General features: G+C 45.8%; 1 protein-coding gene across 1 annotated transcript; it reads right to left on the reverse strand.

Moving 5' to 3' along the window:
* Window positions 1-37802: 37802 nt before the first annotated feature.
* Window positions 37803-38478, reverse strand: LOC109944572 (ethylene-responsive transcription factor ERF096). The gene has a single exon (XM_020549345.2). It carries the CDS (start codon window positions 38382-38384, stop codon window positions 37986-37988), a length of 399 nt encoding a protein of 132 aa, XP_020404934.1. The 5' UTR covers window positions 38385-38478; the 3' UTR covers window positions 37803-37985.
* Window positions 38479-72089: the final 33611 nt, after the last annotated feature.

Below are 72089 nucleotides of genomic sequence, written 5' to 3' on the forward strand. Positions count from 1 at the left end.
TCGGCGGCCGCAGAAGGCACACGCTACAAGACAATCTGATCCTGCAGGCTCGGGTCTTCACGCTGAAGGGAGCCGTAGCACCCTCGGCATCGACGGCGTCTTCAGCAAAGTCCGACCCAGCCTTGGACGGTGACGCGGTCCAGGGACTCCTCCGGGAATCCGGCCCGAGCAGGCGGCTCGGCCGGTTACCCCCGGGGCCTCGGCCAACCGGCTTCCAAGGGCACCAGCCCGACCCGAGGCCTCGGCTGATCGACTTTGGTGTCGGCTCCGCTGACGGACAACACGACTAGGCTCCGGCCAACCAGGTTCCCATTCTCGAGCCAACTCCGCCTCTGTTCATACTGATATCGCTACCCCTGGCCTCGGTCCATCGAAGGGCGGCCGAGGGGTCTCTTTAACTAAGCTAGAGGAGCCCCAGACAACAAGGCCGAACGGGCCGAGGGATTCCTACGCCTCCGGGATACGGATACCTCACTCGTCACCTTGACACGGGGCGACTCATGCTCCGGAAAGCGGTTCAGATAATCAACAGGCGAGACTTAGTGCTCGAAAATGAGGAAAAAAACACGGCTCCGTGCCGAAATTACATACATGTTCAGGCCCCGACAGCCACAATGAACAAAAAACACTGGCATTCGAAGTGCCATTACGAACGGAACTCTGGTTCCCCCTCCGCAGGTACGAACAACCCCACTCCGAGGGGGAAGGCCTGCGGAGCAACGGAAGGCCGACGAATGGCGCGCCGTCACCTGCCCCAGCAGCGGCGACGACGACGTCTTCTGCTCCGGGGGGTCGAACAGCGGCAGCACTGACCTCAGGTCGGATGCTGCTGCCAGGAGGCCCCCGCCCATGCCGAAACTTGTGAGGCAAGGACGGGCAGAAGGCCAAGAAGTTGGAGGTCAGCCCGTGGCCGGCCCCGGCTATCGCGCCGGCGGAAGAACCTCTTCCAGCTGCCATGGCGGACGCCGGCGCCGCGAGCGGCCCCGAAGCCACTCGCGTCTGAAGACCGGGCACGCTGCAGCTGCCAGCGCCACGGGCAATACCCGCTCCTCCCCCCATCACTGAGTGAAGGAGCAGGCCACCGCCCGCGCAGGGGCCGACCCCAACTCGGCACTCTCCCCTCCCCAGCCTTGGTGATGAAAATCCTTGAGGCTGAGGGAGGGGCAGAGGCCGCAGCCCGGCTCGCTTTCCCCCACCATCAAGCCGGAGGTCGCCATCTCGGGTGACCGCCGGTGGAGGGGTGCGACCGGGCTGCGTGATGAAAATCCTTGAAGCCGAACGATGGCTGAGAGGTACCAACTCCCATGGAGTTGCGTTCCTCCAACGAGGAGGCGGAAAGGCGGCGGATACCCCCATCCGGGGGCTCGGAAGATGGAAAGACACGACGCATAAGGGAGGAAGAAGACATGGTTGCCTTCTGAAAGGAGTCTCCCTCCTTTTAAAGGCAACTCTCCCTACGTGCGCCCCCAGACGCCGCGGGCTAAGTCTTCTCCAACACGCTCCAAGGCCCTCCCCTGCGACTCGGGGGCTGGGTCCCGCATGTCATGCAAACCGGCTCAGGGCAGAAGAAGCCAAACCGCCGCGCGTGGTGTGCACGACCGCCCAGCGGTTACAAGCGACCCCCCCACTTTTGCCCAGACCAACGGGCGGAAGGGGCGGGCAGCCATGCAGGCGGCATGCAACCGCGCCAGGTGGACGCGCTTCTCCGACTTCTGACACGCCAGCTTGGAAGCCCAGGCCCACGCGTCAAGCAACCGGCGCGCCAGTTGCTGCATGCAAGCAACCGCACCGCCACTCGTGCCACCGTCGCGCCTCTTCGGTTGCGGAGCCTATGCCGCGACTCGAGGCGACCCAGCAGCGCCAGCCTGGCGCGTCGGTCAAAGCGACCGAAAGTGGGCCGGCAGTAATGGCGGTGGCAGGCGGGCGGGCGCAGCAGTCACGTCGTCAGCCAGGCTCACGTCTCATCCTGGGACAACAAGAGAGCCTCCTCTCACGGCGTGAAGACGGTGCACCCGTGACCCGTTCCTCGAACGGATCGCGCACGCGCAACGGCCGCCCCGCCAACTACACGCCCCGTCGCATTAACTCCGCGGCGGGACACGCGGCGCCTCTAGCGGGAGAAGCGCGCGACGCTTCGCCTTCGCCGTAATAACCGCGTCAAAAAGAGGTACGCCACGTCGTTCGATTTCGTATCCTTTTCCTTTTTCCTCTTTCTCCATCTCTTGCAACAGGGACCGGGAAAGGGGGATACCCCGAAAAGGATCCTTCTCCGCGAAGGAACCGGGCTCCGAGCCCCCCCTACTGATCAGGGGTTCGAAGGCTGGCCCTCCGAAGGGTTCAACAGTCGCCTCAGATCGCGTGGGCCCGACACCCACTACTGGTCAGGGGTTCGAAGGCCAGCCCCCCGAAGGGTTCCATGGCCGCCTCAGGCTACTCGGGCTCCGCGCCCATTACTGATCAGGGGTTCGAAGGCTGGCCCCCGAAGGGTTCACAGTCGCCTCAGACACCGAGCGAGGGATGACCAGGGGTACGTTCGATACATAACCGAGGCTCGGGCTGCGCTCCCGAGGTACCCTAGGACATTTCTGAGACCAGCGGGAACGATCTTGTAACGGAATCCCATCGGAGGGAGGCATCGAGCCCTCGGACCCCGTCGCCAGGGGACCAGGTCCGGCAAATCACCCGCAGGTACTTTTGGGCGTGCCTCTGGGCCCCTAGCCGACCCCCAACGAACGGGGCACGGACGTCCACTCGGATTACCCGCTTGCAGCTCACCGGAGACACCATGTTCGGTGCCCATCGAGGGTAACATGGCGCACTCCCCCCCTCCTCCTTGCGGAAAGGCGACGCAGGGGCGTATGTAAAAAGTCGAGTCTGTCCCTGATCGTCCTCTCGCCCTGTGCAGAGGCTCGGGGGCTGCTCTCGCAAAAACCGGCTCCGGCCAAACCGTTGACAGCGTCAACATACCAGCCCGAGAGCTTGGGCCCCGACCGTGCACCCGGGCTACGGCCAGTTCGCATGAGGGAACGACCAGACCAGCCGAAGCGTTACGTGAGGTATTAAGACCTCGAAGGAGTGTAACCACTCCTCCGAAGCCTCGGGGGCTACACCCGGTGGGTGCGCTCGCGCGCACCCACCGGAACAAAATGCAACCGAGAAAGGCTGGTCCCCTTGCAAAAAAGTGCGACGAAAGCCTCCAAGCGAGTGCTAACACTCCCTTCGAGGCTCGGGGGCTACTGTCGGGGACCATAATTAGGGGTACCCTCAAGACGCCTAATTCTCAGCTGGTAACCCCCATCAGCATAAAGCTGCAAAGGCCTGATGGGTACGATTAAGTCAGGGATCAGTCCACACGAGTGACTCGATCACGCTTCACCCGAGCCTAGCCTCGGCCAAGGGCAGCCGACCTCGAGAGACTTCCGTCTCGCCCGAGGCCCCCCTTTTTACGGCGGATGCATCACCGGCTCGCCCGAGGCCTTGGCTTCGCTCAGAAGCAACCCTGACTAAATCGCCACATCGACTGACCAAGTTGCAGGAGCATTTAACGCAAAGGTGGCCTGACACCTTTATCCTGACACGCGCCCCCCCGGCAGAGCCGAAGTGACCGCTGTCACTCCACCGCTCCTCTGACCGGTCTGACAGAAGGACAGCGCCGCATGCGCCACTCCAACTGCGGTGCCACTCGACAGAGTGGGTCTGACAGGCAGTCAGGCCTTGCCGAAGGCGCCTCGGCGAACTCCGCTCCGCCCGACCCCAGGGCTCGGACTCGGGCTAAGACCCGGAAGACGGCGAACTCCGCTCCGCCCGACCCCAGGGCTCGGACTCGGGCTAAGACCCGGAAGACGGCGAACTCCGCTCCGCCCGACCCCAGGGCTCGGACTCGGGCTAAGACCCGGAAGACGGCGAACTCCGCTCCGCCCGACCCCAGGGCTCGGACTCGGGCTAAGACCCGGAAGACGGCGAACTCCGCTCCGCCCGACCCCAGGGCTCGGACTCGGGCTAAGACCCGGAAGACGACGAAACTCCGCCTCGCCCGACCCCAGGGCTCGGACTCCGCCCTGGCCTCGGCCGAACGACTTCCGCCTCGCCCGACCCCATGGCTCGGGCTCGGCCTCGGCAACAGAGGGCAGACTCAACCTCGGCTTCGGAGGAGCCCCCACGTCACACTGCCTAGGGCACAGACCCGCCACGTCAACAGGAAGCGTCATCATCATCCTACCCCGAATCGACTCGGGTCACGGAGAACAAGATCGGCGTCCCATCCGGCCAGCTCCGCCGGATGGGCAATGATGGCGCTCCACAAGCTCTGTGACGACGGCGGCCCCAGCTCTCTTACGGAAGCAGGGCGACGTCAGCAGGGACTCGACCGCTCCAACAGCTGTCCCTCCGCCAGGCTCCGTCGCACCTCCGACAGCCACGACATCACGCCAGCAAGGTGCCAAGACCTCTCCGGCTGCCACATTGGCATGTACCTAGGGCGCTAGCTCTCTCTCCGCTAGACACGTAGCACTCTGCTACACCCCCCATTGTACACCTGGATCCTCTCCTTGCGACTATAAAAGGGAGGACCAGGGCCTTCTTAGAGAAGGTTGGCCGCGCGGGACCGAGGACGGGACAGGCGCTCTCTTGGGGCCGCTCGCTTCCCTCACCCGCGTGGACGCTTGTAACACCCCTACTGCAAGCGCACCTGACCTGGGCGCGGGACGAACACGAAGGCCGCGGGACTTCCACTTCTCTCACGCTCGACTCCGGCCACCTCGCCTCTCCCCCCTTCGCGCTCGCCCACGCGCTCGACCCATCTGGGCTGGGGCACGCAGCACACTCACTCGTCGGCTTAGGGACCCCCCTGTCTCGAAACGCCGACAATCCCAGACACAGAGAATAGCACCCCGAGACGGCGGGTTCATAACACAAAACCCAGGGACTCTTTTGAATAAGTGCCGAGGCGAAGGGGTATCTGCTGATCTCAGCCGCACGATCTCACACCTACGACCTAGATTAGACCTACATTTATTAAACCGGTACGCTACGAGGACCACCAGATATTGATCCAACGGTGCAGATCACATCCTTACCCGGAGTCATCCGATCGCTGATCAACGCTCTAGATCGACCCAACGCGAAACATTACGCAGGTTTTATTCTCAGTCGTAGATCACCGGATGGACGCTCCACGGCCGTCTTCCACCTCCCTGCCTCGCCAGAGCACAGCGGCGCGTCCCACACGCGGCGGAGATCCGCCGGTGACTACTGTCCCGCTTCATCCGAGCACCCCGTACCAATTGCCCTAGCGCAAAACAAAGAGGAGGTCTGCGCCAATACAGGGGCCAAGTACTCACCAACGAATAGGGCATGGAGTATCCAGGCGACGACAAGCTGCGGGTTCTGGATGGAGCTCCGCTTCGGCGAGAAATCCGAGCACCATCGGTGATCCCACGCCCGCTTGCTTGTATAGATACGATCCGAGGACGATTGCGGAAACCACTGGACTCAGGTCGAAGCTCAGGTGATAGCGCACGGCGGCAGTGTGAATTGTGGTGGCGAAGCGCTCTCGGTGGTGGAGTAAAACTTCCTGGCGGCGAGCGGTTTAGCAGGGCGAGAGGGGGGAAGAGGTGCGCGCGGTCTAGGAGTCGCCCCGCCCCTTATCAATGCGAGGCCCGGTCAACCAGAAATCCCGCGCATGCCGCGGTTGGTTCAGCCCATCCGATCGCTGCGGGAGCGTTGGGGAAGAAGACCCTGACCGGGGGAGCCGCGACGCAGCGACACACGCGCGAGCCGCGCGAAGGAACCGGAGAGGCTGACGGCGGGCCCCGCCATGTCAACGACAGTAACAGCGCGAAAGTGGAGTGGGCTGCACGGTATAATTTCTTGGTGGGCCGAAATGGGGTGCTGAGGCCCAGTTAGGGGTTTTATTCATTTTCTCTTTTATATTTTTACTTTTCCCTTTTCTTTTCTCTTTTAAATTCGAATTTAAATCCTAAATTTGAATTTATAAATGTGAAGTTCATACTTAAATCCACTGTATAATTTCAAATACCAATAGGAACCTGGTTGGATTATTTTACATTTGTTTGTTCTTATATGTAAGCATTTTCTTCTCTTGTTTCAATTCTAGAATTTTCCTTTAGGATTTAAATTCTAATTTGGGTATTAACATATTTATTTATTTTTTTACATTGTTGTCACAAAATGCACACAACATAAAATCCAGCATGATGCATGATTTAATTGAGTGTCTTTTGTTACTTATTTATTTGTGTAAGTAATGTGTCCACATGAAATGATACACATTGGTAGTGCATATAGAGATAGAGTGATATAATTCCTCTTTTAGATCTTTCTTACAAAGTGGGTATTACAAATCCTACCCCCCTTAAAAATAATCTCGTCCTCGAGATTTAGGAAGATCTAGGGAAAAGATGGGGGAAGTCTATGCGAAGTTCTTCTTCTCTTTCCCAAGTGGCTTCATCTTCTCCGTGGTGGCTCCATTGTACTTTGCACATCTTTATCACCTTATTTCTTGTAACTCGAGTCAAAGTGTCCAAAATCTTGATGGGATACTCCGCATAAGTCAGGTCATCTTGAACACTAAGGTCCTCCATTGGTAGTTGCTCCTCAGGTACCCTGAGGCACTTCTTTAGCTGAGACACATGAAATACATCATGTACATCTGATAGGTGATCGGGTAACTCCAGTTGATATGCAACCTCACCCACTCGCTTTAAGATCAAGAAAGGTCCAATGAAGCGAGGGGACAACTTTCCTTTAACTTTAAATCTCCTCATACCCCGGAGTGGTGACACCTTCAAATAGACATGATCACCCTCCTTAAACTCCAGTAGTCTTCTCCTATTATCAGCATAGCTCTTTTGCCTGGATTGTGCAATTCTCAAATTTTCTCTTATCATTCGAACTTGTTCTTCTGCCTCTTGAATAAGTCCAGGCCCGAAGAATTGCCTTTCTCCAGTCTGATCCCAATACAGTGGAGTCCTGCACTTTCTACCATATAAAGCCTCAAACGGTGACATCTTCAGACTGGCCTGGTAGCTATTATTATAAGAGAACTCCGCATATGGTAAGCTCTTATCCCAACTTCCACCATGTTTAAGAGCACAAGCTCTTAACATATCCTCCAGTACTTGGTTAGTCCTCTCTGTCTGTCTATCAGTCTGAGGATGGTAGGCTGAGCTAAAATTCAACTTTGTATCCAAGCTCTCATGTAACTTCTTCCAAAACCGAGAAGTAAACTGTGAACCTCGATCCGACACGATCTTCTTAGGCACTCCATGTAAACAAACTATCCGAGTCATATACAATTCTGCTATCTTGGCTCCCATGTAATTAGTCCTCACTGATATGAAATGAGCCACTTTGGTCAATCTGTCCACAATCACCCAAATAGAGTCATGGGTTTATTTTAAAAAAAAGTCTCACGAAGACTTTCAATATCAGGAACACATATCCTGTCCTTGAACCACACGGTGCCTTGCTCATCCTCCGTAAATTGTGGACCTCTACCTTCCGTAATCAGATCCTTAATCTTTTGAATTTTAGCATCACCAATCTGTCCTTTTGCGGATTTCTTGCTCCAAGGTAGGTTCCACATCAATAATAACTCCTTCAGTGTGAGCAACTATCCCCAGGTTAAGTCTCCTGAAATCCTCAACAATCTCATCGGGTAGATGGGCAACAACAGCTGAATGAACATGCTCCTTTCAACTCAAGGCATCTGCAACCAAATTCGCCTTGCCCGGGTGATAGTGAATTTCCAAATCGTAATCCTTAATAAGCTCCAACCAACAACGTTGCCTAAGGTTGAGATCCTTCTGAATGAATATATACTTCAAACTCTTATGATCCGTGTATACTTGACACTTGGTTCCCATAATATAATGTCTCCAAATCTTAAGCGCATGCACAACGGCTGCCAGCTTTAAGTCATGAGTGGGGTAGTTCAACTCATGTTTCCTCAACTGACGCGACGCATAGGCAATCACATGTTCTTCCTGCATGAGCACACACCTCAAGCCTTGGCCACATGCATCACAATAAATATCAAATCCCTTCTGTAGATCTGGCATAACCAACACTAGTGGTGACATTAATCTCTTCTTTAATTGATCAAAGCTGTCTTGGCACTTCTCGTCCCACTTAAACTCTCTTCTCTTCTCCAGAAGCGAGGTCATAGGATAGGCTTAGAGATCTTAGAAAATCCTTCAATAAATCTCCAATGATATCCTGCAAGTCCCAAGAAGCTCCGGACCTCAGTAACTATAGTGGGTATGCTCCACAACACTATCTCCTTGACTTTAGCAGGATCCACTAGTATCCCTCCATTAGAAATGATATATCCAAGGAATGTCACCTCGTCAATCCAGAACTCGCATTTACTGTACTTGGCGTAGAGTTGATTATCTCGTAGCTTCTGTACCACCAATCTCAAATGTTCCTCATGATCACTATCACTCTTGGAATAAATAAGAGTATCGTCGATGAAAACCACGACGAATCTGTCCAAATCATGAACACCTTATTCTTCAGATCCATAAAATAGGCTGGTGCATTAGTTAGTCCAAATGACATAACGGTGAACTCATATAAACCATATCGGGTCGATAAAATCGTCTTGGAAATATCCGATGGCCTAATCTTCATTTGATGATAACCCGGTCGGAGGTCAATATTCGAGAATACCCTAGCATCTCTCATCCGATCAAATAAATCCTCAATGCGGGGTAACGGGTACTTGTTCTTCACGATAACGTCATTAAGAGATCTATAATCCACACACATTCTTTGTGATCCATACTTCTTCTGTACAAACAGTACCGGTGCTCCCCAAGGTGGGGAACTTGGACAAATGTACCCAGCCTCTTGTAACTCCGTTAGCTGCTTCTTAAGTTCCTTTAATTCTTCTACGGACATCCTGTATGGCCGTTTGAAAGTAGGGATAGTCCCAGGTAAGGGATCAATGACCAATTCAACATCCATATCTGGTGGCACCCCTAATAACTCCTCTGGAAAGACATCCAGAAAATCTCTAACTGCACGGATGTTGACACCAACAAACTTCTCAGGTATAAAGTATATCGCCCGTTTGGAAGAGGTGGTTACTGCAATTTGGACTTGAAATCTTTCTCTTTTGGAACTGGTGAGTTCTACGGTTCCCTTAGCACAGTGTATATACTGCCTTTGCCTTTCTTAACCATGACATAACAAGGATCACGTCTATAGTGCTCTCTTCTAACACTATAGGGGTAGCCCATCTGGGTTAGAAACACAGGGTACGAAAGAAAGGATTGTAGACAAGGCAGTGGTTACGAAGCATGTTGCTTTGGGGGATTTATTAGCTAAGTGTGTCACCTACTAAAGCTAATTCATTACCTTATGGTGGTACATGCTAAGATGCCCATCTATACTATTCCAATCAATCAAAGAAGCAAATCAGGCATTGATCATCAGCACAATCAACCAACATTTTTAATAGATAAAATAATTTAAATTTTTGTCTTAGGTCTCCTATCTCTTAAAAAGGTCATAAATGTAGGATTCCAAGGTGTGAAATCCATCTTGTCTCGGAGTAGAAAAGGTAAGAATCATCATAGTAGAACAGTAGAAGGTGAGACAGGATCAAGATAAGTATAGAGAGAATCAGAGTAAGGTAAGTGTAGAATGAAACAGAGTAAGATAAGTAGGTAAGGGTTTGTCCATTTCTATCTAGGTTTCGTCCTACAGTTAACATTTCCTCTGATACCACTTCTGTGACACCCGGCTTTAAGGAACAAAGCCAGGTGCATCTCATACATGCGCCAAGAAGACAACATATATAATAACAGAGTGTATAGAGATAAATGTCACAAAACATCAGAGTATTTATTACATAGCGGAAGACTTATTACAAAATAAAAGATAAAAGTAAAACGGACTAAGGATCGTCGGCGCCAATGTCAACTGAGAAACGCCACCTAGATCAGATCATACTCCTCGCCTTGTGGCTCCTCCTGAACCACCTGCTCTTCTCCTGTGGGGGGGTGTGAGATAGCAAGAGTGAGCTCACATATGTTCATCGCTCAACAAGCTGGGGGGAATAATGTGGCATGAACTCACCAAAGGTGGGAGTTCATGAAGTGTAAGGCTGATCAATGAAATAAAGGCTGAAGCTGAGCATTGCTTTTATAAGTTGGTCAAAATTTTATTAGCAGTTACTAAGTGTAAGTAAATACCAAACCATAGTAATAATAAATAAAAAGGTAATAATAAAATAATCCCAAATGCAATGAAATGACAAATTAAGTTTAAGTTCCATAAGTTAATCATGTGAGTGTCCGAGCCGCTCATGACCGTGAGCACGGCTAGTATACCAGTTTTACACTCTGCAGAGGTTGCACATCTTTACCCACAAGTCGTGTTACCCATTTGCCACGGAGTTGATCAGACTCCATACACCTCTACCAAGGAAGCGAGGCAAGGTACCACTACGAGGCCTTTACAAAGTTCCACTAGATTCAGACTACCCGCTACAGTTTATAGGAAGCTCCAGTGCAGGAATCCCTCGCCTGACCGCCATCGCAGCAAAATCAACCCAAGGACCTCCCTACACTGACCACTCCCCTACTGCCCTTGCCCCTTTCGGGTAAGGTAGCCCTCCACTAGCTTTCCTAGTTAATCAGCCAAGGGCGTCCCATTAAACCCTTGTGGTAGCACTGTTTTCCCGGGTGGTTCTCCATGTTCCCATTAACATAATGATCTTAACATGAACATTAAAGAATAAAACAGATAATAATAAATAGTATAACAATGAGTGATGAATATCTCTATACCCAAATCCACATAAAGCAATAGCATGAACTACCCAAAACTTTAGTAGTAAAACCAGTGGTGAGACAAGGTATAAAGATAGTCAAAATCTAGGGTAACCTATTGGGTCCCATCAAAATTATCCTATGCAGATCATTATGAATAATAAGAACATGAATGGGTAATAGAAGTGATCAAGGGCACAACTTGCCTTCCACGAGCTCTTGCTCAGCAGTCTCTACCAGCTGAACCTCAGAATCCACTGTAGCTTGCTCGTCTACTCGCATCAACACAATACATACATAGTATAGCAAAGATTAACATTACACCAAACATATAAATAAAATACACAGTAATAATCTAGACATTAAAATAAGGTCATAGGAACTAGAATTATCAATTTTGGAGTTATATATTTTAAGTTATGAATTTCCAAAGATTTTATGCATTTAATATAGGGTTAAGTGAGAAATAAAATTTAATGTGTATTTCATGTAAAAACAGTGGTACTATTTGATAGAGAATAATATTACAAAATTATAGGAACTGGAATGGGTCAATTTGGAGTTCATATGCATTTTCTATGAATTAAACAAGTTTCTAGATTTATTTTTGTATTAAAAATCGATTTCTAATATTAATTTCCTATTTTCAGCTCTCTCTGGATTGGGCGCCATTTTCTGGGAAACTCAGGGGCGCTGGCGCAAAAGATCCCAGACACAGAGAATAGCACCCCCGGGACGGCGGGTTCATAACACAAAACCCCAGGGACTCTTTTGAATAAGTGCCGAGGCGAAGGGGTATCTGCTGATCTCAGCCGCACGATCTCACACCTACGACCTAGATTAGACCTACATTTATTAAACCGGTACGCTACGAGGACCACCAGATGTTGATCCAACGGTGGAGATCACATCCTTACCCGGAGTCATCCGATCGCTGATCAACGCTCTAGATCGACCCAACGCGAAACATTACGCAGGTTTTAATCTCAGCCGTAGATCACCGGATGGACGCTCCACGGCCGTCTTCCACCTCCCTGCCTCGCCAGAGCACGGCGGCGCGTCCCACACGCGGCGGAGATCCGCCGGTGACTACTATCCCGCTTCATCCGAGCACCCCGTACCAATTGCCCTAGCGCAAAACAAAGAGGAGGTCTACGCCAATACAGGGGCCAAGTACTCACCAACGAATAGGGCATGGAGTATCCAGGCGACGACAAGCTGCGGGTTCTGGATGGAGCTCCGCTTCGGCGAGAAATCCGAGCACCACCGGTGATCCCGCGCCCGCTTGCTTGTATAGATACGATCCGAGGACGATTGCGGAAACCACTGGACTCAGGTCGAAGCTCAGGTGATAGCGCACGGCGGCAGTGTGAATTGTGGTGGCGAAGCGCTCTCGGTGGTGGAGTAAAACTTCCTGGCGGCGAGCGGTTTAGCAGGGCGAGAGGGGGAAAGAGGTGCGCGCGGTCTAGGAGTCGCCCCGCCCCTTATCAATGCGAGGCCCGGTCAACCAGAAATCCCGCGCATGCCGCGGTTGGTTCAGCCCATCCGATCGCTGCGGGAGCGTTGGGGAAGAAGACCCTGACCGGGGGAGCCGCGACGCAGCGACACACGCGCGAGCCGCGCGAAGGAACCGGAGAGGCTGACGGCGGGCCCCGCCATGTCAGCGACAGTAACAGCGCGGAAGTGGAGTGGGCTGCACGGTATAATTTCTTGGTGGGCCGAAATGGGGTGCTGAGGCCCAGTTAGGGGTTTTATTCATTTTCTCTTTTATATTTTTACTTTTCCCTTTTCTTTTCTCTTTTAAATTCGAATTTAAATCCTAAATTTGAATTTATAAATGTGAAGTTCATACTTAAATCCACTGTATAATTTCAAATACCAATAGGAACCTGGTTGGATTATTTTACATTTGTTTGTTCTTATATGTAAGCATTTTCTTCTCTTGTTTCAATTCTAGAATTTTCCTTTAGGATTTAAATTCTAATTTGGGTATTAACATATTTATTTATTTTTTTACATTGTTGTCACAAAATGCACACAACATAAAATCCAGCATGATGCATGATTTAATTGAGTGTATTTTGTTACTTATTTATTTGTGTAAGTAATGTGTCCACATGAAATGATACACATTGGTAGTGCATATAGAGATAGGGTGATATAATTCCTCTTTTAGATCTTTCTTACAAAGTGGGTATTACAGTGGTATTCAAGTTGATCATCGGATCACTTGAAAGGGGTTGAGTGCAACCCTCGTCCATTGGGACACCACAACATAGAAGTAGGCAAGTGTTACTTGGCCGAACCACGGGATAAAAATCGCGTGTCTCTTGTGTTGCTTTCTCTGTGATTATTGTGTTCACAAGAACTCGTCTCAAAGCTACTTAGCTGTACTAACACTTTATATTAAGTTTTGTGGCTAATAGTGTTTGATTTTACAGGATCACCTATTCACCCCCCCCTCTAGGTGCTCTCAGCAACCACCCGACTTTGAAGATAGTGAGTATCCTACATATGTTTATAAGCTCTCAAAGGCGCTTGATGGGCTCAAGCAAGCCCCAAGAGCATGGTATGAATGCCTGCGAGACTTTCTTATCACTAGTGACTTCAAAGTTGGAAAAGCTGACCCTACTCTCTTCACTAAAACAATAGCAAAATACTTGTTTACATGCCAAATTTTGTTGATGATATTATATTTGGGTCTACTAACAAGTCATCTTGTGAATAGTTTAGTAGGATTATGACACGGAAATCCGAGATGTCTATGATGGGGGAGTTGAAGTATTTCCTTGGATTTCAAATCAAGCAACTCCAAGAGGGCACCTTCATCTGCCAAACTAAGTACATTCAAGACATACTCAAGAAGTTTGGAATGAAGAATGCTAAACCCATCAAGACTCCCATGGGAACAAATGGGCATCTCGACCTCGACACGGGAGGTAAATCTATAGATCAAAAGGTATTACCGATTGATGATAGGATCTTTACTCTATTTATGTGCTTCATGACCGGATATTATGCTTTCTGTATGCATGTGTGCAAGGTTCCAGGCAAATCCTAAGGAAGTTCACCTTAGAGCCGTGAAAAGAATCATGAGATATTTAGTTTACACTCCTAAGTTTGGGCTTTGGTACCCCAAGGGATCTACCTTTGATCTAATTGGGTATTCCGAAGCCGATTATGCTGGATGTAAAATTGATAGGAAGAGCACATCAGGGACTTGTCAGTTTCTGGGACGATCCCTGGTGTCTTGGGCTTCAAAGAAACAAAATTCAGTAGCTCTATCCACCGCCGAAGAAGAGTATATTGCTGCAGGTGTGCACAATTACTCTGGATGAGGCAAACACTTAGGGACTATGACTACAAATTGAGCAAAGTCCCTCTCCTATGTGATAATGAGAGTGCAATCCGCATGGCGGATAATCCCGTTGAACACAACCGCATTAAGCACATAGACATCCGGTATCACTTTCTGAGAGATCACCAACAAAAGGTAGATATCGAAATTGCTTATGTTAGCACCCACAACTAATTAGCCGATATCTTTACGAAGCCCCTAGATGAAAAGACTTTTAGCAAGCTTAGGAATGAGCTAACTATCCTAGATTCTCGGAACTTTGATTTTGGCGATTAATGCCAAAGGGGGAGAAGAAACAAGCCCAAAGCAAAAGGACCGCACACCACCACCATTTTCAAAATTGTCAAATAACTTTTCACAAAGGGGAAGAAATTATTTCAATGGCAAAAACCCTCTTGGCAGGTAAGGGGTGAAAGGGAAATGTGCCTTTGGGCAATTTCTATTATGTTTTGGGGATTAAGTGTCCAACACATTTAAATAAGCTCTCATGTGCTAAACAAAGAGAGAAGTGATAATCAAGGCAAAGGTATGGTTATATACTTAGTACATTGGTTTTTGTGTGTACTAATATATTTGTCTAAGTGCTAGAATCAGAGAAAAGAGAAGAAGAAAAGGACTTGGCTGGAGCAGCCAAGACTCAGCTCGGTCTGGCACACCGGACTATCCGGTGGTGCACCGGACAGTGTCCGGTGCGCCAGGCTGGCTTCCGGCGAACTGGCCACTCTCGGGAGTTTTTGGCGGCATACGACTATAATTCACCGGACTGTCCGACTATAATTCACCGGACTGTCCGGTGAGCCAACGGCCGCCAGCGCAACGGTCGGTCGCGCAATCCGCGCGGGATGCGTGGCCCGCGCCAACGGTCGGCTGGGGGCACCGGACTGTTCGGTGTGCACCAGACAGTGTCCGGTGCGCCAACCAGCCCGAAGCTGCAATGGTCGGCTGCGCCAGGAATGGAAGGAAATCACGCACCAGACATGAACAGTGGTTGTCCGGTGGCACACCGGACTGTCCGGTGCGCCACCTGACAGAAGGCAAGATTAGTCTTCCAAGGATGCCTCCAACGGCTCCTAGCTGCCTTGGGGCTATAAAAGGGACCCCTAGGCGCATGGAGGAGTAACCCAAGCATTCTTTGATCATTCCTAAGCACCAAGACTCCATTCTCGCGCATTCGATTCTTTGAGATAGTGACTTGAGCTCCAATTGAGTAGAAAACTCCTTGAGTTGTGTTCTGAGCTCAAGTTGTGGCTTGTGTGCGTGATTGTGCTCTGGTTTTGAGTCTTGTGTGTGTTGCTCTTCCCTCCCTTACTTCTGTGCTTCTTTGTGATCATCAATTGTAAGGGTGAGAGGCTCCAAGTTGTGGAGATTCCTCGCAAACGGGAGAAAGTATAAGAAAGAAGAACACCGTGGTATTCAAGTTGATCATTGGATCACTTGAAAGGGGTTGAGTGCAACCCTCGTCCATTGGGACGCCACAACGTGGAAGTAGTCAAGTGTTATACTTGGCCGAACCACAGGATAACTCGCATGTCTCTTGTGATTGCTTTTCTGTGTGATTATTGTGACTCACAAGAACTTGATCTGTAGCCACTTGGTTTTATCATTCTAACACTTAACCAAGTTTTGTGGCTATTAGTTGTTAAATTTTACAGGATCACCTATTCACCCCCCTCTAGGTGCTCTCAATTGGTATCAGAGTCGTTCTCTTCACGAAAGGGGCTAATCGCCCGAAGAGATGGATCCTAAGGGAAAGGGGATGGTGGTCAACGACAAGGAGAAGGAGTCCTTCCTCAACGAGCCTAGGGACGACAAGCCCACTGACTCTGGCTCGAGTCACAAGAAGAAGGACGGGAAGAAGAAGAGGCGCATCAAGAAGATCGTCTACTACGACAGCGACGAGTCTTCTTCTTCCCCAAGAGACAACGACGACGAGAAAAGGAAACCGGTTAATTCGAATTTTTCATTTGATTATTCTCGTATTCCTTATACTTCCAATGCTCATTTGCTTTCCATTCCTCTTGGTAAACCTCCACACTTTGATGGAGAGGACTACACTTTTTGGAGTCACAAAATGCGTAGTCACTTATTTTCTCTCCATCCTAGTATATGGGAGATAGTAGAAAATGGAATGCAATTTGACAGTACTGATAACCCTGTGTTTATCAATGAGTAAATCCATAAGAATGCACAAGCTACCACTGTTTTGCTAGCATCCTTGTGCAGGGATGAGTACAACAAGGTGAGCGGCTTGGACAACGCCAAGCAAATATGGGACACCCTCAAGATATCGCATGAGGGGAACGACGCCACCATGATCACCAAAATGGAGTTGGTGGAAGGCGAGCTAGGAAGGTTTGCCATGATCAGGGGAGAGGAGCCAACGCAAACGTACAACAGGCTCAAGACCCTAGTCAATAAGATCAGGAGCTATGGAAGCACAAGATGGAAGGACCACGACGTCGTCCGACTTATGCTCAGGTCCTTCACTGTTATTGATCCTCATCTTGTGAACCTCATCCGTGAAAATCCCAGGTACACAAAGATGACTCCTGAGGAGATTCTTGGGAAGTTTGTGAGCGGGCGGATGATGGTGAAGGAAGCACAATACGTTGATGATGCTCTCAATGGCCCTCTGCCCGTCTACGAGCCTCAACCCGTTGCTCTCAAAGCAACAAGCAGCAGGGAGGCGCTACCTAGCAAGGTGGCACAAGTTGAGGCGGCCGGGCTAAACGAGGACGATATGGCCCTAATCATAAAGCACTTCAAGACCGCATTGAAAGGACGCAAGGAGTACCCTAACAAGAACAAAGCAAAGGGAAAGCGCTCCTGCTTCAAGTGCAGTAAGACTGGTCATTTTATAGCAAATTGTCCCGATAACTCTAGTGACCAGGAACAAGGAAAGGGCCGAAAGAAAGAGAAGAAAAAGAGCTATAGGAAGGCAAAGGGTGAGGCACACATCGGAAAGGAATGGGACTCGGACTGCTCATCCTCTGATTCCGACAACGAAGGACTCGTTGCCTCAGCCTTCAACAAGTCCTCTCTCTTCCCCAACGAACGCCACACCTGCCTCATGGCAAAGGAGAAAAAGGTAAGCATTCGTGAAACTCCAAAGTATACTACTTCAAGCGATGATGAATCTAGTGATGATGAAGTAGACTATACTGAATTATTTAAGGGGTTAGATAGATCAAAAGTAGATAAAATTAATGAATCGATTGATGCTTTAAATGAAAAAGATAGACTACTAGAGAGGCAAGAGGACATTTTGTATGAGGAACATGACAAATTTATTAGAGTTCAAAAGTCTCTTGCCTTAGAAATTAAGAGGAATGAATTACTATCTTCTGAGTTATCTACTTGCAATGAATCTATCTCTAGTTTAAAGACTTTGAATGATGATCTAATTGCTAAGCTAGAAGTAGTTAATAAAACTAGTTCTTGTGTAGAGCATGTTGTCATTTGTAATAGGTGTAAGGATTTTGATGTTGATGCATGTGTTGAACACCTTACTTCTATTACAAAATTAAATGGTGAAGTGGCAAGTCTTAATGACCAACTTAAGACTTGCAAAAGTGACTTTGATAAGTTAAAATTTGCTAGGGATGCCTACACGGTTTGTAGACACCCCTCAATTAAGGATGGGCTTGGCTTTCGGAAGGAAGCCAAGAACTTAACAAGCCAAAGGGTTCCCATTCTCAACAAGGAGAAAGGGAAGGCCTTTATGGCTAGTAGCATTCAAAGGAATCATGCATTCATTTATGATAGAAAATTTTCTAGGAATGCTCATTATAATAGGAGTTATGATGCTTATGATTCACATGCTATGATTGCTTCAAGTTCTACTTTTGTGCATGGTAGAAGTAGGCCTAGGAAGGGAAATGTTATTCATCATGTGCCTAGGAAAATGCATAATGAATCTGCTACTGTTTTTCATGCCTGCAACACTGATTTTGTACTTACATGTAAAAATAAGAAAGTGGTTGCTAGGAAGCTGGGGGCCAAATGCAAGGGAGACAAGACTTGCATTTGGGTCCCAAAGGATGTTGTAACTAACCTTGTAGGACCCAACAATAGTTGGGTACCTAAGACCCAAGCCTAATTTGCTTTGCAGGTTTATGCATCCGGGGGCTCAAGCTGGATTATCGACAGCGGATGCACAAACCACATGACGGGGGAGAAGAAGATGTTCACCTCCTACGTCAAGAGCAAAGATGCCCAAGATTCGATCATCTTTGAAGATGGGAACCAAGGCAAGGTTAAAGGTCTAGGAAAGATAGCTATTTCATCCGAGCATTCCATATCTAATGTGTTCTCAGTTGAATCGCTCGGATACAACTTATTGTCTGTTAGTCAACTATGTAATATGGGTTATAATTGTCTGTTTACCAATATAGATGTGTCTGTCTTTAGAAGGAGTGATGGTTCATTAGCGTTTAAGGGTGTACTATATGGCAAACTCTACTTAGTTGATTTTTCGAAAAAGGATGCTGATCTAGATGCATGCTTAATCACTAAGACTAGTATGGGTTGGCTGTGGCATCACCGTCTAGCACATGTTGGGATGAAGAACCTCCACAAACTTCTAAAGGGAGAGCATGTGTTAGGACTAACAAATGTATGTTTCGAAAAAGATAGACCTTGTGCAGCCTGTCAAGCAGGTAAACAGGTGGGAAGTACTCATCACAGCAAGAATGTGATGACCACATCAAGACCTCTAGAGCTACTTCATATGGACCTCTTCGGACCCGTCGCCTACCTTAGCACCGGGGGAAGTAAGTATGATCTTGTTTTTGTTGATGATTTTCCCCGCTTCACTTGGGTATTCTTTCTACAGGACAAAACAGAAACCCAAGGGACACTAAAGCGCTTTCTAAGGAGAGCTCAACATGAATTTGAGCTTAAGGTGAAAAAGATAAGGAGCGACAACGGGTCCGAGTTCAAGAATCTTCAAGTGGAGGAGTACCTTGAGGAGGAAGGAATCAAGCACGAGTTCTCCGCTCCCTACACACCACAGCAAAACGGTGTGGTAGAGAGGAAGAACAGGACGCTCATAGACATGGCAAGGACGATGCTTGGAGAATTCAAGATGCCCAAGCGGTTTTGGTCGGAAGCTGTGAACACAGCTTGCCATGCCATAAACCGGCTCTACCTTCATCGCCTCCTCAAGAAGACCTCGTATGAACTTCTGACTGGTAACAAACCCAACATTTTGTACTTTCGTGTATTTGGGAGTAAATGTTATATTCTAGTGAAGAAAGGTAGAAATTCTAAATTTGCTCCCAAAGCTGTAGAAGGGTTTTTGCTAGGTTATGACTCAAATACAAAGGCGTATAGAGTCTTCAACAAATCATCGGGTTTAGTTGAAGTCTCTAGCGACGTTGTATTTGATGAAACTAATGGCTCTCCAAGAGAGCAAGTTGATCTTGATGATATAGATGAAGACGATGTTCCGACGGCCGCAATACGCACCATGGCGATTGGAGATGTGCGACCACAGGAACAACAAGGGCAAGATCAACCTTCTTCCTCAACAATGGTGCACCCCCAACTCAAGATGATGAACAGGTTCATCAAGAAGAGGCGTGTGATCAAGGGGGAGCACAAGAAGAACAAGTGATAGAGGAAGAAGTACCACTGGCCCCTCCAACTCAAGTCTGAGCGACAATTCAAAGGAATCACCCCGTCGATCAGATTCTGGGTGACATTAGCAAGGGAGTAACTACTCGCTCACGATTAGCTAATTTTTGTGAGCATTACTCGTTTGTCTCTTCTATTGAGCCTTTCAGGGTAGAAGAGGTCTTACAAGATCCGTACTGGGTGTTGGCCATGCAGGAAGAGCTCAACAACTTCAAGCGAAATGAAGTTTGGACCCTGGTGCCACGTCCCAAGCAAAACGTTGTGGGAACCAAGTGGGTGTTCCGCAACAAGCAAGACGAGCATGGGGTGGTGACAAGGAACAAGGCTCAACTTGTAGCAAAAGGTTATGCCCATGTCGCAGGTTTGGATTTTGAGGAGACTTTTGCTCCTGTGGCTAGGCTAGAGTCTATTCGCATTTTGTTAGCCTATGCCGCTCACCACTCTTTCAGGTTGTTCCAAATGGATGTGAAGAGCGCTTTCCTCAACGGGCCAATCAAGGAGGAAGTGTATGTGGAGCAACCCCCTGGCTTTGAGGATAAATGGTACCCCGACTATGTGTGTAAGCTCTCTAAGGCGCTCTATGGACTTAAGCAAGCCCCAAGAGCATGGTATGAATGCCTTAGAGATTTTCTAATTGCTAATGCTTTCAAGGTTGGGAAAGCCGATCCAACTCTTTTCACTAAGACTTGTGATGGTGACCTATTTGTGTGACAAATTTATGTCGATGACATAATATTTGGTTCTACTAACCAAAAGTCTTGTGAGGAGTTTAGCAGGGTGATGACACAAAAATTTGAGATGTCGATGATGGGCGAGTTAAACTACTTCCTTGGGTTCCAAGTGAAGCAACTCAAGGATGGCACCTTCATCTCACAAATGAAGTACACGCAAGACCTTCTCAAGCGGTTTGGGATGAAGGACGCCAAGCTCGCAAAGACGTTGATGGGAACCGACGGACACGTTGACCTCAACAAAGAAGGTAAGTCCATTGATCAAAAGGCATACCGGTCCATGATAGGTTCATTGCTTTATTTATGTGCTAGTAGACCGGATATTATGCTTAGCGTATGCATGTGTGCTAGATTTCAATCCGATCCAAGGGAATATCACCTTGTGGCCGTTAAGTGGATTCTTAGATATTTAGTTGCTACGCCATGCTTCGGGATCTGGTATCCAAAGGGGTCTACCTTTGACTTGAATGGATACTTAGACTCCGATTATGCTGGATGCAAGGTTGATAGGAAGAGTACATCAGGGACGTGCCAATTCCTAGGAAGGTCCCTGGTGTCTTGGAGTTCTAAGAAACAAACCTCTGTTGCCCTATCCACCGCTGAGGCCGAGTATGTTGCCGCAGGACATTGTTGCACGCAACTACTTTGGATGAGGCAAACCCTCCGGGACTTTGGCTACAATCTGAGCAAAGTCCCACTCCTATGTGACAATGAGAGTGCAATCCGCATGGCGGATAATCCTGTTGAACACAGCCACACTAAGCACATAGACATCCGGCATCACTTTTTGAGAGACCACCAGCAAAAGGGAGATATCGAAGTGTTCTATATTAGCACCGAGAACCAGCTAGCCGATATATTTACCAAGCCTTTAGATGAGAAAACCTTTTGCAGGCTGCGTAGTGAGCTAAATGTCTTAGATTCGCGTAACTTGGATTGATTTATAGCACACATGTGTTTCATGCTCTTGATCAAGTTACTTTATGCAATTATGAGATTTGTTGTTGGTACTCAAGTTGGGAAAGGGATCCCCGGACCTCACAAGTCCATGTGTGAATGATGCACATATTTAGGGGGAGAAGTGCTACAACTTGACTCTTTGAGACTAACATTTCTGCTTGAGTTTACTTAGTGTAGTCTCAAAGGTGAATTGAAAGGGAAAGGTGAACTTGGACCATGCAAAGACTTCCACTGCACTCTGGTATTAACTCCAAGTTCATATCTATACTCTTATTGCCTTTTTGCTCTTAATTGACAATTTTAGTGAGGCAATGGGGTTAAAGGGTCAATAATGATTCCGTTTTGGTGCTTAATGCCAAAGGGGGAGAAATTAAGGCCAAAGAAAATGGATCAGCTACCACTTGAGAATTTTGAAAATAGTTGAGTTAGAACTTTTGATTTGTCAAAATACTCTTATTTGTCAAAATTTGGTCTCTTGTGGGGAGAATGTTTGATTATGGGAAAAAGGGGGAGTTTTTGGTTCTTAATCATTTTTACTCTTGGATTATCTCTATTTGTGCCTAAACATGAGTTTGACTTAGAGATAGGAAAATGAATTTGATTTGCAAAAACAAACCAAGTGGTGGCAAAGAATGATCCAAATATGCCAAATTTGAGTCAAAAACAATTTGGTCTTCAATTTGAATCAATGTCGCATGTTTTGCATTGCTTTTGAATGTGTTGGCATAAATCACCAAAAAGGAGGAGATTGAAAGGGAAATGTGCCTTTGGGTAATTTCTATTATGTTTTGGTGATCACACATTTAAATAAGCTCTCATGTGCTAAACAAAGAGAGAAGTGATAATCAAGGCAAATGTATGGTTCTACACTTAGTACATTGTTTTTGTGTGTACTAATATATTTGTCTAAGTGCTAGAATCAGAGAAAAGAGAAGAAGAGAAGGACTTGGCTGGAGCAGCTAGGGCTGGAAAATTAGCTCGAGGCTCGCGAGCCGGCTCGAGCTCGGAGCGGCTCGCGAGCCTCGAACGAGCCAAGCCGAGCCGAGCCCCTTTTTCGAGCTCGTTTTTGCAGCGAGCCGAGCCGAGCCGGCTCGTTCCAGCTCGCGAGCCGGCTCGCGAGCCTTGCAAAAATGATCAATTTATGGAATAATAATGAATATTAGATAATTTTATGGATAATAGCTTATTTTTTAGTCTTTGATGATGAATATATTACAAGTTATAATTTAATTTACTCATTATGTAGAATGATGATTATATATTTCAAATTTATATAATGTTAATTCACCAAATAATGCAACGATAAGTACCAGAATATGGCTCGCGAGTCGAGCCGAGCCGGCTCGCGAGCCAAGGTCGAGCCGAGCCGAGCCGAGCCTCTTTCGCCAGCTCGTGGAATGGACAAGCCGAGCCGAGCCAAGCTCGTTCAGGCACCGAGCCGAGCCAAGACTCAGCTCGGTCTGGCACACCGGACTGTCCGGTGCGCCAGACTGGCTTCCGGCGAACTGGCCGCTCTCGGGAGTTTTTGGCGGCGTACGACTATAATTCACCGGACTATCCGGTGAGCCAACGGCCATCATCACAACGGTCGGTCGCGCAATCCGCGCGCGACGCGTGGCCCGCACCAATGGTCGGCTGGGGGCACCGGACAGTGTCCGGTGCGCCAACCAGCCCGAAGCTACAACGGTCGGCTGCGCCAGGAATGGAAGGAAATCACGCACCGGACATGAACAGTAGTTGTCCGGTGGCACACGGACTGTCTGGTGCGCCACCCGACAGAAGGCAAGATTAGCCTTCCAAGAATGCCTCCAACGGCTCCTAGCTGCCTTGGGGCTATAAAAGGGACCCCTAGGCGCATGGAGGAGTAACCCAAGCATTCTTTGATCATTCCTAAGCACCAAGACTCCATTCTCACGCATTCGATTCTTTGAGATAGTGACTTGAGCTCCAATTGAGTAGAGAACTCCTTGAGTTGTGTTCTGAGCTCAAATTGTGGCTTGTGTGCGTGATTGTGCTCTGGTTTTGAGTCTTGTGTGTGTTGCTCTTTCCTCCCTTACTTTCGTGCTTCTTTGTGATCATCAATTGTAAGGGCGAGAGGCTCCAAGTTGTGGAGATTCCTCGCAAACGGGAGAAAGTATAAGAAAGAAGAACACCATGGTATTCAAGTTGATCATTGGATCACTTGAAAGGGGTTGAGTGTAACCCTCGTCCATTGGGACGCCACAACGTGGAAGTAGGCAAGTGTTATACTTGGCCGAACCACGGGATAACTCGCGTGTCTCTTGTGATTGCTTTTCTGTGTGATTATTGTGACTCACAAGAACTTGATCTATAGCCACTTGGTTTTATCATTCTAACACTTAACCAAGTTTTGTGGCTATTAGTTGTTAAATTTTACAAGATCACCTATTCACCCCCCCTCTAGGTGCTCTCAAGGGGAGAACTTCTTCACGGGGAGCTTCTATTTAGCCAAAGGAAAAGCATTTGAAAAAGGGGGAGAATTTTCAAAATCGTGATAATGCTTTTTGAAATTATGTTCTTATACCATTGGTTAGTTGCAAAAGCATTTGAAAACATGTTTCCAAAAGATTTGCAAAAACAAGCAAAGTGGTGCAAACGTGGTCCAAAATATTAAACTAGAAGAAAGCAATCATATACTTAGAAATAATCTTCAATTGGTTCAATTTAAGCAACTTATGCACATCTGTTAAAATTGCAAACTAGTTTCATTTATACACTTTATATTTGCTTTGGTTTGTGTTGGCATCAATCACCAAAAAGGGGGAGATTGAAAGGGAAATGGGCTTATACATTTCCTATAATAGATTTTGGTGTTTGACGTCCATCACAAACCACAAGGACTAACTGGTTTGCCTAGTTGTCATTTATCACTGGTGCATAAAGTTCAACATAAACCTACAAAGAAAATAAGTTGGGGACTCTATAAAGTTTGGAGCAAAAGACAAGTTGAGGTGCTGCCAGTGGCGCACCGGACACTGTCCGGTGCCCAGGCCGAGCACCCTTCGAACTGGCCAACCTCGGGTTTTTTTTCTGGGACTCGCTCCGCTATAATTCACCGGACATGTCCGGTGAGCCAACGGAGCAACGATCAACTGCACCCAACGGTCGACTGCAATGAATAGTAAAAGTACATAGTGCAGAAGTCAGAAGTTAGAGCTACAAAGTCAGAACACACCAGACTGTCCGGTGCCGCAAGAGGACAAGGGACTCCAACGATTAACCGCTCCAAACCCCAATGGTCTACTGACATGGCAGACACCGAACAGTGAACAATGTCATGTTCGGTGCACCACCGAACTATCCGGTGTGCCATCGACAACAACGACTAGAATAGTGGTTGGGGTTATAAATACCCCCAACCACCACCATTCAAGCCATCCAAGTTTTCTGAACTCCACATTCAATACAAGAGCAAAAGCATTCACTTCAAGACACATCCAAACGATCAAATCCTCTCCAAGCCTCAAAATCAACTCAATTGCTTAGTAACTTGAGAGAGAGTGTTTGTGTTCTTTTTGTTGCTCTTGTTGCTTGGATTGCTTTCTCCTTCTCATTCTAACTCTTCTAAGTGCTTTGTAAAGCTAGCAAGAGACACATAAGTGTGTGGTGATCCTTGCGGGGTCTTAGTGACCCAAGTGATTAAGGAGAAGCACTCAACCGGTTTTTCTGACTGATTGAGAGAGGGAAAGGGTTTGAATAGACCTGGCCTTTGTGGCCTCCTCAATGAGGACTAGGTTCTTTGGAACAGAACCCTCGTAAACAAATTATCGTGTTCATTTGTGATTGATTTCCACTTGATTTGTTTTCCCTTTCCCCTCTCTCTAAAGTTCCCTTGCTCATTTTGATTTGAGTTGGCTCCCAAAGTTATCCGCATTGATTGAGCAACTCCTAGCAAGGGGAACTATCTTCCGCACTCCGAATTATTTGTAACACTAACCCAGGGCATAGTGCGTGTTCAAATCCTATAATTTTTAGGTTTCACCTATTCACCCCCCTCTAGGCAGCTTTCACCTATCTCGGACTGTCCGACCTTAGTACCCGGACCGTCCGACGTACGCAAGACAGGTGATCGTGATCAGGTGTCCGATCGTGCTTGCCCCTGGCGCCTTCGATCTTTATTTTGTCCAGAGCCTTCCGAGTAACCACTCTGTGTGACATATTTGGTGTGTAGGGATCACCAATGACGATATTTCTATCTTTGCTTTTATCGGCCGCACAAGGCCGAACTATGAATTTTTTGCTCGTCGGCTCTAATGTGGTGGCAGGGACAGGTGGCCTGTCAATCCGCACCTCCTTTTGAAACCTCAAGCAGCCTTCATTTATAGCCGATTGTATTTGCCGATGAAAGACATCACAATCATTGGTGTTATGAAGAAAAGAGCCATACCATTTACAATATACACACCCTTTTAATTCCTCAACCGAAGAAATTATATGTGACAATTTAATATTACCATGTTTAAGTAACTCATCAAATATTTTATCACACTTAGTAATATTAAATGTGAACTTAACTTTCTCCTTTTGTGATGAATGCACGGGAGAGCAAGCAGCATATTTGGTCTTAGCAGGCCAAACAAGCTTAGCGACCTGTATTTTTTCTGGCTTTACAGAGGCCGAAAGGCATTCAGCCTCATGCGCGGGTGATGGCATGCTGCGACTATGGTGCGTTGCAGGTGTGGTGCAGCATGAAGATTGTGTCTGATGCGCAGTGTCCTGGTCTACGTATGCACACCCGGGCAGTCCGATCTTGGTGATTGGATGGTCTACAGAGGGATCGGACGGTCTGGTATTGTATCTGGACCATCCTACCGTGCAGGGATTTGCCTGCGAGACTTGTGACAGGCTCGGTGCGACTCCAAACTATCCGGCGTAAGGTGCCGGACGGTCCGTGATCGTGCGCGGACTGTCCGGCCGTGCCTAGAGCCGATCTATCATGTAGTGAGGATGGTGACAATATTTTCCCCGGATATGAGTTCATCGACATACCATAATATGGTTGGGACTGAGAATCCCCATTTGTCGCCGATGTTTTTGACGCAGTTATTTTAGTGCCCAATTTGTGTGACAAAAAATCAGGTGTATGAGTATTTTCTAATATATGTGTCATATTTTCTATATCCCCCATTATAATTTTAATCCAATTATCAAAAGAAATTTTAACAGATTGAATATCAGCTAATGGCGTGGTGTTACTTACAATGGGGAGCTGATGCAACAAGGCTGACAGTGAATCGTACTTTACTTCCCTCTTCTTGACGACCTTCTGGTGGTGATCTACCTTGAAGTGTGAGAGGTACCACTTTTCCGCCACCTTGCTTATATGAGCCTGTTGTCGTTGGAATTCCTCGTCCAGCCTTTTCATGTGGTCTTCTAATTTCTTAACCCCATTGAAAGTCGCCTAGAGGGGGGTGAATAGGCGAAACCTGAAAATTATAACTCTAAACACAAACTAGATCCCTTAATTAGTAATTGGAACAAGATGCACAACTATCGGAGTGAAAAAAACTAAGTCCTTTGCTTGCAAAGATTGTTGCTTTCAAAGAATGCGGAATCGACAAATCAATACAACTAATAAATTTATGGAGAGTGAAGCAAGAGGGATTAGATAAGAAAAGCAATAACACAAGTTCTTTCTTGCAAGGCGTTGCTTCTCTAAATGAGGGATTAACTTGAAGCAACACAAAATAATATTAGTATGGAATAGTGCAAGAGAACTTAGAGAGGAAGAAAACAAACAAATCACAAGCAATAAACACAAGAGACACGGGTGACTTGTTTCACCGAGGTTCGGTTCTCGAGAACCTAATCCCCGTGGAGGAGTCCACTAAGGACGGATCTTTTTCAACCCTTTCCCTCTCTCCACCGATCACCAAGACCGACGAGCTCTTCTTCTTCTTTGTCAACAAGAGACCAAAGTCTCCGCAAGGCCAACCACAAAGATAAGGGGCTCTTGCTAGCTTTACAATGAATTGGAGTAAAAAATCCATGCTCAAATGATCATAAGAGGTAGCACACACTTTCTCTCAATGATTCTCACAAGGCATTATCACTAAACGCACACGAGTAGCTCTTTCTTGCTTGATCTCTCTTTTGTGGCACTTATGAGGCTTTGATGTGTATAGAAGTGTTGTTCTAGTAGATAGGAGTGAATACCCAACTCTTGTGTATGAAATGGATCAATGAATCCTTGTGAATGAGCTGGTTGGGGTGGCTTTTATAGCCCTCAACCACCCATATAGCCGTTGGGGCGCATCTGCCAGAAATTGCACTGGCGGACGGTCCGCGGCTATGGCCCGAACGGTTCGCGACCCTCCAATGGTCAATTCTGACATCTCCAACGGATACGCCTGACAGATCAACGGCTATCTGCCTCGGTCACACCATGCGGATGGTCCACCCTTGGTCCCGGATGATCCGCGCCAGCTCTATAATTCCTTTTGCTCAACTTGTCACCTTTGGGCTGAACCAGGTCTTCACATGCGGACGGTCCGTGAATTATAGCCGGACGGTTCGCACTATATAGCCGGACAGTCCGCGGTTTAGTCGGACTATCCACGATTTTCAGTTCCTGGCCGAAGTCGAAACGCTGTCGCGGACGGTCCGCTAGAAGGGGCCAGACGGTCCGCGCTAGGCAATTTCAGAACTTGAGTTTCTGACTTCTCGTTGATCTTTGAACAATCTTCTCCTTGTTGCTTTGGCTAAACTTGAGAGAGATCCTGTGACTTAGAAAAATATCTCAAGTGGTTTTCCATCGAGTCTAAGTCAAGGATCATGAACACTTTGATTCTTTTACTCATATTTCTTCTTTTGCTCAAACTAGCTCCAAAATAGCGATATGTTGATTTTGAGCTTTTCAACCTTTCTAGAAGTGTTGAATACGTTCCTCGGGGTATTTTGAACTTATCCAAGGAGTAGAACTATTGGTAGTTCATCTATCTCATGTTTTACCCCTATTTGGTTGAATCTGAGCTGATTCTGACTTAGAAACTGAACTGTTGAATCTTATGAACCTGTGAATCAAAGACTAGGCAAACTAATTAGTCCGAATGATTGTGATGGTCATCAAGTACCAAAAAATAAGAAACGGTTTAAGGTCATTTCCCTTTCACTCATCGGTCGACGAATTAGTCAGCCTTGTGTTAGTGTCTAGGACAACGTTGTTGTGATCTTTGGGATTGGCCATTGCGCCCGATCTGATAGGTCTAATTTAATAGATCTGATCTAATGGATCAGATTTGATAGATCCGATTTTTCGTCCCCAGTGGAGTCGCCAAAATGTGTGTTGGCCTTTTTGGTCACCAAACACTATAATGAACCACCTGGCGGTACTTGGCACCTTTAGATGATGTAGGGTTAAATAAAGTGGTTATCCTAAATGTGGGGTAACACCTCTATGATGGTCACCACCTATTTGGGACCATACAACAACGAACCCTAGGATCTTCTCGTGATGAGCAATACCTTGGGTTCGGCAACGCGAGGTGAACAATGGTGGCGGTCTGCGACGGGTCACCCAGGTCGCCTGGCAGTCCTCGCTGCGGGGGCGCGGACGGTCCGCAACCTAGCGGCAGAAGCGGCGCCTTCCCTACGCGCAGTTTGGACGGTCTGATCTCTGGGTGGGACGGTCCACGATGGCACAGGGTCATCTTCATCTCTTCGTATGACCTAGATCTCATCCCCTGGGGGAGATACCTTAGGGTGCTCCTGGTCAGCAGGTCACTCGGGGCGTCTCCAGACAACGTAGAGTCACCTAGAAATTAAGAGATCAATTCGAGGAAGAGATCTTGATTGAAGTAAACGAAGTAGATCTTGCCCCTCAGGAGGGGTAAAGATCAAAGGGTCGTCCTGGGGTCGGCAGGCCACCCTAAGACGGATCTAGACGACGTATAATCGAATAGGGGTGAAGGTGGATATGCGGAAGGCTACAACTAGAACTACGCTACAACTACTCCTAGGGCAGGAAAGGTAAATAAAGTAATTGGTTCGATTGGAATGTGTTTGGGGGTTCTCAATCGGTCGTACCCCTTTATATTTATAGGGGAGGAGGTCTGGATCTATTCCTAGGAGATAGCCAACAACTCCCACGTGATTAGATGGATAACCACGCACGAGATAAGGATAATCACCCGACTAAATCTAATCTCAGGGCACGCGGACTGTCTGGGCCCAAGGGTCAGACCGTCCGCCACTTTTGGTGCTCAACACCGCATACATTCGGACGGTCCATGTTTGGGGCCGGACTGTTCGCGATGGCGTAGGGTTTTCTTCTCCGTGAAGAGCCCTAGAACTCGCCTCTGGGTAGATCCTGTCGAGGAGAACAGTGACATGGGTCGCTCTAGGGTCAGTTGGCCACCCGAGGCATCCCTAATCGGTGTACAGTCGAAGAGAGATGGTTGTAGAATACTAAACTAGATCTAAATTAGGGTAAGATTACTCATATTCCTAAGGAATAGAAAGAACAATGCAAATAAGATAAATTTAATACGGACATTTGATTGATCGATTATGGATAGTTTAATCGGTCGTAACCCTTCATCTATATAAAGAGAGCGAGGAGGCCTGGAGCTGTTACAAGTCGGTTCCCGAGTTAATCCCGTAGGTTTCGCTAACAAATCCCGCTAGAAATCTGGAACCATAACTGATTGAGCGCACACGCGGACCGTCCACGTCGCTGCCGCGGATCGTCGGGATCGTGGACTGTCCGACGTATAGGGCCGGACCATAGTTGCATTATTTTGGTGATCACCACATCCATTATCATTTACTCGAATGTGAACGAAATAAAGAGGGAGGGAGTAATTAATTTGTTGAAGCCGCCGGTTGAAAATAAATCCATCTATAAAAAATAATGGTATTTATATAGATAGCTGAAAACTATATATATATAGATTGTATATTAGGAGCCCTGGGCTTCCAATAACTAAAGGAAGCCCAGGCCAGACAGTGCAATCCGGTCGAGCCGGACCAGGTCCAGACGTCTATAAAAGAAAATCCGTAGTGTTAGGGATCAGTTTTTCACGCCCCATCTCGATTCATTAGCGACGGCGGTTGCCCGATAGTGCGCGCGGCGGTGGACCCCGGCCATTGGCTGCGGTGGCCGCGGCTCCCCGACCTCGACATGCGGTGGCGGCGGTTCCCAGGCCGGCGGTGGCGGCCCCCTATCCAGAGGGCGAGCGGCGGCAGCGCCCTTGTGCGGTGGCGGCGGTTCCCAGGCCGGTGGTGGCGGCCCCCGATCCAGAGGGCGAGCGGCGGCAGCGCCCTTGTGCGGTGGCGGCGGTTCCCAGGCCGGTGGCCGCAACTCCATTACCTCGACGCGCGGTGGCGGAGGTTCCTCGATCCGCAACGGGGCCCTTGTGCGGGCAAGCGGCGGCGGCCCCGAAGCTCCGAGGAGGCGGCACTTCCAAGGCCCGCGAGCAAGCGACGCCCGTCGACGTGCGAGTAGCGACGGCGACGCATGAGGCGCGATGTTCGAGCGAGCGACGTCACGGAAGGCGCGAGATGCGCGCAGCGATGATCACGCGTGACATCCTCCGATCCGGCACAGTTTTCTTTTCGATTATTGTGTTTTATGCCTACCACATGTACTATTTACGCTAAAAACTGTATGATTTTATGCTTGAACATGGAGTTCGTATATCACTTTACTGCATGCACATTGGAAAGGCAATTCCTTAATTTATGTTGTTCGTAATTTGCGCACATGCAATGGAAACTCTCACGATTTTGCCATAATTTTTGGATCTGTATAAAAATAGAAACTGCATGCATGCGGCTGCCATGTTTTTAGGATCTGTCATAAAAATAGGATCCTAATAACAACCTACTAGAGCTATCAACCTCTCATTGACTCGGTATTTACGCTTATAATTGAGGGATTTTATGCTCAAAACTTAAGGTTTTTACGCTTCACCCGGATATGCGTCCACCAGTGAACAACATGCCAGTTTTTTACGCAGTGTAAGGAATTGCATAAATACCTACACCGTGTAGTATAATTTGTTTCAATATACATCATAAACTAGTTCTAATGCGTTTAGCCGCATGACTGTTGGAGGGGTCCTATATTTATGAAGGAAATAAAACATTAAATACGATTTTTTGTTTCTATGCATGCAATTCATTTTCTTTTATTGCATATTCTTTCTATCATAAATTCGTGTGCATGTAGCTGGTAACAGATTTTTACGCAGTATACCCAATTGCATAATTATCTACATAGTGTAGCATATTTAGTATCACTATATATCATAAAATAATAATTACGAGTCTAGCTGTATTGCTATTGCAGCGATCCTAAATTTATGGAGAAAATAAAACATTTAAAATAGAAACCGTCACACATATCTTTCCTAAATTTACGCGCATGCAAGGGAACGTGTTTGACTCATGCATGCATTTTGCCATAATTTTTGGATCTGTATAACCGCATGCATGCGGCTGCCATGTTTTTCGGATTTGCCATAAAAATAGGATCGTAATAACAACCTACTAGAGCTATCAACCTCTCACATTGGCTCGGTATATACGCTTATAATTGAGGGATTTTATGCTCAAAACTTAAGGTTATTACGCTCCAACCTAGAGGTGCGTTCACCGGTGAACAACATGCCAGATTTTTTACGCAGTGTAACGAAATGCATAAATACCTACACCATGTAGTATAATTTGTATCAGTATATATCATAAAGTAGATTTAATGTGTTTAGCTGCATGGCTGTTGGAAGGATCTTATATTTATGAAGGAAATAAAACATTAAATACGATTTTTTGTTTCTATGCGTGTAATTCATTTTCTTTCATTGCACATTATTTTCATCATAAATTCGTGTGCATGCAGCTGGTAACAGATTTTTACGCAGTATATCGAATTGCATAATTATTTACACAGTGTAGCATATTTTGTCTCAGTATATATCATAAAATAGTCCTTACGCGTCTAGCTGCATGGCTGTTGCAGCGATACTAAATTTATGGATGAAATAAAAGATTTAAAAATAGAAACTGCCGCACATATCTTTCCTAAATTTATGCGCATGCATTGGATCGTGTTTGACTCATGCATGCATTCCTTTTTTTGCGCTAACAGACGTGGAGCAGGTGGCGCACCCGATAGTCTGGTTGGGCGCGCTGGTTGAACCAGTTTGCAGGCGTGGTCGGCCTGGACTTCTTTTAACTATTAGAAGTCCAGGGCTCTCGTTATACTGCAATATATATATATAAATGCATTTCTAGATATGTCTCGTTTTAGAGGGCTACTACAGAAGCGGTTGAAAATTGAGCTGCCTCTACCAAAAAAATAACTTGTGTTATAACACATTATTTATTTACTAGTGATCATTAACTACTACTGCTGTCTTCGAAGCGCAGAAGATCGATTTGTGATGACCAAAGATGTAAGGAGTGATGTACGCTTGTTTAAGCAGTGGTGTCGCTGCATGGACGTTGACAGGCAGGAACGCCAGAGGCAGTCGTGCATGCATGCGTGCGTAAGATCACACGTGTATGCCACCGTTCGTCTCCGTCTGTCGTTGTGCGTTTGTCCTAGTACTGAGTAACAACAAACGGATCACCTCGGTTGCGTTAGTTGACTAACAACTTCTATACACGCGCTGGCTAATTAACGAGCTCTTTAGCTAGAGGTAAACTATTGTGGACCGGAGCACTGTACGTACAGCGTGCAGGATCAGTATATATAACACACACACCCTGTCCTCCGTCGAAAATTAAAATTCGTTTTATCTTTTTAATAAATTCATACAATAATTATTAATGCATTTGTTGTGTATATATCCGTGTCTGGATTCATCATAATCTATTTAAATATAGATAAAAATCAAGATCTACAACAACGTCTAATATTTTAGGATGACATAGGGAGTATACACTACCGGAATCCTGCTCTTTGCCGAGTGCCTCACTCGGCGAAGTTCCACTCTCGGTAACGACTGTGTTTACCGAGAACAGGACTCTCGGCACAGGAAGACACTCGGCAAAGAAGTCTTTACCGAGTGCCAAACACTCGGCAAAAGTCGACTCTCGGCAAAGGCCGGTCAGCAGCCGTCTATATCTGACGGTCGTTATCTTTGCCGAGGGCCGGGCTTTGGAACTCGGCAAAGAAGCTACTTTGTCGAGTGCCTCACGCTTGATACTCGTCAAAGAATGCTGCCGACTGTCATTCCTAGACACTCGGCAAAGTGTATTTTTATTTTTTTTCTTTTCCCAACCAAACTTTTTGTGGTATGTTCTTAGATGATGTAGACCTACATGTTCCATTTTTGCACAATTATAAAAGTGTTTTCTATAACTATTAGATTTAGTTCGTTTAATTGAATTTCTTCGAAAAATCCAAATTTGAACTGCGATTCACTCGAAACATAGAAAATCGTGCATACAAAAATGATATTCATGTTATTTAGCACAAGTTACGACCGATTTCAGAACAGACCGGAATCTTTGAGCACCATGCTCACTAAACATGACTGTGAACTTGTCATTCAGTTGTTTAAAAATTGTATAAAACACAAACAAAGTCAGAAAATCATGAAACTTGTCCACATGTCATGATATCATATGTAGAGGCTGTGATAAAAATTTGAGAATGTTTCGAGGAAGTTGTGACACAGTATGTGTAGAAACCTAACCGGTCTACATTGAACTTTATGATTTCATGTGTAGGTCACTTAGGTTACACATAGTGTGTCACAACTTTCTCGAAACATTCTCAAATTTTTTTACAACCTCTACATATGATATCATGACATGTGGACAAGTTTCATGATTTTCTGACTTTGTTTGTGTTTTATACAATATTTAAACAACTGGATGGCAAGTTCACGATCATGTTTAGTGAGCATGGTGCTCGAACATTTCGGTCTGCTCCTGAAATCGACCATAACTTGTGCTAAATAACATGAATATCAATTTTGCATGTACGGTTTTCCATGTTTCGAGTGACTTACAGTTCAAATTTGAATTTTCCAAAGAAATTCAATTAAACGAACTAAATCTAATAGTTATAAAAAATACTTTTATAATTATGCAAAAATGCAACATGTAGGTCTACATAGTGTAGGAACATACCACAAAAAGTTTGGTTGGGAAAAGAAAAAAAAATAAAAATATACTTTGTCGCCGAGTGTCCTAGGAGAACACTCGGCAAAGAATACATTGTGGAGGGCCTACGGAGAGGCGATCGACAAAGCTAAGTTTAAAAAAATAAATTAATCTTTGCCGAGTGTTAGCCGGTGGACACTCGGCAAAGAAGTCTTTGCCGAGTGCCAGATCGCGGTCACTTGGCAAAGTATATTTTAAAATTAAAAAATCTTTGACGAGTGCCAGATCGCGGGCACTCGGCAAAGAACACGTACATAGCAACTACATCGTCCTCTTTCTTTCTCACTATCTCACTCACCTCAAGCTACCGCCGCCGCTCGCCCACGCCTCTCTCACTCACCTCAACCCACCTCTGCCGCCCCATGCCGCCGCACCCACCACCACCGCGCCGCGCTAGCTCGGCCTCCACCGCCGCCCCATGCTGCCGCTCCGTCGGCCGCCGAGTCCCCTACTCCGGCCACTGTCCCGACCACTCCATGTCGCGACCTCATCGTTGTCTTCAACCTCGGATCACAAGGCGAGAAACTCCACACGAGTATCTATATTTATTGTGGATGAATTAATGACTTGTTGTATATGTGGTTGATTTATATGTGGCTTTGTAGTGCATAGATTGAAGTATATGTGGTTTAGGGTTTAGGGTATATGTGGTTGATTGCATGTTTTGGAAACCTCCCTGTGTAGGGGAGGTGCTGCTGATTTTTTTGTTGATAGGCTTGATCATGCATTACATGTTTATATTAAACTATACTCGGTTATATATGTTAGAGGATGGAGGACCGTGAGTGGATGTACACAGGCCGTGTAGGAAGGAACAATGTCACCTCTTAATGGATTAGAAAGACCGATGCTTTCGTGGAACGGGCATTTACCGAAGCTGCTAAAGTAGCTAGTTTAGTCCCATGCCTGTGTAGCAAATGTGCCAACCGGAAAAGAAAATCAAAGAAGGTCATGGTAGAACATATTTGGAAGAATGGATTTACGCCGGACTATACTCGGTGGATATTTCATGGTAAAGCGCATCGTACGAGAGAGATGGTGAGACAACGCGTCGAGGATTATGATGCTAATGCCGCGGTAGCAGATATGTTGAACGACTATCACGAGGCACAGTTCGCCGGAGGATGTACGGAGGACAAGCCAGAGCCGATCGCAAAGGTGTTCTACGACATGTTTGACGCGGCACAGAAGCCCCTTCACGGCCAAACAAATGTTTCTCAACTGGATGCCATTGGGTGTGTGATGGTGTTCAAGTCGCAGTACAACATGAATCGAGATGCATTCGATGGCTTATTGACAGTTATTGGGAGCCTGCTCCTGGAGGATCACGTTCTGCCAAAGTACATGTACGAGGCACAGAAACTCCTTCGTGCACTCAAGATGACGTATGAGCAGATACATGCTTGTCCGAAGGGCTGCGTGCTATTTAGGAAAGAATACACGGAGGCAAAGTACCGTCTGAAGTGTAAATCGTCTAGGTTCATGGAGGTAGAATCTAGTGATGGACAGAAGAGGCAGCTCGACATACCCGTGACAATCCTACGCCACCTTCAGTTCATACTGAGGATCCAACGTCTATACATGACCGAGGAATCCGCGAAACAGATGACATGACACAAAATGGAAAACGATACAATCCTGACAAGATGGTGCCCAGCCCATCGCCGCACCAATCCAGCCGCCCATCTTGATGAGATATTATCTTTGTTAGTGTTGTTAATACTTTGTGAGATAACCCGGTCTGAACTTATTTGATGTTGATAATGCTTTGTGAGATACTTGAGACTTATGTTCTTGAGTGTTGGATACTTATGTTTGTGTTCGAACATGTTGGTAATGCTGCGATAACTAGTTTGATTTATGATCTTTGTGAGATATGTGATGTATGTATATGTGATATATCTTTTGTTTGTTTGGAGGGAATAGGAAAAACAAATTAAAAAGGTGTATACTGGTCACTTTGCTGAGTGTAACACTCGACAAAGAGGTTCTTTGTCGAGTGTCAGGGTCATAGCACTCGGCAAAGAAGGAACATCTGGGCACCGGTAAAGCTTTTTTGCTAAGTGTTGTGGCCCTAACACTCGGAAAAGAAGCAAGCTTTGCCGAGTGCCTCCTATAGCACTCGACAAAGAAACTGACAAAGGGGTCCGCCGGTGGCCTCGTTGCCGACTGATGGGCTGGCGGACATTCGGCAAACAGGAAAACTCTTTGCCGAGTGCCGCCTAATACACTCGGTAAAGGCGCCGTCTCCGTTACCGGTCGACGTGATGTCGACTTTTCTTTACCGAGTACCGAGTGACACTCGGCAAAGTCTTTGTCGAGTGTCCGATAAAAAGTACTCGGTAAAGAAGTCGTTGCCGATGTACTGTTCGTCGATCTCCTTTGTCAAGTGTCACACTCGGTAAAGACTTCGCCGAGTGTTTTCCAGACTTTGCCGAGTGCTTCAGCCAGTCGGCAAAGAGCCCGATTCCGATAGTGTATATAAGTGAACTAATTAATGGGCAAAATATTATTTGGAGAACACAAGATAGGCGCATACCTTTGCGACTTTTGAACGTTAAACGTGCACGATGCCACGCAATAATAATAGAAATAAACATATGCGCTTCACGTGTGATGCAGACCGTCGATATTGGTGATTTATAATAGTAGAAATATTTGTGGAGACCGAATTAATTAATAGCTTCGCTTGCTATTTATATAAGTATATACACTGTGTATCCCAAATACGAGTAAATGAGTAATGATCTACGAATGCTTGCAGAGAGGAGGAGACGTATATGTACGTACGACGCACGGCAGGACTCCGCAAGCACGCAGAGAATTCTAGGAAGCTTCGGCCGCGAGCGCGCAGCCGGCCGGCGTGGTGCAATGTTCTCTCGATCCAGTGTTTGTTCGGGCCACTGCATCTATCCGGAATTCAATCTTGCTTGTGTATGCAAGACATTTATATATACGTAATAGAAGCACCTACAAATGAAATTACGATGCGATATCTATCGATTTTTTCTTTGATCACATTGACGGTAAATGATTATTAATTACGTATACATAGCAAACCACTGATGCAAGTAGTTAGTTATATATCTACTGCTCCGAATTAGACAAGCTAAGGGAGGAGCTGACATTTTTAATATATAAAGTAAGTTAAGTACTCTACTACGTACCACTCCTATGTATAATGTATATAGATATAGAGACGATATGGCCGCTTAATTATATATCCAGGCGCCGTCCGATCCGCTAGTCACTGCGCTGCGCTGCATGCAAACAACGTACTCTACGTAACCCACGCACGCCGCGTACATGCATGGCATTCTGATGCCAAACTGCATGCATTCGCCACCTGTGGCGCTCGCGCTACTTCTTCTTCTGCGCCGCCGCCGCCGACGGCTCCTGGCTCCTGAGCATCTCCTGCAGCACCTCGTCGTCGAGGTACTCAAACTCGATCACGTCCCGGCCGGAGCCCGCCGGTCTGGACGAGGATCCGCCGGCGGAGCCACGGGAGGCGGCGGCGGCGTAGGCGGGCGCGTCCTCCGGGAAGTTGAGCACGGCGTTGGCGCCGCGCATGGAGTTGGCGGAGCGGTCGTACGCCCTGGCGGCCTCCTCGGCGGTGTCGAACGTGCCGAGCCAGATGCGGACGCCGTGCCGGCTCGAGTCGCGGATCTCCGCCGCGTACTTGCCCCAGGGCCGACGCCGCACGCCGCGGTACTTGGTCGGCTCGCCGCCTCCGCCGTCCTTGGACCACTCGCCATCCATAAGCGCGCGGGTGGCGATGATGGCTGTGGATCGGACGTACGTGTGTGGTTGCTGCTGCTGGCTTGTAGTACGCCGGCCTAGCTTGGCTTGTCAACTGGTGATGATCAGTGTAGCAAATACAATGGGCGGCTAGCTGCAGGCTGCGCTGGTGTGCGTTGCAGGCCTTGCAATGGTAGGGTGGTGGCGGGAGACAGGCAGGCAGGTTATGGAATGGAATGGAAGAGGAAGGCGCGCGCGGCGGGGGTTTAAATGGGCCAGCGGAAGGGAAGGTGCATGGGAAAGGGATATTGATGGTGGGCCCTGCACGTGCTTGCATTGGTTCCTTTTTCTGATTCCAAAAAAAATTAAAAGAAAATAGATTGCAAGATTTCTTCCGCTACTCCACCATATATCTATATGGTTTCTGATACATGAGGTTTATGTGGGCCGGTGATCAGCGCGGTGGTGGGAACGAAGAGAATCAAATCACCTGAACTGAACTGAACTATACTCCGGCCCGCAGGCACGTGCTCCAAACATCAATATTCACTACAGTAAAACGATACAAGTCCGACGGCTCCGTTATGTCCGACGGCTGCCTAGGAGACCGTCGGACATAAGCGTATGTCCGACGGCCGCTGGCAGCCGTCGGACATAAGGGAGAATATCCGAGGGCTGGGAGGCGGACCGTCGGACATACGCTTATGTCCGACGGCTGTCAGATAAGCCGTCGGACATAAGCTTATGTCCGACGGTTCCCTAGGTGGCCGTCGGAAGTAAAGGATTTTAACCGACCCTCCGCGCCCGCGTCGGTTTCATTTCAGTCTCCCGCTCGCCGCCTAGCACACGCCGCCGCCGCCGTCGCCGCGTAGCACACGCCGCTGCCGCCATCGCCCAGCCCCGTCCCGACGCCACCATCGCCCAGCCCCGTCCCGGGGACCTCCAGCCCCGTCCCGACGCCCAGCCCGCACCCGACCGGCGACTCCACCGCCGCCCAAGCGACACCACCACGTCGACCGGCAACTCCATCGCCGCCCAAGCGACACCGGAGCTGCCCCGACGCTGCCCGCGGCCGCCGGAGCCTCTGCCCCCGTCCCCGACGCCACCGGCGCCCGCCCCGACCCCGCCGGCGTCCGCTAATCGTCCGGCAAAGTAAGGAATTTTATAATGTTTAGTATAATTTTGTATATGCATATATTGTTTGATAGCAATGTTTAGTTTTGTTATGTCCGACGGCTTAATTTAATTATGCAATTAAATTATCTTGTTTTAATTTATTTATTAGTCGCTATATAATTTAAACTTTTAATTTCTAAGGGTAATTATTAAGCCCTCGGAAATAAGGTTGTTTTATTTGATTTAGTGTCCCGTGAAATGATTTTTTGTAGTGCTATTGTATTAGTTTGGTTAATTAGTGACTATTGTATTAGTGTGGTTAATTAGTAATCATAACTAATTAAGTTAACGAAACCTAGGCGTCACCCGTTTCGGCCCAACACACCTTACAAGCGACGCATTTGAGGTATGTTGGGCCGGAATTGTCCCTTTATTGGACAGCCTCGGGGTGACCGACAGAGTCTGTGTTTATGACAAAAGCATGTGCTCCTGCTTAGTTTCGGCAGCATAACCTCTCTGTTCTCCAATTGCACCATTTTTAGGCGTGCGATTGGAGAACAACGGGGTTATGCTGCCGAAATTTCGCACGACCACATGTCTTGTCATAAACACGGCCTCGTCGGTCACTCCTGGGTGGGTTTAGGACCTATCCTTTCCTACAGATGTAGGGGCGTGATTTCTTCGTAAAAACGGATGGCCAGTGCATTACTTATCTAATTAAGTTAACGTCTCGTAGCTAGTATGGAGGAGAATCGTCGATGGATGTATGAAGGTTGGAAGAAAAGAGGTGCTCTATCAAGTGAGTGGGTGGCCAAGACTGATGCTTTTCTCGACCATGCTTTTGCTCGGTCAGAGACTGGAACCGATGTTAGGTGCCCTTGTAGCAAGTGTCGGAACATTAATTTACTTGACAGGAGGACTATGTCGATACATATTTGCAAGAACGGTTATATGCCAGGCTATGAGGTGTGGGTGCACCACGGTGAGGACCCACCTCCTCGTATTGTATCGGAAGTTCAGTCACATGAAGAGGAGGACTACGATAGGATGGAAGAGATGCTTGACGATGTACGCCATGAGTTTCTAACCGTCGATTCAGAGAACCCCGGTCAACCCACCGAGTTTGAGGATCCAGCTACACCTGAGGTTCAGAAGTTCTTCGAGCTCCTTAAAGCTGCCGAAGAGCCGTTGCATGAGCACACAAAAGTGACCGTCCTTGTATTTGTGACTCGACTTATGGCTATTAAGTCTAAGTTTGCATTCTCAAACAACTGTTACAAGGAACTTTTGAACTTGATCAGTGATGTACTTCCGGAGAATCACAAGATGCCAAAGGACATGTATCAGTCTAAAAAGCTGTTATCTGGCCTCGGTATGGACTACGAAAAAATCGATGTCTGTGAAAATAATTGTATGCTTTTCTGGAAGGAGACCGCAGGTGAGAAGAAGTGTACTGTATGTGGTGAGCGTAGATTCGTTGAGGTTGAAAACGACGATGGTTTGACCGTGACTACGAAGATTGCACGTAAGCAGCTTCGTTACATGCCTCTCATACCTCGATTGAAACGTTTGTTCATCTCCAAGAATACAGCCAGACACATGAGGTGGCACAAAGAAGGGGTACGTGAGAATCCAAATGTCATGGTGCACCCATCTGATACAGATGCATGGAAGGCACTAGATGCTTTTGATTCCAGCTTTGCTGATGAAGTGCGGAATGTCCGCTTCGGTTTGGCAACAGATGGTTTCTCACCATTCAATCTAACCGCAACGTCGTACTCATGTTGGCCCGTCTTTGCTGTTCCATCACTGAGCATAATTGGACTCACAAATGTGGTCTATGGGAACTCCCTTATATGAAAGCCTTGATTCTAATGCATAACATTGATGTCATGCACCAGGAACGAAATATGGGTGAAAGCATTATCAGCACTTGCATGAATATCACTGACAAAACAAAAGACAACCCTAAGGCAAGGAAAGACTTGGCCTTAATCTGTAGAAGACCAACTATGGAGATAGGAGAGAATCAGAAGAAGCCACGTGCTCCTTTCAGTATTAAACCTAAAAGGAAGAAACAATTGATGAAATGGTTGAAAAACTTAAAGTTCCCAGATGGTTACGCCGCGGGCTTTAGAAGGTCTGTGAATTTGAAGACGGGCAAGTTTTCTGGGTTGAAGAGTCATGACTACCACATAATAATGGAAAGACTCCTTCCTGTTATGTTTCGTGGTTTTGTAAAAAATGATGTCTGGAAAGCATTAGCGGAGCTAAGCTACTTTTATAGACATCTTTGTGCCAAAGAAATAAAGAAAGAGATGATGGAGAAGCTTGAGCAAGAAATACCGATTTTGGTATGCAAACTTGAAAAAATATTTCCACCAGGTTTCTTCAATCCGATGCAACATCTACTTGTTCACCTTCCATACGAAGCTAAGATAGGAGGTCCTGTGCAATATAGATGGATGTATCACATCGAAAGGACACTAAAGAAGCTACGTGCAATGGTTGGTAATAAGAGACGAGTTGAAGGGTGCATCGCTGAAGAATTCAAATACAAAGAGATAGCATCGTTCACGGGCCTGTACTTTGCAGAGGAACACAATGTCAATGCCCATACGTTGCGGTATCATGTCGACGAGCCCCCTATTATGATATTGAAATTTTTCAATGGAGGGGCAAAACTGTAGGACCCAGCACAACATACTGTTTCACCAACGACGAATGGAAGACTGCTTTACTCTACATGTATAACAACATGGAAGAGATGAGCCAGTTTCTCCTGTAAGTGTAAACTTTATTTTAGGCATTGGCGCTAGAATTTTTGTTGTGATACTAAAAGGTTTGTTTCCTTGTACTAACAGGGAATTTGATTCTCAAAATTGCATCTCTGGCTGTGAACGTGACCAGATTCGTCGAGAGGGAAAAGATGGGGGACTTAATTTCTTGTGTTGGTTTCGAGATTATGTAGATAAAAATGACAATATACACCCGGACCTTTGACAATTATCCCTAGGAGCAGTAACTGGCAGACGTTATGGTCGGTATGATGTCAATGGTTTTAGATTCCGTTCCACAAGGTTCGAAGATGATCATCCTCTAGCAGCCACGACAAACTCCGGAGTTGTAACTAGAGCTGTCGATGATGAAGGGAAGGTGACTAATTATTATGGAGTCATTAATGATATAATCGAGTACAAGTTTTTTGGAGATAAACAACTCAAAGTGGTGTTCTTCGATTGTGATTGGTTTTCTCCAAATACAACGCGAGAAAATCAATATGGCATGGTGGAAGTCAAACACAACGATAGATTAAAAGGCCACGACACTATAATCCTTGCCCACCAATGCGAGCAGGTGTATTATATGACATATCCATCTAAGAAAAACGGTTTGGTTGATTGGAGGGTAGTGTACAAAGTTAATCCGCGTGAACGACTATATGCTCCTGGTGATGCTGGTTATGTTGAAAGTCAAATCGAGCAGGAAGTGGGGGCTGCTGAGATTTTCCAAGACGAAGAACTTACAAGCACGTTTAATGTACAAACTGAAATGTTGGAAGAATCTTTATTAGGCGATCAAAATGATGTAGAGGTTCCTCCAAAAAGAAAACGAGTGACGAGAAAGAAGAAAGCTACTTGGCGTCCATTAAATCGACGAAAGCAACTAGATCCTGATTTTGATTACGATTACGATTGACGAGTATGGATCATGATTTTATTGCATATTTTATGATTTTATTGCATATTTTATTATTTTATTGTCGATTTATGTACTAACTTGTTTTTGTTAAAATAGGATGTCAAAGAAAATGAAGTCTTTAGCTCGTAGTTTGCTTGGGTCGAGGAGTAGCTCGAGGAGCAGCTCGAGGGGTGAGGATTCAGTTTTTCAGGGCACAGGTTCTACCATGAGCAGACGGAGAGCGCTGGCAGAACATTTGCCTCCACAAGATGTAAGTTAGTTGTTAAATTACATTATTTGAGTTACTTAATATTGTATGATGTAAGTTATTTGTTTCATAGGATGCTGAAATTGAGGAACCAGTGGTAGAGGATCATGCAAGAGATGATGTTGAAGATGATGGTGGAGATAATGTGGGAGATGATGCTGGAGACGACGCTGGTGGGGATTCTGGGGCTGGGGATTCTGGGGCTGGTGGAGATTCTGCAGCTGGGTCTGGAACTTCTCGAGTTAAGAGAACGAGGAAGCTGCATTTTGTTGGACCACCTCCAGAGCTTCCACCCGAATCTCGGGTTGTGATAAAGCCTAGTGGAAAGTGAGTGACATATCTTTGCTTAAATGTTATTGAAAGTTATGTTTTAATTTCTACATTGATTTCTGTTTGCAGGACTTGGATCGACGACTCGTTCACAGGCACAGGACACTACAGGCAGGTGAACATGGTTCTTGGTAATCTTGTTCGTCTGCACTGGCCTGGTCTTGTGACTTTGCCTACTGGCGAGTCTGTCCCCGCCACCACTTGGGAGCATTATCGCTATGGTGTCTGTAGAACGTTTGGCAACACACAGGCACTAGTTTGGGATGCATTCTGGGTATGACTTGTTTATACTATTTTAGTTATTCCATATATGTTTGCTTTTATGATAACACTATGGTTTTTGCAGAAACGGTACAAGTTGCCGGACGATGGATCATATGATATGAACGCTCGTTACGTGTTTGAGTTTAACGCGAACGATGTCGTTGCAGATGCAATGTACTATGCACGAATTCAGGCTATAAAGGCATGGTACAGAGCAAATGCTGATGATCGACCGATGCCAAATACAAAGGCCGAGTGGTCATCAATTTACTTGACGGAGGAGCAATACCTAGAGGTAAACAGGTTGTTGCCTCTCATATCGCACAAAGCCATGTATTTGCTTGCTTTATTTAAAAAATTTCATGTAGGTGTCGGTGCCGTGGATGGCCACCCGACCAGACGGTTATCGGGCATTGTGCAGATGGTGGGCTTCCCCTGACTTTCGTGCCATTTCCGAAAGGAACAGGGGAAACCGTGGGACTGAGTCGTTCCACAACTACGGCGGTGATGGTCATGTGCGCTTGGCTAAGCGAATGGTAAGTCACAGTTTGTCGTAACTTTGAATCACATAGCAAATGTGTCATTATAACTTTTATGTACAGGAAGTCAAATCCGGCCGTACGCCCACGGATGTGGAGGTGTATATGCAAGGGCATAGGGGTTCTGATCCTCAGAATCCTGATGTGTTATGCACTCAGACGGCCACCGACCGTCTAGTGAGTTTTTGATACTCTATTATGTGTGTTGATATTGTTTGCAAGGGCATAGGGGTTATGCACTTATATTTGATATTGTTTGCCTCCAGGCTTCGTATGGGCAGGAGATGGTTCAACGCCATGGGGAGGAGTACGATTGGAGGAGCCAGCCAATCGACCCTCAGGCAGCATATGCTAGCGCAGGAGGACAAGCTCATGGACGGTGAGATTATTTGATTTGGTTTTCAAAATTGTCATCATATGCTTGCGATTCAACTGAGCCATGAGTTACTATACTAAGTGCATGGTTCACTCTTGTAGGTTGGGTATTTTTGATTCTACGATTGATTCCAGAGAGCTGAGACGCCGTGGACGACAATCCACATCGTCGTCTTCACAGTCGTCCCGTTCACGATCAGCAGCCCATGAGATAGAGCTTGCAGTGTTGCGTCAACAGGCAGAGTACCATCAATCAGTCTTGAGGGAACAATTGGAGTACCAGAGGCAACAATCTGAATACCAGAGACAACAAGCCGAGTACCAGAAGAAGAGGGACGAGTATTATGCAAGCCTCCAGGCCCAAAATCAAGCTCTTCTCTCGGTAAGTTGAAGTAACATTTTGTAGCTTATTTTGCAAAACACTTGATGTGTATCTTGTTTGTTCAACAATGACTTGTATATAATTTGTAGCAACTAGCCCAACAAGCGGGCGTCCCGATGCCGACATATGGGATGCCGCCTCTGGAATTTGCACTGCCAATGCCAATGTTGGCGCCTCCACCTCCGCCTCCGCCTACGTCACAATTCCCTATGGTATGTACACATATGCGTGTGTGACATGTTCATAGATGTCTTATGTGTTTAAATGAACAACTGAGTGGTTACTATTTCATGTGCTTGTGTTATAGGGATTTCAGACACCACCCGCTTCAGTTGCCACACCTGGAGATGGGTCTGGGCAAGACGACACAACACATTCGTGGGTCAACAACCTATTCAACACGCAGAGTCCAGCCGGAGGAGGTGGCTACTCGAACCATCCAGACGATGGATATGATTGATGTGTCGTGATGTTTATTTATGAAACACTTTGCAACACTTGTTTGTGAGACACAATTTCAGTTTGCAACAACCGTCGAACCTATATGTTGATGTTAAATTTGTGAATGTTATTATTTATGTGAGAATATTTATGATTGTGAATACTTATTAGAATGTGTATATTTGTGATTGTGAATGTGAATGTGTATATGTGCATGAATCTGTTTTTGTTTTGTAAATGTCAGATTTTTTAAAAAAACAGAATTTTGTGTAAATTCTGTAATTTGTTATGTCCGACGGCCTAGTGGTAGCCGTCGGACATAACACATGGTTATGTCCGACGGCATTAACTACCGTCGGACATAAGGGATGCTTATGTCCGACGGCCTAGTGGTAGCCGTCGGACTTAATCTTGTGGGGCCCACATTCCGACCGGTAAAACGGTTGGGATTTGTTATCTCCGACGGGCACACGCAGCCGTCGGAGATAGCTTATGTCCGACGGCTGCCGTCGGACATTGCACTATTTCCGACGAGTTATCTCCGACGGCTTAAAGCCGTCGGAGATAAGGCTTTGCCGTCGGAAATAATCTATTTCCGACGGTTTATTCCTTATGTCCGACGGTTTTGACCGTCGGACGTTTCTCCGTTTACTGTAGTGATTCTCTCGATTCAAGAATACTACTCCCTCTGTCCTAAAATATAAGTCATTTCAAGATTTTTGGAGAGTCAAAGTTTTTAAACTTTGACCAAAAGTATAGCTAGAACCATAAAGATTTATGGCACGGAATAGATATAGTAAGTCATTTCAAGATTCTTGTACAGTCAAAGTTTTTAAAGTTTGACAAAAAAATATAGCGAGAACTATAAAGATTTACGACACGGAATACATATAGTAAGTCATTTTAAGATTCATATAGAGTCAAAGTTTTTAAAGTTTGACCAAAAATATAGCGAGAACCATAAAGATTTATGACACAGAATAGATATAATAAGTCATCTCAAGATTCTTGTAGAGTCAAAGTTTTTAAATTTTGACAAAAAATATAGCGAGAACCATAAAGATTTATGACACGGAATAGATATAGTAAGTCATTTTAAGATTCATAAAGAGTCAAAGTTTTTAAAGTTTGACCAAAAGTATAGCGAGAACCATAAAGATTTATGACAAAGAATAGATATAATAAGTCATTTCAAGATTCCTGGAGAGTCAAAGTTTTTAAAGTTTGACCAAAAGTATAGCGAGAACCATAAAGATTTATGACACGGGATAGATATAGTATAAAAAATATATTTAATGGAGAATCTAATGGTATACATTTGATATTGTAAATGTTATTACTTCATTGTATAAATTTGTCCAAACTTGAAAAACTTTGACTCTCCAAGAATCTTGGAATGACTTACATTTTATGACGGAGAGAGTATTATATATCTTGTGCTAACAATACGATCCTGAAAAGCGGAGAGGTCGACTGCAGCACGAGTGAGGGGGAGGAGGTGGCGAGGACGCGGGGGAGTGGAGGCTAGGGGTGACGGTTACGAGAGAAAGGGATTGATGGGGATGATCTAAATAATATTTTTCATTGAATTTAAGTGAAAAAGATGTGGTTATCTTGCGATCTGAACCGTTGGTTTTGATAGTGTGTTAAGTCTAAGTGCAATATATTTATTAGATTTAGTGTAAGTTATGAGTGTGGTGGTAATTTGATTGGGTGAGTTTTACAAAGTTTAATAAACTTGTGAATTATATAGTGGTTTAGGTAAGATGTTTCAGTATTTGTCATTAGTTTTTTAAACCTCTTCAACTGTACCTAGGACCAAGAAACTATGAATTGCCATCATACAATACGAATTCAAATAAATTTACTCTCGTGACACATCTCCCTGGTGAATTATTTAATGAAATATATAGTACTATTCCTAGTTTTGATGTCACTGATGCTATTGATGTATATAATCCGGTTACTTGCTTTTTAACACATAGGAGATTAGACTATTAGCTTTAGATCAAATCTAGCTTTTCGGACAGCTGCAGCTGTAATCAATAGAGACAAAACACTTTAAAATTATAAAAGCCGATATAAATTAAAACCAAACAGCATAGAAATCGAATCATGGTACCTCCGCTCGTCCACTTTTCGTCTGTACATGTCTTAATTTTTCTCCATTTCATTTCTTGCCCCAGTTATTTGTGGTTGCTGCTTTTTTCACATCATTGGTGCACCCTTTTCCCTTTTTGCGTGACCATCAAGAAACAGCCAAAGCCAACCTGGGCCATGCATTCCTGCCAACCTGCAGAGAACGGGAAGACCACACCCAACAACCGATAACATAAGTTAATTCATTATTATCAGACCCTTTTAATAAGGAGCCTAATCTTGAAATAATTCATACTGATCTTAAAATTAGTACGTATGAGCCGCACCCACGATTCGTCGCCCCAACCTAGCAAATTGAAATTCACATGCGAGTATGCTTCAGTGAGAGTTTTAGTTTAGCTCCATCCTAGTTAAGACACATATTTTCCCGTATTTTAGTAATAAAATTATGTCTTTAACAACTTATTCCAACAATTTAGGTGTTGTTTGGTTAATGAAAAGTAACATAAATGATAATGGTAATGATTCACACTTGATTAACAACGGTAATAGGTTTGAATAGGACAATATCAGTTTCTAGTGTGATATCTAATTACGGTCGAACTTGAACAAATATTGTTTACGTTATCGGTTGCCGTTCACTTGAACCAAACGGTACCTTAGTTGATTAATAAGTACAAGATCCCATTCAGAATTTAGAAGGCTGCGTGTGAATTAAGATCCAATGAATTAAATGGACAAAATCAACCATACCCCTGTTGTTTCAGTATATATATATATATATATATATATATATATATATATATATATATATATATATATATATATATATATATATATATATATATATATATATATATATATATATATATATATATATATATATATATATATATACACACACTAGGTATATGCCCGTGCGTTGCAACGGGTAATACTAATGCAGGCATAGGTCATTGTTTAGTGAGGTAATCAACCGGCAGGGTGACACTTGTGTATGTATAGGTCATTGTTTAGTGATGTTATCAACCAAACTTCATGTGTCGGGTCGACATGCGAGGGAGGTGACATTGGGAGGTAGGCTCGGGGGGCGGGGCGTCGGGTGTGTGGGACCGCGAATTGCGTCGGGAGGCAGATTGGAGGGCGTTAGGTGGATGGAGGCCACGACATGTGGAACATGGCGCGGTTAGAGCGAGAGGCGGGAGGAGGTGGAGGAGGCCGGGTGCGGACAGTTCTGCCAAAGTGGCCTTCGGCGAGTCGTGACTGCGTCTGCTACCCGAGCTTGGCCTCGGATGAGTCGTGACTGCGTCTGCTACCCGGGCTTGGCCTCGGATGAGTCGTGACTGCCTGTCCCGCCCGGGCTTGGCCTCAGACGAGTCATGATTATGTCTCCCGCTCGAGGGTGTCCTCAGGCGAGTCGTGACTGCGTCTCCCACCGGGCTTGGCCTTGGGCGATTCTTGACAGCCTCTCCCGCCCGAGAGTGGTCTCGAGCGAGTCATGACTGCGTATCCCACCGGAGGATGGCCTCGTGCGAGTTGTGACTACTTGTCTTGCCGGAGGTTGGCCTTGGGCCAGTCGTGACTGTCTATCCCACTCGCAGATGGCCTCGAGCGAGTCATTACTGCCTGTCCCGCCCGCGGATGGCCTCAGGCGAGTTGTGACTATCTGTCCCACCTGAGGATGGCCACGGACGAGTCGTGACTATGTCTCCCACCAGGGGTTGCCCTTGGGCGGGTCATGACTGCATGTCCCACCCGAGGGTGGCCTTAGGCGAGTCGTGACTGACTGTCTAGCCAGGGCTTGGCCTCGGTTGAGTCGTGACTGCATCTCCCGTTGGGGGTTGGCCTCGGGCGAGTCGTGACTGCCTATCTCGCCCGAGAATGGCCTCAGGCGAGTCGTGGTTGCCTGTCTTGCTCAGGCTTGGCCTCAGACGAGTCGTGGTTGTGTCTCCTGCCTGAGGTTGGCCTCGGGCGAGTCGTGACTGCCTCTCCCCCCGAGGATGGCATCGAGTGAATCGTGACTGCCTCTCCCACCCAGGGTTGCCCTCGGGCGAATCATTACTGCCTTTCCCGCTCGGGGTTGCCTCGGGCGAGTCATTACTGCCAGTACCGCACGGGGTTGTTGTAAAGCCCAAAATGTGTATAAAAAATATAAATAATAATAATAATAATAATATGAATAAATAAATATAATTATGTAGTGTTGTGGTATTATGGAACCTTAGAGAGCATTTGATTTTCTTTTATTTGCCATATTCATTTAATGAAATTATATTGGTCAAATAACAAATACATAAATATAGAAATATGTATATCATGCTGGAGTTCTTCTGTTGTTGCATTTGTATTCAAGTTGTGAGAGTTAAAAACAAATATAGAACTTGAAAATAGAAAAAAAAGAATCAAATGGAAATGGAAAATAATATACAAATAAAAATATATATATGTACTTATAATTCTTCATACTAGAATTTTATTTGAGGATTTAACCTGTTTTGTAAACTCACAAACAAGTTTGAATTTAAATACTAGAGTTTGAAATCTAGGGGAGAGAATGAAAGCAGAAATAAATAATAAAAAAAAACTCCACTTGGCGCAATGGGCCATATCCTACTCGTACTGGCCCATTGACAAACTTGCGCAGAACTGTTCTGCCTGGCGGGGCCCACCGTTCGGTCGGCTTGTGCGCTTGTCGTTGGCTTGACCTGGAGAAACTGCCATCTGGGGCCGGAATGTCAGAATCGCCCCCAACCCCGCATGGACGCAAACAGAATCGACGGCTCCCTCCTGTCGCGCGACTTTGCGGGCTCGGTCAACGGATCCACGGCCGCTTCACCATCTCCGGCCGAGGTCTTCTCTAAGCTGCCGACCAAATCCTCCTCTTCTCTGTGCGGCTAGGCGGGGAATCCCCTCCTTCCTCGCCCTCATCCCTATCTCCTCTCCGCTTTGTGCGCTGGTGGTTGAAGGGACGGACTCCGCGCAGACCCTGGCCAGCTAACAACCTCGACGCGATCGACGGCGGTGTGCGCGGAATCCGCGCGGGGCCGTTGAACCGGACTCGGTTGCGGGCGCCGTGCCCGCCGTCCTATAAATAGTTCGCCGCAACCTGTTGACTTACCTCGCTCTCCCTTCTTTGCCGATTACCGCCGCGCAGACCATCTCGCCAACAGCCGCCGCCGGTGATCCTCCTCTGTGCTCGCGCACGGGTCCGCGCGTGTGGGTGGGGGCGTTCGTCGGGGACCAGTGAAGCTGTCCGCACCTTCAATTTGAACTGTGTGGCCTCGGGGCGACGGGATTGCTCGCCACAGCTCCATGGCCGCCGCGGATCCGCATGCCCCGTGGGTAGCCAGCTCTACTGCGCGTCGACCGGTAAGGATCCATCCATTGTGTTAGTCATCGCCTCCTCTTGATATTGCGCTAGTTCAATTATTCGGTTGGACACCATGGCACTGGTTCGTCTTGCGCCGGTGAAGTTGCCGCCGCGGGTGGATTCGCGCGGCCCCTGTCTGGCCAGCCGGGGGAGGAAGAAGGCTCTGGTACCGTTGGATCTCTTCTTGATGGGCCGGATCTGTTGCCGCGTTTTGCTTCGGATAGAACTGATAGGAACCCTTAGATCGTGATCGGACGGATTCGACCGTGCGTGCTCGTTTAAAATCATCCACCATCCGATGCGGATCCGGCGCTCGGGACTCAATCCGTTCATATTAAATCAGATACGTCCATCACGGATCGGGTGGTCAGAATTTGATACCGGTTCGGTTAAAGAGTGTTGTAATCTGAGCCGTCCAGATCAGATCGGGTGGCTGAGACATGCCCGTTTCCCTTTGTCGTTTGCGTTTTCTAAAAGAGACCCTAGGAGAATAGAGTATCAACCCGCAGTCCACTGCGGGTAGGTTCTGAGTCTGTGGAACCTTTGCCTTTTAACCCCGAGCTCTCTGCAAATTATGCACGCCATCCAGGACTCGAAAAAAACAAATAAATGAATATAGAAAATGAATTCCTAGTGTAAAAATAATCCTAAAACTTGTTTAATTCATACAAAACTCATTTTAACTCCTTTTTAGTCCATTCAAGTTCTCATAATTTTGTATTAATATTGCCTACTACTTGGTAACACTGTTTTGACATGAAAACTATACTAGAATTGATTACTCAATAAATTTTGTAGCAAGCACATAAAATCTTCGGAAATTCATAACTCCTCCGTTTTAAATCCGAATTAACTCGTTCAAGTTGCGTTAGTCTCGTATAAATATTTACTATGCAATAACGATATTTATTATACCATATCTCATTATTTTATGACTAGATCTTTATTTAACTTATGAGGTTTAGTCTTGTTAATCTACTAGAATATGATCTAAGGTCAATTTATAACTTAGATTAAAGTTGAGATAATTATTTATAGAATAACCTCTTATATTATTTATATTAACCAATTTATAATATAGTTTAATATTTTAATCACATAAATCTTCTATACATCATAACTCCTTAATCGTAACTCCGATTTTTGTGGGTCTCGTTCCCACGATCTCGTAGCGACGCGTAGATCATTATTACGTAGTTTATTTTTATGTTTGGTGTGATGTTAATTTTGCCTATCCCATGTTTGTTTGTATTGCTACGACTAGTGCGAGGTTACGAGTCACCTGAAGAGCAAGTTGGTACCTGGAATCTCAAGTCCCAGGCAAGTTGTGCCCTTGATCACTTCTTTTACCCACTCATGTTCTAATTAATCATAATGATCTGCATAGGTTAATTTTGATGGGACCTAATAGGTTACCCTAGTTTGTCTATCTTTATGCAGAGTGTAAAGGGTGCCACCTCTGCAGAGTGTAAAACTGGTATACTAGCCGAGCTCACGGTCATGAGCAGCTCAGGACTCTCTGATGATTAATTTATGGAACTAAATTCAATTTGTCATATGCATTGCATCGCAGGTGAGGTTGTTACTTTTGTTCTACTACTTAATTGGGTTGGTATTTACTTATACTTAGTAACTGCTAATAAAATTTTGACCAACTTTAAAAGCAATGCTCAGCTCTAACCATCCTCTTTGGTAAGCCTTACACTTCACGTGAGCTCCCACCTTTGGCGAGTTCATGCACATTATTCCCCACAACTTGTTGAGCGATGAACGTATGTGAGCTCACTCTTGCTGTCTCACACCCCCCCACAGGTCAAGAACAGGTACCACTGGATGAGGCGCATGGAGGATGCTGTGACGAGTTCATGAGAGGTCTAGGCCGTCGTCTCCCAGTCAACTTTGGGTTGCTGGATCGTTTCCTCATATGATGTAATTATTTAATTATTTTGTATAGAACTCTCGTTATATAGTAAAGATGTGACATTCGATCCTGTGCCACTATGCATCATATGTGTGAGACTTGGTCCCAGCACACCTTGAGAGCACCTAGACGGGGGGTGAATAGGTGATCCTGTAAATCTTGAAAACTTAAGCCACAAAAACTTGGTTAAGCGTTAGCACAGTAAATGCCAAGTGGCTAGAGAGGAGTCTCAACAAAACACAATAACCACAAGAAATCAATCACAGAGATGGCACGGTGGTTATCCCGTGGTTCGGCCAAGACCAACACTTGCCTACTCCACGTTGTGGCGTCCCAACGGACGAGGGTTGCAATCAACCCCTCTCAAGCGGTCCAAATACCCACTTGAATACCACGGTGTTTTGCTTGCTTTTCTCAATCCCGTTTGCGAGGAATCTCCACAACTTGGAGCCTCTCGCCCTTACACTTGAAGTTCTCCAAGAAGCACAGAGCAAGGGAGGATTAGCAACGCACACAAGACACAAGAATCAGAGTGTCAACACACACACAAGTCGCAACAAGAGCTCGCAACACAACTCAATGAGTTCACAACTCCACTAGAGCTCTATATGCTATCACAATGAAACAAATGCGCGGAATCGAGGTCTTGGTGCTTAGAAATGTTGTAGGAATGCTTGGTATCCTCCTCCATGCGCCTAGGGGTCCCTTTTATAGCCCCAAGGCAGCAAGGAGCCGTTGAGAGCATTCTAGGAAGGCTGATCTTGCCTTCTGTCGACTGGCGCACCGGACAGTCCGGTGCACACCGGACAGTGTCCGGTGCCCGATTTCTTTCCTTAAATGGCGAAGCCGACCGTTGGAGATTCGGGAGCCGTTGGCGCACCGGACATGTCCGGTGCACACCGAACAGTCCGGTGCCCCCTTCTAGCCGTTGGCTCGGCCACGTGTCCCGCGCAGATCGCGCGGCCGACCGTTGGCCCGGCCGACCGTTGGCTCACCGGACAGTCCGGTGCACACCGGACAGTCCGGTGAATTATAGCCGTACGTCGCCGGTGAATTCCCGAGAGCGGCCAGTTCGCTCGAGCCAGCCTGGCGCACCGGACACTGTCCGGTGCACCACCGGACAGTCCGGTGCTCCCAGACTGAGCAAAGTCTTAGCTGCTCGAGCCAAGACAATTCCAATTCGATTTTTCTTGTTTCCAACACTTAGACACAATATATTAGTCTCTAAAACAATGTACTAAGTCTGAGAAACATACCTTTATCCTTGATTTGTACTTTGTCCACCATTTTACACTTAGGCACTTGTGTTGGACACTAAATCACCAAAACACTTAGAAATGGCCCAAGGGCACATTTCCCTTTCAATCTCCCCCTTTTTGGTGATTTATGCCAACACACTATAAAGCAAGTAGAACAAATACAAAATCCATTCAAATAAGAACTCAAATTGTTTTGATTCAATTTTGACATATATGGATCATCTTTTGCCACCACTTGGTTTGTTTTTGCAAATCAAACTCAAATTTCTATCTCTAAGTCAAACACACATGTTGAAACATAAAGAGAGTCATTACAAGAGAAATTAATTCAAGATTTCAAAAACTCCCCTTTTTCCCATAATCAACATTTCTCCCCACAAGAAGCCAACTTTTGACAAGAGAGACAATAAAGAGTTTTGACAAACCAAAAGCTCTATTCTATATTTTCAAAATCTCTCAAGTGGTAGCTGATCCATTTATCGCTTTGGCCTTTATTTTCTCCCCCTTTGGCATCAAGCACCAAAACGGGATCAATCTTGGCCCTTTAATCCCATTGCCTCACCAAAATCTTCAACTAAGAGCATAAAGGCAATAAGAGTACAAAGATAAACTTGGAAAAGTTACTCTTTCATCGGAGTGCAATGGAAGTCTTGCATGGTCCAAGTCCACCTTTTCCCTTTCAATTCTCCTTTGAGACTCAATCAAACAAACTCAAGCACATAGTTAGTCTCAAAGGGTCAAGTTGTAACACATCTCCCCCTAAATATGTGCATCACTTGCACAAGGACTTGTGAGGTCCGGGAAGTGATTGTACAACTTGAGCACCATAGTGAGCAACAAAATGCATAAGGAACATGATCAAAGGCATAAACATATGTATGCTATAAATCAATCCAAGTTCCGCGAATCTAGGATATTTAGCTCACTACGCAGCCTGCAAAAGGTCTTTTCATCTAAAGGCTTAGTGAAGATATCGGCTAGCTGGTTCTCGGTGCTAACATGAAACACTTCGATATCTCCCTTTTGCTGGTGGTCTCTCAAAAAGTGATGCCGGATGTCAATGTGCTTTGTGCGGCTGTGCTCAACAGGATTTTCCGCTATTCGGATAGCACTCTCATTGTCACATAGGAGTGGGACTTTGCTCAGATTGTAGCCAAAGTCCCGGAGGGTTTGCCTCATCCAAAGTAGTTGTGCGCAACACTGTCCTGTGGCAACGTACTCGGCCTCAGCGGTGGATAGGGCAACAGAGGTTTGTTTCTTAGAGTTCCATGACACCAGGGACCTTCCTAAGAATTGGCATGTCCCCGATGTACTCTTCCTATCGACCTTACATCCAGCATAGTCAGAATCTGAATATCCAATCAAGTCAAAGTTAGACCCCTTTGGATACCAGATCCCGAAGCAAGGCGTAGCGACTAAATATCGAAGAATTCGCTTCACAGCCACTAAGTGACACTCCTTAGGCTCGGATTGAAATCTAGCACACATGCATACGCTAACCATAATATCCGGTCTACTAGCACACAAATAAAGTAAAGACCCTATCATAGACCTCTATGCTTTTTGATCAACGGACTTACCTCCTTTGTTGAGGTCGGTGTGTCCGTCAGTTCCCATCGGCGTCTTTGCGGGCTTGGCGTCCTTCATCCCAAACCGCTTTAGCAAGTCTTGCGTGTACTTCGTTTGGGAGATGAAAGTGTCGTCCTTGAGTTGCTTCACTTGGAACCCAAGGAAGTACTTCAACTCGCCCATCATCGACATCTCGAATTTCTGCGTCATTACCCTGCTAAACTCTTCACAAGACTTTTGATTAGTAGAACCAAATATTATGTCATCGACATAAATTTGGCACACAAAAAGATCACCATCGCAAGTCTTAGTAAAAAGAGTTGGATCGGCTTTCCCGACCTTGAAAGCATTAGCAATTAAAAGGTCTCTAAGGCATTCATACCATGCTCTTGGGGCTTGCTTAAGTCCATAGAGCGCCTTAGAGAGCTTACACACGTGGTCGGGGTACCGTTCATCCTCGAAGCCAGGGGGTTGCTCCACGTACACCTCCTCTTTGATCGGCCCGTTGAGGAAAGCGCTCTTCACATCCATTTGATACAACCTGAAAGAATGGTGAGCGGCATATGCTAGCAAAATACGAATTGATTCTAGCCTAGCCACAGGAGCGAACGTCTCCTCAAAGTCCAAACCTGCGACTTGGGCATAACCTTTTGCCACAAGTCGAGCCTTGTTCCTTGTCACCACCCCATGCTCGTCCTGTTTGTTGCGGAATACCCACTTGGTTCCCACAACATTTTGCTTGGGACGAGGCACCAGCGTCCAAACTTCATTGCGCTTGAAGTTGTTGAGTTCCTCCTGCATGGCCAACACCCAGTCCGGATCTAGCAAGGCCTCTTCTACCCTGAAAGGCTCAATAGAAGAGACAAAGGAGTAATGCTCACAGAAATTAACTAATCTTGAACGAGTAGTTACTCCCTTGCTAATATCACCCAATATTTGATCGACGGGATGATCCCTTTGAATCGTCGCTCGAACTTGGGTTGGAGGTGCCTGAGGTGCTTCTTCCTCTTCAACTTGAACATCTTGTGCTCCCCCTTGATCATGCGCCTCCACTTGAGGTACCTGTTCGTCATCTTGGGTTGGGGGAAGCACCATAGTTGAGGAAGACGGTTGATCTTGCTCCAATTGTTCCTGAGGCCGTACATCTCCAATTGCCATGGTGCGTATCGCGGCCGTTGGAACGTCTTCTTCATCTACATCATCAAGATCAACAACTTGCTCTCTTGGAGAGCCATTAGTCTCATCAAATACAACGTCGCTAGAGACTTCAACCAAACCCGATGATTTGTTGAAGACCCTATACGCCTTTGTATTTGAATCATAACCTAATAAAAACCCTTCTACAACTTTGGGAGCAAATTTAGAAGATCTACCTTTCTTCACAAGAATATAACACTTGCTCCCAAATACACGAAAATAAGACACATTGGGTTTGTTACCAGTTAGCAGCTCATATGAAGTCTTTTTGAGGAGGCGGTGAAGGTAGACCCTGTTGATGGCGTGGCAAGCCGTGTTCACGGCTTCCGACCAAAAACGCTCGGGGTCTTGAACTCTCCAAGCATAGTCCTCGCCATATCAATGAGCGTCCTGTTCTTCCTCTCTACCACACCATTTTGCTGAGGTGTGTAGGGAGCGGAGAACTCGTGCTTGATCCCCTCCTCCTCAAGGAACTCCTTCACTTGAAGATTCTTTAATTCGGACCTGTTGTCGCTTCTTATCTTCTTCGCCTTGAGCTCAAACTCATTTTGAGCTCTCCTTAGAAAGCGCTTGAGGGTCCCTTGGGTTTCAGACTTATCCTGCAAAAAGAACACCCAAGTGAAGTGGGAAAAGTCATCAACAATAACTAGACCATACTTACTTCCTCCTATGCTCAGATAGGCGACGGGTTCGAAGAGGTCCATATGCATCAGCTCCAGAGGTCTTGAAGTGGTCATCACATTCTTGCTGTGATGTGCTCCTCCCACTTGTTTACCTGCTTGACAAGCTGCACAAGGTCTATCTTTTTTGAATTGCACGTTAGTCAAACCTATCACGTGTTCTCCCTTAGAAGCTTGTGAAGGTTCTTCATCCCCACATGTGCTAAGCGGCGATGCCACAGCCAGCCCATGCTAGTCTTAGCAATTAAGCATGCATCTAGTCCGGCCTCCTCTTTTGCAAAATCAACTAAATAAAGTTTGCCGTCTAGTACACCCTTAAAAGCTAGTGAACCATCACATCTTCTAAAGACAGACACATCAACATTTGTAAATAAACAATTATATCCCATATTACATAATTGACTGACAGATAGTAAATTATATCCAAGAGACTCAACTAAAAACACATTAGAGATAGAGTGCTCATATGATATTGCAATCTTGCCTAAGCCTTTCACCTTGCCTTGGTTCCCATCACCGAATATGATTGAATCTTGGGAATCCTTATTCTTGACGTAGGAGGTGAACATCTTCTTTTCTCCCGTCATATGGTTCGTGCATCTGCTGTCGATAATCCAGCTTGAACCCCCGGATGCATAAACCTGCAAGGCAAATTTAGGCTTGGGTCTTAGGTACCCAACTCTTGTTGGGTCCTACAAGGTTAGTCACAATTGTCTTAGGGACCTAAATGCAAGTTTTATCACCCTTGCATTTTGCCCCTAATTTCCTAGCAACTATCTTCCTATCCTTTCTACAAATAGCAAAGGAAGCATTTAAAGCATGATAAATTGTAGAGGGTCCATTCATAACTTTCCTTGGAACATGAACAATATTCTTTCTAGGCACATGATGAATATTTTTCCTAGGCATATCTCTACCATGCATATAGGAAGAACTGGGAGCAAACATAGCATAAGAATCATAGGCATGTGAATCAAAAGAATTACAACTCCTATGAGACTGTCTTCTATCATTGTACATAAAAGCATGGTTCTTTTTAGTACTACTTGCCATAGGGGCCTTCCCTTTCTCCTTGGCGGAGATGGGAGCCTTATGGCTTGTTAAGTTCTTGGCTTCCCTCTTGAAGCCAAGCCCATCCTTAATTGAGGGGTGTCTACCAATCGTGTAGGCATCCCTAGCAAATTTTAGTTTATCAAAATCACTTTTGCTAGCCTTAAGTTGGGCATTAAGACTAGCCATTTCATCATTTAACTTTGCAATAGAAGCTATGTGTTCACTACAAGCATCAATATCAAAATCTTTACATCTATTGCAAATAACAACATTTTCTACACAAGTTGTTGATTTACTAGCTATTTCTAACTTAGCATTCAAATCATCATTAATGCTCCTTAAGCTAGAAATTGTCTCATGGCAAGAAGATAATTCACAAGAAAGCATTTCATTTCTCTTAACTTCTAAGGCATGAGATTTTTGTGCTTCTACAAATTTGTCATGTTCTTCATACAACAAGTCCTCTTGTTTTTCTAAAAGCCTATTCTTATCATTCAAGGCATCAATTAATTCATTAATTTTATCTACCTTGGTTCTATCTAGGCCCTTAAATAAACATGAATAATCTATTTCATCCTCATCACTTGATTCGTCCTCACTTGAAGAAGCATAAGTAGAGTTTCGAGTACATACCTTCTTCTCCCTTGCCATAAGGCATGTGTGACGCTCGTTGGGGAAGAGGGATGACTTGTTGAAAGCGGTGGCGGCGAGTCCTTCATTGTCGGAGTCGGACGAGGAGCAATCTGAATCCCACTCCTTGCCAAGATGTGCCTCGCCCTTTGCCTTCTTATAGTTCTTCTTCTTCTCCCTCTTGTTCCCTTGATCCTGATCACTATCATTGTCGGGACAGTTAGCAATAAAATGACCAATCTTACCGCATTTGAAGCATGAGTGCTTCCCCTTGGCTTTGGTCTTGCTTGGCTGTCCCTTGCGTCCCTTAAGCGCCATCTTGAAGCGCTTGATGATGAGGGTCATTTCTTCATCGTTTAGCCCTGCCGCCTCAACTTGCGCTACCTTGCTAGGTAACGCCTCCTTGCTCCTTGTTGCCTTGAGAGCAATGGGTTGAGGCTCATGGATTGGACCGTTCAACGCGTCGTCCACGTACCTCGCCTCCTTGATCATCATTCGCCCGCTTACGAATTTTCCAAGGACTTCTTTGGGCGACATTTTGTTGTACCTGGGATTCTCACGAATATTATTCACCAAATGAGGATCAAGAACGGTAAAGGACCTTAGCATCAGTCGGACGACGTCGTGGTCCGTCCATCGTGTGCTTCCGTAGCTCCTTATTTTGTTGATAAGGGTCTTGAGCCGGTTGTATGTTTGGGTTGGCTCCTCGCCCCTTATCATCGCGAACCGTCCAAGCTCGCCCTCCACCAACTCCATCTTGGTGAGCAAGGTGACGTCGTTTCCCTCATGAGAAATCTTGAGGGTGTCCCAGATCTGCTTGGCATTGTCCAAGCCGCTCACTTTATGGTACTCGTCCCTGCACAACACAGTAGTGGCTTGTGCATTTCTATGAATTTGTTCATCAATGAAAATAGGACTATCCGAGCTATCGAACTTCATTCCACTTTCCACAATCTCCCATATGCTCGGATGGAGAGAGAACAGGTGACTACGCATTTTGTGGCTCCAAAATCCGTAGTCCTCTCCATCTAAGTGAGGAGGTTTGCCAAGTGGAATGAAGAGCAAATGAGTATTTGTACTTTGCGGAATACGAGAGTAGTCAAAAGAAAAGTTCGAATTAACCGGTTTTCTTCTCTCGTAGTCGTTGTGGTCGTCGTCCTTTTGGGAAGAGGTAGACTCATCGATGTCGTCGTAGTAGACAATTTCCTTGATGCGCCTTGTCTTCTTCTTCTTCCCATCTTTCCGTCTATGGCCCGAGCCCGAGTCGGTAGGCTTGTCATCCTTCGGCTCGTTGACGAAAGACTCCTTCTCTTTATCGTTGATCACGATTCCCTTCCCCTTAGGATCCATCTCTTCGGGCGATTAGTCCCTTTGTGAAGAGAACGGTTCTGATACCAATTGAGAGCACCTAGAGGGGGGGTGAATAGGTGATCCTGTAAAACTTGAAAACTTAAGCCACAAAAACTTGGTTAAGCGTTAGCACAGTAAATGCCAAGTGGCTAGAGAGGAGTCTCAACAAAACATAATAACCACAAGAAATCAATCACAGATATGGCACGGTGGTTATCCCGTGGTTCGGCCAAGACCAACGCTTGCCTACTCCACGTTGTGGCGTCCCAACGGACGAGGGTTGCAATCAACCCCTCTCAAGCGGTCCAAAGACCCACTTGAATACCACGGTGTTTTGCTTGCTTTTCTCAATCCCGTTTGCGAGGAATCTCCACAACTTGGAGCCTCTCGCCCTTACACTTGAAGTTCTCCAAGAAGCACAGAGCAAGGGAGGATTAGCAACGCACACAAGACACAAGAATCAGAGTGTCAACACACACACAAGTCGCAACAAGAGCTCGCAACACAACTCAATGAGTTCACAACTCCACTAGAGCTCTATATGCTATCACAATGAAACAAATGCGCGGAATCGAGGTCTTGGTGCTTAGAAATGTTGTAGGAATGCTTGGTATCCTCCTCCATGCGCCTAGGGGTCCCTTTTATAGCCCCAAGGCAGCAAGGAGCCGTTGAGAGCATTCTAGGAAGGCTGATCTTGCCTTCTGTCGATTGGCGCACCGGACAGTCCGGTGCACACCGGACAGTGTCCGGTGCCCGATTTCTTTCCTTAAATGGCGAAGCCGACCGTTGCAGATTCGGGAGCCGTTGGCGCACCGGACATGTCTGGTGCACACCGGACAGTCCGGTGCCCCCTTCTAGCCGTTGGCTCGGCCACGTGTCCCGCGCAGATCGCGCGACCGACCGTTGGCCCGGCCGACCGTTGGCTCACCGGACACTCCGGTGCACACCGGACAGTCCGGTGAATTATAGCCTTATGTCACCGGTGAATTCCTGAGAGCGGCCAGTTCGCTCGAGCCAGCCTGGCGCACCGGACACTGTCCGGTGCACCACCGGACAGTCCGGTGCTCCCAGACTGAGCAAAGTCTTGGCTGCTCAAGCCAAGACAATTCCAATTCGATTTTTCCTATTTCCAGCACTTAGACACAATATATTAGTCTCTAAAACAATGTACTAAGTCTGAGAAACATACCTTTATCCTTGATTTGTACTTTGTCCACCGTTTTACACTTAGGCACTTGTGTTGGACACTAAATCACCAAAACACTTAGAAATGGCCCAAGGGCACATTTCTCTTTCACACCTGGTGTTTATGTTCGCGCCCGGGCTTTGGACCCCTAAAACCCGGGTGTGACAGAAGTGGTATCAGAGGAATGTTGACTGTAGGACGAAACCTAGATAGAACTGGATAACCATTATCTACTTACCTTTGCTACTCTGATTCTTTTCTAAACTTTTCTTAATCTTTTCTCATCTATTTCCGCTTTACTCTGATTATTCTTACCTTTTCTTTCTAAAGACAAACTTGGATTTCACACTTTGAAATCATGTGCCTAAAGTGACCTTTAGGAATAGGATACCTTCTCTTAGGAACAAAAACAAAACTATTTTTCTTATATAAATATCTATGAACTTGAATGCTTGTTCTTATGATACTTGTTTGATTTGGATCTTTGATTGAGTGTGATTAGTTGTGCAGTAATGTCCACAATTACATCTGCATATACATATAGGAAAAAAATGCTTATAAAAGTAACTAGACAAATTAGATTATCCCTCATTAAAAAAGTATCTAGCTTAATAGATTCATCTCATCTTAAAAGATTCTATCCTGCACTCATAGATCTATCTTATCTCAAAAGATCTTAACTTATCCTAATGTATCTAGATCCATCTTATCTTGAAAAGATTTTATCTTATCCTAATAAGATCTAACTGACCTTAAAAGATTCTACCTTATCCTTATGGATTCATCTTGCCCTAAATAACATATTTATCCCACACTAGTGTAACAACCATGATCCAATCCAAATTTATTTGATCTGATATAAGCCCAAATGGTAATCTAACCTAGATCTGATCTAATGTGATAGATTAATCTAACCTAACAAAGGCTAACTTTAAGCTAAGATAATCGAATCTGGCTTACTTAAATAGGTTAGTTAATACTGGTGAAATATATTAGACCTTACTCCAAATTTACTTAAGCCTAAATTGGTGACCTAGATCAACCCGGCCATGCCCAACAACTTGACCTACATAATAGGTTACATAACCTTTCCAAACCATTCAGAAGCAAAACAATCCAACCAGATTCTGACTAATCTCATTTATTTCATAGCCACCTGCTAAACTAGCTGCTCCACCTACTACTTTATCTTAACTACATGTCCCTAATTCGGATAACAACTTCAAGAACGAAGATCGAAGATGATCGACCTCATCAAATCAAGGAAGGATAAGATTCAAGCCAGATCTTCAAAAGAATCAAGAACCACAATCTTGGATGGAGTCTTTTCTTACCCTACTCTTTTTACCCAAACCTATATATACTTTGAAGACATCTTATTATCTTAAATAATAAAGTGGATATACATACCCATGCTTTCATAACCACTATCTAAATAACATGAAACTTCTTAATTCTTAAACTAATTAGAAGTAAAAGGCTAAATTATAAATAGAGCTTTTTATATCCCTGTCCTTACAAATCTCGAGGACGAGATTTCTGTTAAAGGGGGTAGGATTTGTAAAGCCCAAAATGTGTATAAAAAAATATAAATAATAATAATAATAATATGAATAAATAAATATAATTATGTAGTGTTGTGGTATTATGGAACCTTAGAGAGCATTTGATTTTCTTTTATTTGCCATATTCATTTAATGAAATTATATTGGTCAAATAACAAATACATAAATATAGAAATATGTATATCATGCTGGAGTTCTTCTGTTGTTGCATTTGTATTCAAGTTGTGAGAGTTAAAAACAAATATAGAACTTGAAAATAGAAAAAAAAGAATCAAATGGAAATGGAAAATAATATACAAATAAAAATATATATATGTACTTATAATTCTTCATACTAGAATTTTATTTGAGGATTTAACCTGTTTTGTAAACTCACAAACAAGTTTGAATTTAAATACTAGAGTTTGAAATCTAGGGGAGAGAATGAAAGCAGAAATAATAATAATAATAATAAAAACTCCACTTGGCGCAATGGGCCATATCCTACTCGTACTGGCCCATTGACAAACTTGCGCAGAACTGTTCTGCCTGGCGGGGCCCACCGTTCGGTCGGCTTGTGCGCTTTCCGTTGGCTTGACCTGGAGAAACTGCCATCTGGGCCGGAATGTCAGAATCGCCCCAACCCCGCATGGACGCAAACAGAATCGACCGGCTCCCTCCTGTCGCACGACTTTGCGGGCTCGGCCAACGGATCCACGACCGCTTCACCACCTCCGGCCGAGGTCTTCTCTAAGCTGCCGACCAAATCCTCCTCTTCTCTGTGCGGCTGGGCGGGGAATCCCCTCCTTCCTCGCCCTCATCCCTATCTCCTCTCCGCTTTGTGCGCTGGTGGTTGAAGGGACGAACTCCGCGCAGACCCTGGCCAGCTAACAACCTCGACGCGATCGACGGCGGTGTGCGCGGAATCCGCGCGGGGCCGTTGAACCGGACTCGGTTGCAGGCGCCGTGCCCGCCGTCCTATAAATAGTTCGCTGCAACCTGTTGACTTACCTCGCTCTCCCTTCTTTGCCGATTAGCGCCGCGCAGACCATCTCGCCAACAGCCGCCGCCGGTGATCCTCCTCTGTGCTCGCGCACGGGTCCGCGCGTGTGGGTGGGGGCATTCGTCGGGGACCAGTGAAGCTGTCCGCGCCTTCAATTTGAACTGTGTGGCCTCGGGGCGACGGGATTGCTCGCCACAGCTCCATGGCCGCCGCGGATCCGCATGCCCTGTGGGCAGCCAGCTCTACTGCGCGTCGACCGGTAAGGATCCATCCATTGTGTTAGTCATCGCCTCCTCTTGATATTGCGCTAGTTCAATTATTCGGTTGGACACCATGGCACTGGTTCGTCTTGCGCCGGCGACGTTGCCGCCGCGGGTGGATTCGCGCGGCCCCTGTCTGGCCAGCCGGGGGAGGAAGAAGGCTCTTGTACCGTTGGATCTCTTCTTGATGGGCCGGATCTGTTGCCGCGTTTTGCTTCGGATAGAACTGATAGGAACCCTTAGATCGTGATCAGACGGATTCGACCGTGCGTGCTCGTTTAAAATCATCCACCGTCCGATGCGGATCCGGCGCTCGGGACTCAATCCGTTCATATTAAATCTGATACGTCCATCACGGATCGGGTGGTCAGGATTTGATACCGGTTCGGTTAAAGAGTGTTGTAATCTGAGCCGTCTAGATCAGATCGGGTGGCTGAGACATGCTCGTTTCCCTTTGTCGTTTGCGTTTTCTAAAAGAGACCCTAGGAGAATAGAGTATCAACCTGCAGTCCACCGCGGGTAGGTTCTGAGTCTGTGGAACCTTTGCCTTTTAACCCCGAGCTCTCTGCAAATTATGCACGCCATCCAGGACTCGAAAAAAAGAAATAAATGAATATAGAAAATGAATTCCTAGTGTAAAAATAATCCTAAAACTTGTTTAATTCATACAAAACTCATTTTAACTCCTTTTTAGTCCATTCAAGTTCTCATAATTTTGTATTAATATTGCCTACTACTTGGTAACACTGTTTTGACATGAAAACTATACTAGAATTGATTACTCAATAAATTTTGTAGCAAGCACATAAAATCTTCGGAAATTCATAACTCCTCCGTTTTAAATCCGAATTAACTCGTTCAAGTTGCGTTAGTCTCGTATAAATATTTACTATGCAATAACGATATTTATTATACCATATCTCATTATTTTATGACTAGATCTTTATTTAACTTATGAGGTTTAGTCTTGTTAATCTACTTACCATTATAATCTACTAGAATATGATCTAAGGTCAATTTATAACTTAGATTAAAGTTGAGATAATTATTTATAGAATAACCTCTTATATTATTTATATTAACCAATTTATAATATAGTTTAATATTTTAATCACATAAATCTTCTATACATCATAACTCCTTAACCGTAACCCCGATTTTTGTGGGTCTCGTTCCCACGATCTCGTAGCGACGCGTAGATCATTATTACGTAGTTTATTTTTATGTTTGGTGTGATGTTAATTTTGCCTATCCCATGTTTGTTTGTATTGCTACGACTAGTGCGAGGTTACGAGTCACCTGAAGAGCAAGTTGGTACCTGGAATCTCAAGTCCCAGGCAAGTTGTGCCCTTGATCACTTCTTTTACCCACTCATGTTCTAATTAATCATAATGATCTGCATAGGTTAATTTTGATGGGACCTAATAGTTTACGCTAGTTTGTCTATCTTTATGCCTTGTTTACCACTGAACTTTTGGGTAGTACTTGCTAGTGCTATATGTGGTTTTGGGCATTGAGATACACATTATTCATGATTATACTTTTGTTATCCGTTGTTATTTACTGTTCATGTCAAGATCATTAATGTTAATTGGAACATAGAGCTTAACTTGAGAAACACGTGCCACCACAAGGGTTTATGGACGCCCTTGGCTGATTAATTAGGAAAGCTAGTGGAGGACTACCTTACCCGAAAGGGGCAAGGGCAGTAGGGGAGTGGTCAGTGTAGGGAGGTCCTTGGTTGATTTTGCTGCGATGGCGGTCAGGCAAGAACCCTGCATTGGAGCTTCCTATAAATTGTAGCGGGTTTTCTGAAGCTAGTGGAACTTTGTAATGGCCCCGTAGTGTTACCCTGCCTCGCCTCCTCGGTAGAGGTGTATGGGAAGTCGCGATCCCTTGGCAGATGGGTAACGGTAAAGGGTGCCACCTCTGCAGAGTGTAAAACTGGTATACTAGCCGAGCTCACGATCATGAGCAGCTCAGGACTCTCTGATGATTAATTTATGGAACTAAATTCAATTTGTCATATGCATTACATCGCAGGTGAGGTTGTTACTTTTGTTCTACTACTTAATTGGGTTGGTATTTACTTATACTTAGTAACTGCTAATAAAATTTTGATCAACTTTAAAAGCAATGCTCAGCTCTAACCATCCTCTTTGGTAAGCCTTACACTTCACGTGAGCTCCCACCTTTGGCGAGTTCATGCACATTATTCCCCACAACTTGTTGAGCGATGAACGTATGTGAGCTCACTGTTGCTGTCTCACACCCCCCACAGGTCAAGAATAGGTACCACTGGATGAGGCGCATGGAGGATGCTGTGACGAGTTCGTGAGAGGTCTAGGCCGTCGTCTCCCAGTCAACTTTGGGTTGCTGGATCGTTTCCTCATATGATGTAATTATTTAATTATTTTGTATAGAACTCCTGTTATATAGTAAAGATGTGACATTCGATCCTGTGCCACTATGCATCATATGTGTGAGACTTGGTCCCAGCACACCTGGTGTTTATGTTCGCGCCCGGGCTTTGGACCCCTAAAACCCGGGTGTGACAGTTGTCCTCGGGCGAGTCGTGTCTGCTTGTACCGCCCGAGGGTGGCCACGGGAGAGTCGTGGCTGCTTGTCCCTCCTGGGCATGTCCTCGGGTGACTCGTGCCTATGTCTCCTGCCCAAGAGTGTCCTAGGACAAGTCGTGACTGTTTGTCCCGTGTAGGCTTGGCCTCAAGCGAGTCGTCACTGCCTCTCCCACCCGAGAGTGGCCTCAGCCAAGTCGTGATTGCGTCTCTCGCCTGGGCTTGGTCTCGGGTGACTCGTGACTGCCTGTCCCATCTGGGCATGGCCTTGAGCGAGTCATGATTGCGTCTCACGCCCAAAGGTGGCCTCGGGCGAGTCGTGACTGCATCTCCTGCCCGGGCTTGGCCTCGGACGAGTCATGATTGTGTCTCCCGCCCGAGGTTGGCCTCGAGCGAGTCGTGACTGCATCTCCCATCCGGGCTTGGCCTTGGGCGATTCTTGACAGTCTCTCCCGCCCAAGAATGGCCTCAAGCAAGTCGTGACTACGTATCCCGTTGGGGGTTGGCCTCGGGCGAGTGGTGACTACCTATCCCGCCTGATGATGGCCACAGGCGAGTCGTGACTACTTCTCCTACCCCGGGTTGTCCTCGGGCGAGTCGTGACTGCCTATCCCACCCGAGGATGGCCTCAGGTGAGTCGTGGCTAACTGTCCAGCCAGGGCTTGGTCTCGGGTGAGTCGTGACTGTGTCTCCCGTCGGGGGTTGGCTTCTGGCGAGTCGTGACTGCCTGTCTCACCAGAGGATGGCCTTGGGCTAGTCGTGGCTGCTTGTCCTACCTGGGCTTGGCCTTGGGCGAGTCGTGACTGCCTCTCCAACCTGAGGGTTGCCTCGGGCGGACTGCCTGTTCTGTCTTGCCTTGGCCTCGGGTGAGTTGTAACTTTGTATCCCACCGGGGTTGGCCTCAGGCGAGCTGTAACTGTGTATCCCACCCGGGGGGTTGGCGTTGGGCGAGTCATGATTGTCTGTCCCGCCCGCGGATGACCTCAGGTGAGTCGTTACAGCCTGTCCCGCCTAGGCTTGGCCTCGGACGAGTCGTGACTGTGTCTCCCGTCCGAGAGTGGTCTAGGAAGAGTCGTGACTGCCTGTCCTGTTTTGGCTTTGCCTCGGGCAAGTCATAACTGCCCCTCCCACCGAGGGTTGGCCTCGAGCGAGTTGTTACTGCCTCTCCCACCCGATGGTGGTGGTGCACGCGGGGACGGCGGAGGTAGGCCGATCGTGGGGGCGATGCGCTCATCTCTTCGAGGAAGCTATCACCGCAGGAAGAGAGGGAGACAAGGAGGCACTACATATTTGTGACATGTCTTTAATTGGATACACATACAAAACAATTATAAAGATTGCATAAAAAATAAAATACATGCAAACAATAACCGTGTAAATTTTAAACTCATATTTACCATGTCATGGTCTAGGTAAAGTAAAACCCTTCATTCAGCACTACATATTTGTGACATGTCTTTAATTGGATATAGCTCGTCTGTTTTAGTTTCAACATCACCGTCTCGCTTTAGAAAGTTGAACTGAAAATCATTTTCTATATGGACACGACCTCTTGATTGGCACTTTAGATAATCTTGAGATTTTATTAAATTTATGCAATAGTCTATCACCTGCAAGTGTGTAAGTTGTTGTTAAAAATACCTATCACAATTATGAGACAGATATCACATCATATACTACGACCCTAATGTTGCAATACAACTCAAGCTTTTCCTCGACTGTTGTGAATGGCAAGGAAAAAACATGCCCTCCATTATTGACTATAGATGACAAAGGACACAGTCCTCCAAGTAGATGATTTCAGACAATTTTTGGTAAAATGCAGAAATTAAGCCTCAATGGGGTATCTTTTTGGCTTTATCATAAATCGATTTTTTTCTAAAATTTCTGCATTTTGAAGGAGCCTAAACATATAAAACTACCATGTAATTAATCCACATTTTCTCTCCTGCGTTTTTTTCCATGTGAACTAAACCACCTTTTCGAGTAAAATTTCCATGTGAACTAATCCACGTTTTTTCCTGCCGCGCAAGTTTGTCATGTGAACTATTTTTTAGAATACTCGATTTTCCATGTGAACTATGCCCCCTGATGCGTAACTTTTGAGATTTTATTAAATTTATGTAATAGTTTATTACCTGTAAGTGTGTAAGTTGTTGTTAAAAATACCAGAGTAGATAAAAAATTATACATACCAAGGTCACTAAATAAAAATCTAAGCATCACATAGAAATTGTAGTTGAGGTTGAATATAAACTAACATGAGTCAAGTTGGCTAGTGGGTGGGAGCTTAGGTGTTCTACTCAAGGGATCCAAGGTTTGATTCCTGAGCCTAGCAGCAATTTTTTTTGCTGCGACAATAACGGACGGGGAGGGCAGAACGAGGGAGGGGCAGAACCGGGTGGCAGCCTACCCCCTTACATTCTTCATAGTATATATATATATATATATATATATATATATATATATATATATATATATATATATATATATATATATATATATATATATATATATTAATGGCTTACATGGAAGGCTTAGAGTTCAACAAAAGAAACTAAAACAAAGATAGGAAAATAAGGGGACGTCATCATAATTTTAAAAAGAGACCACATGTGAAGTAACATGTAGAAAACTAACATGAATAAGACAAAGCCTAGAATCCATAAGGAGTTGTTTGGCAATAAAGATTTTTTGGAGTTTCTATGCCATACAACAGTACGTAGAATATGATGGTATTTTAGGTGAGGTTGGTTGCTATATAAGAAACTTTGTTTACAATACATGGTCTCCTTAAATAATATGGTATTTTAGAGTATTGAATACTTTTTTCAGTATCTTAGCTTTCTTCTCTTTTCTCTATAGCAAACGAGTCGGGCTTAACGGGTAGCCCGAAGCCCAGCACGGGTTTGACCTGACCCGTATCCAGCACGACATGCTCCTTGACGGGCTCGAGCCGGCCCGACACGACACCCGGGCTGTGCTTGAGCCTGAGTCGTGGCACACCGTGCTGAGTGAAAGGAAATCGAGTTAACCATTTCCTATAATTAATTTTGGTGGTTAATGATCAAAACAAACACATGGACTAACTAGTTTGTCTAGATATGATCTATTACAGGTGCATAAAGCTCAACACAAACCAATAAAGAAATATGATTAGGGACACAATCAAAAATGGAGCAAAAAACTTGAGTGTGCTGAAATATGGCGCACAGGACAGTGTCCGGTGCACCAGGCTGTACAACTCCAAATTAGCCACTTTCGGGAATTCCAGGGCGCGCTCCACTATAATTCACTGGACTGTCTGGTGAACCAGCCGAGCAACGGCTCCCTACGCAGCAACGGTCACCTGTCAGGATGAACAGTGCAAGTCAGAGCGCAGAAGTCCGAGGGCACCGGACTGTCCGGTGCAGCAAGACGACAAAAGGCTCCAATGGTCGACCAGCTCCGAACCCTAACGGTTGCGCTGACGTGGCGCGCACCGGACAGTGCACAGTGACTGACCGGTGGCGCACCAGACTGTTCGGTGCGTCATCGCCAGCAGAAATCAGCCAACGGCTAGAAGTGGTTGGGAGGCTATAAATACCCCCAACCACCTCATTCATAATCATCCAAGCATTTTTGAATTCTCATTCATTACAAGAGCAAAAGCCCAACACTCCAAGACACAATCAAAGCAATCAATCCACTCAAAGCCCCAAAATCAACTCTAGTGCATTAGGGTTTGTGAGAGGATCACTTGTGTTCTTTGTTGCTCTTGTCGCTTGGTTTGGCCTTTTTCTTTTCCCTTCTTATAATCAAGAGACTTGTAATCGAAGCAAGAGACACCTAAGTGGGTGATGGTCCAGGGTCTAAGTGACCCGAGAGATTAAGAAAAAGGCTCACTCGGTCTAAGTGACCGTTTGAGAGAGGGAAAAGGTTGAAATAGACCCGGTCTTTGTGACCTCCTCAACAAGGACTATGTTCTTTGGAACCGAGCCTCGGTAAAACAAATCATCGTGTTCACTCGCCTTGATTCTTGTTAACGAGAAGGATGATCTCTTGGAAATCCAAGAAGACTTCCTCGTTAAAGAGAACAAAAAATTTGTTAAATTGAAAAATTCTTATGCTTAGAAGTAGAGAAAAATGAAAACCTGTCTAAGGAGCTTAGCACATGCCATGATTCAATTTCTTGTCTTAGAATTGAGAATGATAATTTAGTTTCTAAGATTGAAGAATTGAAAGTTTGCAATGATCTGATTTCCTGTCTTAGAGATGAGAATGCTAGATTAAAATTTAAGATAGAAGAATTAAATGTTTGCAAACCATCTACATCTACTGTTGAGCATTTCTCCATTTGCACTAGATGTACAGATATTAATATTGAAGCTATTGATGATCAACTAGCCATGATTAAACAACAAAATGATCACATAGCTAAATTAACTGCTAAAATTGCCGAGCATGAACTAGAAAATAAAAAGTTTAAATTTGCTAGAAGCATGCTCTATAATGGGAGACGCCCTGGCATTAAGGATGGCATTGGGTTCCAAAAGGAGAACCAAAGCAATGTCAAGCTTAATGCCCCTAAAAGATTGTCTAATTTTGTTAAGGGCAAGGCTCCCATGGTTCAGGACAATGAGGGTTACACCT

The sequence above is a fragment of the Zea mays genome, chromosome 2 (assembly GCF_902167145.1).
Source record: "Zea mays cultivar B73 chromosome 2, Zm-B73-REFERENCE-NAM-5.0, whole genome shotgun sequence".
Lineage (NCBI taxonomy): Eukaryota > Viridiplantae > Streptophyta > Magnoliopsida > Poales > Poaceae > Zea > Zea mays.

What these genes read in the sequence shown, in the direction of transcription:
- LOC109944572 (XM_020549345.2), bottom strand. Translation starts at nt 38,384, where the DNA reads ATGGATGGCGAGTGGTCCAAGGACGGCGGAGGCGGCGAGCCGACCAAG.